This window comes from Mytilus galloprovincialis, chromosome 1 (genome assembly GCF_965363235.1).
Source record: "Mytilus galloprovincialis chromosome 1, xbMytGall1.hap1.1, whole genome shotgun sequence".
Classification (NCBI taxonomy): domain Eukaryota; kingdom Metazoa; phylum Mollusca; class Bivalvia; order Mytilida; family Mytilidae; genus Mytilus; species Mytilus galloprovincialis.
The window spans coordinates 51,319,389-51,391,477 of NC_134838.1; the positions used below are offsets into that span (position 1 = coordinate 51,319,389).

At 31.9% G+C, this 72,089-nt stretch overlaps 2 protein-coding genes across 2 annotated transcripts; both read left to right on the top strand.

Moving 5' to 3' along the window:
* The first annotated feature begins 28,972 nt into the window (after positions 1-28,972).
* On the top strand, positions 28,973-46,672 carry LOC143077661 (uncharacterized). The gene is made up of 2 exons (XM_076252982.1): positions 28,973-29,467; positions 46,161-46,672. The coding sequence occupies exons 1-2, from the start codon at positions 29,095-29,097 to the stop codon at positions 46,631-46,633; spliced, it is 846 nt and encodes a 281-aa protein (XP_076109097.1). The 5' UTR covers positions 28,973-29,094; the 3' UTR covers positions 46,634-46,672.
* Positions 46,673-50,783: 4,111 nt separating this feature from the next.
* On the top strand, positions 50,784-58,284 carry LOC143077677 (uncharacterized). The gene is made up of 4 exons (XM_076252983.1): positions 50,784-51,393; positions 53,929-54,163; positions 56,447-56,557; positions 57,253-58,284. Exons 1-4 carry the CDS (start codon positions 51,298-51,300, stop codon positions 58,233-58,235), a joined length of 1,425 nt encoding a protein of 474 aa, XP_076109098.1. The 5' UTR covers positions 50,784-51,297; the 3' UTR covers positions 58,236-58,284.
* Positions 58,285-72,089: the final 13,805 nt, after the last annotated feature.

Genomic DNA, 72,089 nt, shown 5'->3' on the forward strand with positions numbered 1-72,089 from the left:
GATTTGGACAGAAATAGGAGTGTTCATGACTTGATGCTAGAAGTGACCATAGAAAGAAACAATAAGGTATTACCTGTCAACAAATAGGGGGAACCAGTGGTCGTTTCGTCACTAGGGGTATTACCATCCCAGTAGTTAACACTTCGGTGTTGACATGAATATCAATTATGGGGTCATTTTTATAAATTTCCTGTTTACAAAACTTTTTGGAATTACGATCCTTAATGCTCTTTAACTTTGTACTTGTTTAGCTTTATAAATATTTTGATATGAGCGTCACTGATGAGTCTTATGTAGACGAAACGCGAGTCTGACGTACTAAATTATAATCCTGGTAACTTTGATAACCAGTTATTATCATTTTTATTTCATATGACAATATATTCAAGAATTAGACGAAGTTGCTGGTAAATTAAGTGTAAATGGTTATTTTGGAATTCAGTGGAGAGACAATACTGTATCATGGTATCTTGACTTACTAGTATATGGAGTTTCTTCATCTACTTTCAACAAAGAATTATTTTGGAAACCGACATTGATGTTGTTAAACCCGTACTTAGCAGTAAAAATACTATATAAAGATGATAGTGTTTAAAGAGTTCATAATAATGGACAGATTCATTAGTTTCCTAGCGATATATTTCATATTACACGCCAAGCTGTCGTAACGAATTAACCCTTTGATATACAAACATGTACGTTAATCTTTGTTTTATCCGTTTACAATGACAACGAGGTCATTTTACGGCCTACAGCTTTTTTGACCTATTGGTTTATTCCCCATAAAACATGGGATTTGGTTTACAATAATTTCCTTACCCCACATAGCAAATTGTCATATCAGACTTAAAGAAAATCCCATTTCTTTGTTTTAATCTTATCCCCAAAATAGTAGTTATATGTATTTTAAAGCTCTTTGGGTTTCTTCTCCCGGCAAAAATCCGGTGAACGGGTCGGGTTTGCAATTACAGTCGTATTTGCTATTGCTGTATATCTAACAATTTCTTTATCTAATCTCCCAGCAATGTCAGATCCACAGTTACCATTTAGCGTCCTTATTCTTTTATTAGTCTACGATTTTATCTGCGTAATAATAAAATTCATGTCTCATACCCGGGAGAAAGATTCGTGAAATGTTGTCGTGTACTAAGATGTGGCTGCAGTTGTCATAAAGGAAAGAAACCCAATGATAAAAACTTGATTACACATAGACCTACAGGAACAGTAATTGTGTTGAAATCTCTACAAATAAATTTATCACGTCAGATAACCAATATCGAGAAAAAGTGTTGAAATCATCCCTTCAACATTTGAAGGTGAAATTACATGGGAAAATGTCGAAGAGGACTATTTAGGGCCTTTTGTTTGGTAACGGCGCATTTATTTTTTATTGCAGTAGTAATAGATTTTTCTTTATTTTTAAAATCCACCTAGAACTGAAACAATAATGTCCACTTCCTGTGATGTGCTTAAAGATGTAATCCAGTCGTCCCGGTTGAGTGCTGCAAAATTGTTCTTTCGTTCATTTTTTTTATTCAAGTGTTGTTGTTTAATAAAATAAATGAATTATACCATGTAATACTGGATTTAACCATTCCAACATTGTAACACGTTGAAGAAGATCAACAAACTTCTTCCGATAACTTGGGACAGGTATATTTCTTTCATCAAATCTGTCATCGATAGTTTATGCCGTCATGGTAAACCCACAAAATCTCGTAAATAAAACTTTAATTCCTGGTTGGTCGAAGTTCGTAACAATAGACGATAATTCCCCGACCGAGGTAAAAACAACTATTATTTTGTTTTCTTATTCATATTATTTCAAATATACTGGTGATGTGCACACCAAACAAATGTGCGCCGATCGATAAAATTAGACAACGCCACATTCAATATGTATGTGCATGTCCAAAGTCAGAAGCCTGTAATTGAGTGATTGTCAGTTGTTGCTGTGTAACATATTGGTTTTTCGTTCAATTTTGATACATTTATTAGGTAGTTATATTTCTCGTTTGAATTGTTTTACACTTGTTGATTTATGTCCTTTTATAGCTGAAAATGTTTTGGTGTCAAATTCGGCAGAAAGATTTGTTAAATATTTTCGTGTACAAAGACTTGACGCAAAGGGAAGTAAGCTTCTTTAAATTTGCTTTAAATGGATGTAGATGTAATTCAGAGGTTGGCAATCAAAACGTCTACTACTTATATGTTATAGTTGGCTATACAGTTTTGGCCATGCTCATTGTTGAAGACCGTACAATAACCTATAATTCTTAATTTCAGTGTCATTGATAACTTATGGAGAATTATCTCATTGGCAATCATATTATAACTTTTTTTTCAAACATTTGAATGAACTTTGTTTATCGTCGATTTTTGTTTAAAAGCTCATGAATAGTTTTGTCTTTTGAATTATTCCATATTATATCATACCGAGTCCTTTTAAAACTTGTCATAAGTTGTATGTTATTTGTTTACTTAAAAACCAAATAAAGTTTGCTGATGAAACTTAAGATAAGTGCTCTTACCACTATAAAGGTGTATTTCGTGTCAGAAATACCATATATATGTACATTGAATGCGATTGGCAGACCTAGCCACTCATGTAAATATATATGATTCTAAAATCAAAACTCAATATAGTTAAATGATAAAATTTGAAATGATTGTGCCAAGAACAGTTTTTTCAGCTCTCTTCTTTATTACCCCTGAGACAAAAAAAAAAAACCCAAATCATTATACAACCAAAGGCATCACAGAAGATTTTTTTTTTATTTTCGATAACTCGATTAACTGGTTGTCTCTACATTAATATTGTACAATATCAGTTTTCGACACAATATAGAGCCCTATTTTTTTTATTAGTTCGCTATGATCTCTTGACATAAACTTCATATTGTGATTCGCAGCTGAATTTTTCGATATCATGCCAGCAGTATGAGTTCTTTTTTGATGATATTTCTCCTATTTATAATGGCTGAAACAAGTATGTTACTTAAATAAACTTATCACAGATACCAGGATTACAATTTAATTTGAGCACCAGACGCGCGTTTCGTCTGCAAAAGACTTTCGAATCAAGTGATGTTCGAATCAAAATAAGTTGAAAAGGCCAAATGAGTACGAAGTTGAAAAGCAGTTAGGATAAAAAAAAATCCTAAACGTTTTGCCAAAACAGCCAAGGTTCGGTGTTATGTCGTTGTTCTCCTCTTATATTTAATGCGTTTCCCTCGGTTTTAGTTTGTTACCCCGATTTTGTTTTTTGTCCATGGATTTATGAGTTTTGAACAGCGATATACTACTGTTGCCTTTATTTATCTATTCCTGATGAGGTAGAAAGCCTTAGCATTTCAAAAATTCAAAGTTTTGTTAACAGCTAATTTGTAATATGACCATATCAATGATAAATAATGTCAACACAGAAGTGCTGACTACTTGGTTTGTGATACCCTCAGGAAATAAAAACTCCACTTAAAGAGACGTTATATTATTGGTTTCTCCTTACTTTGTTAAAACAACTGTACCGCTATTTTTGAATCAATATAATTAACTGTTCAAACGTATTGGATTATTTCCCTTGCTATCGTAATTACTACATCAAACAAAAACAAAATGGAATATTGACACGAAGCAAGTATATGAACACCACGACAATAATAACATTATTGACGGATGTTTTGCGTTAATTGAAAAATGATGAGATGTAGTTGCAACGTTAACCTTTGATTTAACTGGAAGTAGAGATGACTTTTACATAAGTATTTGCTTATGAATGGAATATATTAATCAGCCTATACGTCTTACTTCCTTAAGAGTATAGGTTCTGTGATAAGATTAGCACATCATAATTAACTTTGAAATGCATTTTACCTCATTTCATACTGGATTAATTTGAAGTAGATAAATATTTTTTTTTTTAATTGGGTCTTATTGTTATTACATCTTTTATTTGCAAATTCATATTGATTATTTCAACTTCTAGATAATCACGATTCCGAAACCAATCTTCTTTATTAGTAAAATTAATGGAGGGAAATATAGAAAAGAAATATGTCCATACTTCTTTTTATTGTTTTCAGGTAGTTAGAGTAGACATCAAAGATGCGTGATGGATACGTAAAGCATTCGGAATGACTTAAACCTAAAATTTGTTTTTGAAAAATTAATGTACCAGGATGCAACATGTTTTTCCACAACTATGTATTTCTTATTTTACTGTCTATTGATAGCTCTATTGAATAATGTAACCACCTTTGAAATATCTATGAAACAAAGTATTTCTATATGTATATACATTTCATGCGGAATTGAACTTGAATTCGTTAAGTAGTAATGGTTTCATATGTGTGTTTTATAATAATCACATTGACATGTCTCGCATGGACAAAGGCCAATCAGCACAAGACAGATAAACCAGATTTGGACAGAAATAGGAGTGTTCATGACTTGATGCTAGAAGTGACCATAGAAAGAAACAATAAGGTATTACCTGTCAACAAATAGGGGGAACCAGTGGTCGTTTCGTCACTAGGGGTATTACCATCCCAGTAGTTAACACTTCGGTGTTGACATGAATATCAATTATGGGGTCATTTTTATAAATTTCCTGTTTACAAAACTTTTTGGAATTACGATCCTTAATGCTCTTTAACTTTGTACTTGTTTAGCTTTATAAATATTTTGATATGAGCGTCACTGATGAGTCTTATGTAGACGAAACGCGAGTCTGACGTACTAAATTATAATCCTGGTAACTTTGATAACCAGTTATTATCATTTTTATTTCATATGACAATATATTCAAGAATTAGACGAAGTTGCTGGTAAATTAAGTGTAAATGGTTATTTTGGAATTCAGTGGAGAGACAATACTGTATCATGGTATCTTGACTTACTAGTATATGGAGTTTCTTCATCTACTTTCAACAAAGAATTATTTTGGAAACCGACATTGATGCTGTTAAACCCGTACTTAGCAGTAAAAATACTATATAAAGATGATAGTGTTTAAAGAGTTCATAATAATGGACAGATTCATTAGTTTCCTAGCGATATATTTCATATTACACGCCAAGCTGTCGTAACGAATTAACCCTTTGATATACAAACATGTACGTTAATCTTTGTTTTATCCGTTTACAATGACAACGAGGTCATTTTACGGCCTACAGCTTTTTTGACCTATTGGTTTATTCCCCATAAAACATGGGATTTGGTTTACAATAATTTCCTTACCCCACATAGCAAATTGTCATATCAGACTTAAAGAAAATCCCATTTCTTTGTTTTAATCTTATCCCCAAAATAGTAGTTATATGTATTTTAAAGCTCTTTGGGTTTCTTCTCCCGGCAAAAATCCGGTGAACGGGTCGGGTTTGCAATTACAGTCGTATTTGCTATTGCTGTATATCTAACAATTTCTTTATCTAATCTCCCAGCAATGTCAGATCCACAGTTACCATTTAGCGTCCTTATTCTTTTATTAGTCTACGATTTTATCTGCGTAATAATAAAATTCATGTCTCATATCCGGGAGAAAGATTCGTGAAATGTTGTCGTGTACTAAGATGTGGCTGCAGTTGTCATAAAGGAAAGAAACCCAATGATAAAAACTTGATTACACATAGACCTACAGGAACAGTAATTGTGTTGAAATCTCTACAAATAAATTTAACACGTCAGATAACCAATATCGAGACAAAGTGTTGAAATCAGCCCTTTAACATTTGAAGGTGAAATTACATGGCAAAATGTCGAAGAGGAACTCGACTGTGTTTGTGGACTATTTAGGGCCTTTTGTTTGGTAACGGCGCATTTATTTTTTATTGCAGTAGTAATAGTTTTTTCTTTATTTTTAAAATCCATTTAGAACTGTAACAATAATGTCCACTTCCTTTGATGTGCTTAAAGGTGTAATCCAGCCGTCCAGGTGGAGTGCTGTCTGCAAAATTGTGTTTCGTTCATTTTTTTTTATTCAAGTGTTGTTTTTTTTAATTATTCCAGATTTATGTTGATGTTTTCTTTCAAAATAAAATAAATGAATTATACCATGTAATACTGGATTTAACCATTCCAACATTGTAACACGTTGAAGAAGATCAACAAACTTCTTCTGATAACTTGGGACAGGTACATTATTTTCATCAAATCTGTTATCGATAGTTTATGCCGTCATGGTAAACCCACAAAATCTCGTAAATAAAACTTTAATTCCTGGTTGGTCGAAGTTCGTAACAATAGACGATAATTCCCCGTTGTACTTTTCGAACCGAGGTAAAAACAACTATTATTTTGTTTTCTTATTCATATTATTTCAAATATGCTGGTGATGTGCAAACCAAACAAATGTGCGCCGATCGATAAAATTAGAAAACGTCACATTCAATATGTATGTGCATGTCCAAAGTCAGAAGCCTGTAATTGAGTTATTGTCAGTTGTTGCTGTGTAACATATTTGTTTTTCGTTCAATTTTGATACATTTATTAGGTAGCTATATTTCTCGTTTGAATTGTTTTACACTTGTTGATTTAGGTCCTTTTACAGCTGACCATGTGATTGCTTATGAAATCTTGCAGTCACCAAATGTATGTGTTATTTTTTCATGCGTACAACTATTCTGCATCAATGGTGTTGAATATTTGCTACAATACCTTTGAATAAACGAGGACAGAAAAAAGGACATATAACCTGGACTTGTTTCACCAGCATATTATAGGAATAACTTTATTTGCGAATAAGCACGACCTTCAGAACAAAAGATCGTCATAATATATATGCATATGAATATACTGTATGTAACATAACGGCATGAAAACAAAATCACAAAAATTATTGAATTCTAAAAAAAATTCAAAACGGAAAGTCCCTAATCAAACGGCAAAATCAAATGATAAAACACATCAAATGAATGGACAACAACTGTCATATTCCTGACTTGGTAAAGGCATTTTCGAATGTAGCAAATGGAGGATTGAACCTGGTTTTTCAGCGCTAAACCTCTCATGTGTAAAACAAGCACATAAAATTCCATTATATTTACAACGATGCGTTAACAAAACAGACATATATTATAGGTAAAAATTTCAAGAAAGGGGTACAGAAGTCATCACCGTGTTACAATTTCATTTAGAACAAAAACAAACATATATTTAACAATGAAGCAGAAAAAAGTATCTATCAAATTTAACAATCACATTCATTGGTTACTTCTATATAGTACGAATAATGCATTGATTGAAATGAAACAACCGAATAATAAGTTTATTAGCAAACAAATATTATTTTTTTGAAATTATTAAAAATTAGGGAATGTATCTCCCTCATGCAAAGCGCTGATTCCTTGCACGGCATTGGCTTTACTTTTTTTTGTTTATAGCTCTTCATCCTTTTAATACGCTATGTATTTACAAATATTTAGGCCTCGAGCATCACCGAAGAGACATTAATTGTCAAAATGGTTTTTTGGTACCGTTTATGTTATTACCGTTTTAATAAAGAAACCTACCAGTACACAACTAATACATACCAGCGCTGATCAGTGCCAAATCCCCAGCACATTAAATTGTCTCGCAGGTCAAACTAAGTCATTCGTATAGTTCCTGTAAGATTGTAAGTTAGTCTCATTTATTTTCTACTTTATCAAAATGACATGATATGTCATCTTGAACAACAAGTTTTTATTCAAAACCATGATATAAATCGCCTGCAATTGGTCAACAGGATTGAAATTGATTTACATATATACTGCCGTGCTAGTCTCGTTGCATCGTGTTTGCATCAAATGTCATTCTACCGTGTCAAAAACAAATAGTTGAGCAATCATTTGCTCCTTCTTTTCGACAAGCGTGCCAAATCGAACTTGTCGGTTCGGAGTCAAATACAGATCAGATAAGGGAACGTCGTCCTCATATATGTATAAGATTACATATAACAATCAAATATATTGAATAATATGTCATACATAGCTTCATATATATATATATATCCAATACCTATTAAGTTTACTGGTTGGTAGATTCTTATAGACTCTCTCTCTCTCTCTCTCTCTCTCTATATATATATATATATATATGTGTGTGTATCAACATAGGTTTCATTTTTTTGCAAGAAGTTTACACATGCATGGTAGTTTATCTTACAGCTTAAATAAAATTTATATGCCAGATCGAATTCTAATAGGGAGAAGACTTCATTTCACAAAGTTTCTGAATATCTGAATATCTGAATACACTAAAATTCCTTTTTTGTGTAAATTTATTAGAACTAAACATTTATGAAAAATCTAGAAGACCACAATGAACTGACTTATTTCTGACGTGTATGAAGACTTCTCTGACTACCTCCCATAAAAGAGCAGAGTTACTTTTTTATTGACTGCTTTTGTGTATTACTGGATATTTATGATATGTGGCGTTTAACTTTATAAACTTTGAATACTGTTGAAACGTCAAATCGGCTTCTTTGTATGTCGGGTATATTTGTCTGGTGACAGATTTTATTTTTGTTATAAAGTTGCTTACTGAATCCCATAACTTACTTCAATGTATATTTGTACTATAATTCCTTTATTGATATCTCTCTTTCAATTACAAAAACAGTTTAAACTTAAAGAAGTTACAACATAGTTAAACCGTCAGTTATTCAAATAAATGTAACATAATGACTCCTGGCCATGCCGAAAACTAATTTTAACCTTTGATTTCCTAACGGGTATAAACAGAAAATAACAAGAAGAACGAACCCCAAGGAAAATTCAAAACGGAAAGTCCTTTATTAAATAGAAAACTTAAAAAACCGATGGAAAACTAACTTAGTACAAGGAAAACGAACTTAGTACAAGCATTAACTCATGTAGAAAATGGTGGATGAAACCTGGATGTATAGCTAGCTTAACCTCTCATGTATATGACAGTCGCATAAAATAACAGTATATAGTCAACAATTAATAAGAATAGAAATAAGAATATTTATTCCTGTTTCCGAGCATATACATATACATGTATATATAAAATTAATTATACAGTAATTTTAAAGATATATTACATTAAATATAAATGATTAAATAACTGTACTCCATACTAGTTAATGTTTGAAAATAAATAAAATAGAATATTTTTTTGTCTCTATCATACATAGAAAAACAAGAATGTGTCCCCAGTACATGGATGCCCAATCCGCACTTTCATTTTCTATGTTCAGTGGACCGTGAAAATGGGGGAAAATCTATAATTTGGCTTTAAAATTACATATACATATACATGTATATATGATATTAATTATACAGTGACTTTAAAGATATATTACATTAAATATAAATGATTAAATAACTGTACTCCATACTAGATAATGTTTGAAAATAAATAAAATAGTATAATTTTTGTCTCTATAATACATAGAAAAACAAGAATGTGTCCCAGTACACGGATGCCCCATCCGCATTATCATTTTCTATGTTCAGTGGACCGTAAAAATGAAAGGAAATCTATAATTAGGCATTAAAATTAGAAAGATCATATCATAGGGAACATGTGTACTAAGTGTCAAGTTGATAGAACTTCAACTTCATCAAAAACTACCTCGAACAAAAACGAACGGACGAAAGAACGAACGGACAGACGGAAAAACAGACCAGAAAACATAACGATCATAAATGGGGAAAAAAAACTACATCACTACTATGTATGTTTAGTTTTTGCAATGCATTTTTTCTCTTATTTCAAAACAATTAATTATAAATCTTGACACTGACATATTAACGGTTGCTGGTGTCTTCTCATTTATCCAAATTTTTGAAATAAGGTATTCTCATTTAGAAAACTTTTTATTTTTGTTAATTATTGGGTTAGTAATAATAAGGTGTCTTTCTAAAATTTGATAGTAAATTTGTTCCTGTATGTTTTTATATTATTTTAAAAAATATATATAAAATAGGCATACATAAAATGTAAACTATTTAACAAATAAAATTTAGTATATCTTAAATAATAAATAAAAGTTTCATCATTTATACAGAAGAAACCCACAAATCAGTAATATTTGTTCATTTTATTCGAGGTTCTGCGTTAATATACATTTATACTAGTAACATGTATATTTGGTATAGCATTTTTACTTCACAACTTGTTTCAATATCCATTATTTAGCAACTAAGTCACATCATCGGACCTAAATTTTGCCATCAAGTTCAAGCACCATATTTATTCATGTACCATATACCACCTATTGGAACTATTTAGCACTGCTGTACAATAAAGTCAATTTTCCATATGCAATCAACGTATATCACTACACTGATGCAGTATCCCACCGACTTAAACTAGGAGAAAGATCTACTGAACATTCCTTTAGTGTGTGCTATGGATATTTCTGTGCTATGTTTTTTAACCCTTGTGCTTTGCTTCTGTTTATATATATATATATATATAAAAAAAAAATTATTAGGATTATATATTATGTGAATTTTGTTCTGTTCACTCTTTGTGTAGTCAAACGTATTCAACTTATATTTTGTCTTATTTGAATCACTTGGTCAGAAGAGCAGGAAAAAAAATGAACGAAGAGGATCTATTACACAAAAAAGCTCCATCTCATTGACAAATCTCTTCATGAATAAAAGTGCAACTGATATTTTTCTATCCAATTCACATTTTAATTAACGGTTAAAAAACTTAAAATATGTTTAAATAATTTACATTACATTAACTAAATGTCAGTTGCACATTTTACATGCTATGCTAAATAATACTACAGAAAATTTAATCCAGATATAATTTTCAGTTTTATTTTCACCTGTCATTCAACACAAACTCTAATTGAAAAACCCTTTGTTCCTGATTACCTTTGATCTCATCTATCGAACTTTTTTTTACCTGTATTGCCTATAATTTTAAACAGTTGGATAAATGAGAATGAACCCATATCAACATACAGACACTGACATATTAACATATTCAGACTCACATGACTTCCGCCAAATAAATTGTTCGTACTTTGAATTATTAGGAAAGTTTTTTACATTGTGTGCTTGATACATTAAAAATAATATCTCGCTCTGTTTCATATGCAGTGTATTCTTTTAAATAAAAACTCGTCTTCAACCTGCATATTTTTTTATCAATCTTTTATCTGTATCAATCTTTTTATACCTACCTTTCTCAAAACATTAACGGTACCAATTTCCTGCACCAGATGCGCATTTCGACAATACATGTCTCTTCAGTGGTGCTCCTGGCCAAAATATTTGAAATCCAAAGCTTATATAAAAGATGAAGAGCTATAATCTAACTGATGAGTACTGATTTTAAATTGAGTTAATCTTTTTCGATACTGGAATTTATTAACTTGAATTTAATATGCTTCCTTTTTGAAGATGTTTTAATTTTAAAATAAGTACGCAATTTTCTGTTTTTAACATTTGCATTAAGTTTTCGTCTATGGTATTCTTAAATTCTCGCAATCAAACTTACGAAATGTTTTCTCAATATTAAAGGGGTTATGTTTGACATTTTGAAAAAATAAATGTGATCAAAATAACTAGACTTAACAGGTAAAATGCCGCAAAATGGGTTACAAAACTCAACATTCATAACAGATCTATGTATGATCTGGAAGTCGTTCTGATTCATTAACTTAATGGGATTAATAGAAAACAACAGATTTCACATTTTCTAAAAGGTAAAATCAGTTTAAATGATATTTTTTTTAAATCTTCTACACGCACCTGCGTAAAGAAAACTTAATTGTGAAGATATGAATAATAGTGTTAAATGCTAACATTGCTGTAATTGGAGAATTCATTTAAGTAGTTGAATAGTATTTAACTCGCATTTCTTTTTTCCCTCACAATAGCACAGGGACATTCAGACGATTAACACTCAAAATACATTATATGAACTGAAGTTATAAGTTTATTTTTTTTTGACGAATTTTAATCAGGATTTGATCAGTAGAAATGTTTTCGAACTTATGCTCTATCATTTTAACATTGATATATCTTTTACTTGTCAATTCTGAGGAAGACACTGCAGATAAACAAAAAGACAGCAAATATAAACCTTTACAGGAACTATATCAGCAAGTAACCATGGGACGAAACATTGAAATCATACCTATTAATATAGTGGGGGAACAAATCATCATTTATTTTTATTTCCACCTTACTTATATTCAGGAATATGATGAAGTTGCCGGTAAACTAAGTTTAAACGGATATTTTGGAATTCAGTGGATTGATAAAACTGTATCATGGGATCCTGCAGAATATGGAGTGTCTTCGATTACGTTTAATGATGAACTCTTTTGGAAACCAACATTTTCAATGTCAAATCCTTACGGAGCATTGAAAATATTATATAAAGATGACTCTGTTAAGAGAGCGCACAGTACTGGTCAAATGGACTGGTTTCCTAGCGGTTCTTTTGATATTACATGTCAGGCTGACGTTTCTGATTATCCATTTGATACACAAACATGTACTTTAGCCTTTGTTTTATCAGGATACAGCGATAAAGAGGTAATTTTATGGCCAACAGCTTTTATGACGGATTGGTATGTCCCACATAAAACATGGGATCTAGTTGAAGCGAACATGACCAGAACTGCCTTTCCACAAGTAGCCAATTTTCATATGAAACTTAGAAGAAAACCTTTATTCTTCGTTTTCAACCTTATACTACCAATAGTCCTGATGTGTCTTCTCAACCCTTTTGTCTTCTTTCTACCAGCAGATTCAGGTGAACGTGTTGGATTTTCTATAACAGTATTATTGGCTATTGCTGTATTTCTTACAATTTCCGCCTCTAGTCTTCCAGCAATATCAGAACCGCGGTTACCGCTGATATCAATTCTTCTCTTTGCTGACGTAGCGTTTAGCGGTATTATCGTAATATTTGTAATTATAAGCCTCAGATTCTATCTGCGAAGCGAAGATATTCCTGTGTCATATTTGTGGGGAGAATTTGTGAAGATTTGTCGTATATTGAAATGCGGTTGCCGTTGCACTAAACGGGAGCGCGATAACGATAAAGTAAAGGAGTACAAGTACAAAAATGGAGAAAATGACAATTTCAGTATCAGCAAAATCAAACTGTACAGTTCGGGAAACCAGTATCGAGGAACGGACAGTATCGAAATCAACTCTATTTTGTCTAAAGACGAAATTACCTGGAAGAACGTTGGAGAGGAACTCGACTTTGTTTTTGGAACAATTAGTGCCCTTTATATGGTAACGGCACATGTATTATATATTCTTGACGCTGTAATAGATCTGTCTATCTTTACTTAGTGTGATCTTATTCTGAGAAAAGTTTTCATGCGCTTTCAACTTTCGGCTTATGTCAAACACTACAAACGTTTTTGTGCATGTATGTTCTGTTTTTTTTTCTTCTTGTCAGTATATTGCTAGTTTCTCAAGATATTTTATCTATTCCTTGATTTGCAAGTCTTTTGAGGTATAAACTAACATTATTTCCTTGATTGAAAGTAACTCAAAACTAATATCCTCGCCATTAATGTATTATAGGAACTTTCGCTTTGAAATACGATGAAATATTGCTCTCGGTAATCTAAAGTATTTTTATATGATTTTGTACCATTGTGTTCTAACATTCGCATTTTATTGTCTGTTATAGTGTTTTGTTGTTTATTTTTGTTTAAGCATTTTTCATGGTGAAATTTAACTTAACGTTTTTCTTTATGTGTTCAATATTAAGGTGGTACCTAACACTACAGGGAGATAACTCTGTGATATCAGCTAAACGTTTTAATTACGTTGCGTTGTGAAGGCAATATAAAGCTTCTCAATGATGAAAATTAGTGTTTGTCAAACTGCTATATAACCAGTGTAATTTTTCTGACAAAACGGTTGGTTCAAAAAAATTTATTTTTTTATTTTTTTGTTAAAGTGTCAAAGTAAATACTTTGACGAAATTTTATGAAAATTAAACGAGCCAAATTAATTTTAGTGAAAGTGTTGGGTACCACCTTAAACGGAGAATGGTAAAATGGTTGCACCCACCATACTTCCATGTACCTTTCTAGAGTCAGTAACCTCATCGTTAAGGTGTTTATAAAAATGATAATACGTTCCTGTACCTGTCCAAAGTTTGGAACCCTGTTATGGGTGTATATGAAAATAAGGAGATGTGATATGATTGTCATTGAATATTGATATCATAAAAAACGATGTTATCTTTAATAGCACATTATATAAGGGAAGATTGAGAGAATAACTTGAACTAATGAGATTAGGAGGATACAAAAAGAGAAACAATCGAATAAAATAATACTCGCTATTTTATGTACAATTTTGTCAAACGCAATTTCAAATAATCTCAACGGTTACTTTAACTTCTACTCTATAATTAATTTAAATCGTAATGACAAATGATAAAAACGCGATTTTGAGCTGATAAATATCATTGATTACTTTTATGTTCTCTAATGTTTTTTGTATATTTGTATTGTAAATGAATTGTATTGTTTCCTCAATATGCTTTTTATTCAATAAAAGTCTGAAATAATTTGAACTTAATTGTGTGTTGATTTTTTCTCAATACAATCAATATAAATTTCCGACTACTATAAAATGTAATTTGAAAATGTTTGATGTTACAAACAGATTCAGATGATTTTATTTCAATTCAAACCAGATTCCGGTTTAAATAAATACAATACATTACATTAATGATAGACGAGTACGTATTCTCTCAATAATATTAATGGTTTACATATAATCATATTGGCTCGGTTGTTTATAATCTAGAATGGTAAATTACGCCTCTGTCTTTTAATCAGGAATATTTTGCTCTTCATTCGAGCACGTAGCATTTAGAAATTAGAACAAAGACAGTTTGGTCAGATTCGAAATAAAATGTCGTTTCGTATGATATGCATTTGTTGCAGACTGTTAATCATGTGTTCAATAGCACGTGATAACAAGGCTGGATGGAGGTATGTGGTTAGGATGTAAATGAGATGGAAACCGTCATAACCTAAGGATCCCTAAGATTAAACAAAACGAACAAAACCAAACAAGACTACAAACCAGTGGCTAGTTGATCTTGTGCAATTAAGTATTTTTGTATATCATATGCTATTGTCCACAGTGCTTCTGATATATTTGCCGCTGAACTATAAATGAATCAAAATCGAAAGTATTTATGAAAGCTGTAAAATTAAATTCCTTCTACTACTCGTCTAAACTAGAATGAAATACTTTCGCTAAACATTATTTAAATACATATCATTTAATCCTTCACGCATCACTGCATACATCACGAATCAAGAAATATAGTTCGATCTGCGATTTTGTTACTTGTTTTTTTTTTTTTTTTTTGCTTTTCGAGCTAGTGAGTTTAGCACTTTTCAGTTGATGTTTGTAGTTTGTTCTGTTACACCACTCTCCCTGGTCCAAGAGAGGGTTCGGCGCCTGCAATTATATATTAGTTTGTCTGTGACAAGTCAAGAGCATTTAGATCATTGGTTGTCGTCGGTTTTTGACAGTCATAATACATTTTTGTAAATTAATTTTCTATTAATTTGTCTGTAAGTTTTCCGAATTGATTTTTTTCCTATTTTCATGTTGGGCCTTTCATAGACGACTGTACGGTATGGTGTTTTTTTAATTATAGATGACGGTCAAGTTACCTCTAATAACAGCGTAAATCTACATCGTTTGAACTTTAATTTGTTGGATAGTTGTCTCAATAGCAAAAATACAACATCGCTTATTTTTTTTTTATATCAGACCATACACAACGAAACAATTCATATTGTTAATAATGTCTTTTTTTCCTGTTTTTTAGCATTGTCATTTCAAGGCAACGATACATTTTAACATACATTGGGCTTTTTTTTCGAAAAACAAAATGGAAGATAGACTTTAACTTTAAATATACATTTTTTAATACTGCAAATTATTAAAAAAAAATCACGGATAAGTTACTGATGTTGTTTCAATTTCTAGTAAATACTACGCACTCACCATACAAACTATTAAAAAAAAAATCACGGATAAGTTACTGATGTTGTTTCAATTTCTTGTAATTTTCATTAAATACTACACACTCACCATACACATTATTTAAAAATTCACGGATAAGATACTGATGTTGTTTCAATTTCTAGTAATGTTTATTAACTACTACGCACTCACCATACAAATTATTTTTAAAAAATCACGGATAAGTTACTGATGTTGTTTCAATTTCTAGTAATGTTTATTAAATACTACGCACTCACCATACAAATTATTAAAAAAAATCACGGATAAGTTACTGATGTTGTTTCAATTTCTAGTAATGTTTATTAAATACTACGCACTCACCATACAAATTATTAAACAAAATGACGGATAAGTTTCTGATGTTGTTTCAATTTCTAGTAATGTTTATTAAATACTACGCACTCACTATACAAATTATTAAAAAAAATTACGGATAAGTTACTGATGTTGTTTCAATTTCTAGTAATGTGTATGAAATACTACGCACTCACCATACAAATTATTAAAAAAAATCACGGATAAGTTACTGATGTTGTTTCAATTTCTTGTAATGTTTATTTAATACTACGCACTCACCATACAAATTATTAAAAAAAATCACGGATAAAGTTACTGATGTTGTTTCAATTTCTAGTAATGTTTATTAAATACTACGCACTCACCATACACATTATTTAAAAAACAATTACGGACAAGTTACTGATGTTGTTTCAATTTCTAGTAATGTTTATGAAATACTACGCACTCACCATACACATTATTTTAAAAAAAATCACGGACAAGTTACTGATGTTGTTTCAATTTCTAGTAATGTTTATTAAATACTACGCACTCACCATACAAATTATTAAAAAAATCACGGATAAGTTACTGATGTTGTTTCAATTTCTAGTAATGCTTATTTTAAAAATACTACGCACTCACCATACAAATTATTAAAAAAAATCACAGATAAGTTTCTGATGTTGTTTCAATTTCTAGTAATGTTTATTAAATACTACGCACTCACCATACAAATTATTAAAAAAAAATCACGGGTAAGTTACTGATGTTGTTTCAATTTCTTGTAATTTTCATTAAATACTACGCACTCACTCGCACCTCATACATCTCTATTTCTCTCTTTTTTTTCTAATTATCATACTGTAGTGACAAGAAGGTCTGTATCGTATTAAGATCAACTGAAAATCGGATCTTTGACTTTAACAAACACGACGATGTCAGTTTTTGCAACGTCCCTTTCTACTAAATTATTATAAAACCGTATGCTTCAGCTTATAGCGCTCAGAGATATCAGTTTATAAAGCCTGAGAGGCGAAAGATACTAGAAGTACATTCAGAAATTATGAACAACGCCATGGCTAAATTAGTTAAAGACAAACAAACAAACAAAAGTATACAAAACACAACATAGAAAATAAAGACCCAGCAACACAACCCCATATAAAAAATGGGGATGATATCGATCTTGCACCACATGTGGCACTCGTCGTTAGTACAAACCCGGGTTGTGTTTAATATCGTAGCGGCTACATATATTTATGTCTATTGAACGTGTAGCTAGCCTAGCTGCTTCAGTCAATTCGATATTTATTGGAAAGAGCACAATAGAGGCGTGATCCAAATACAGACAATAATCAAAACAACATAGATACTGATAGCAGCTAGGCTAGCTACACGTTCATTAGTCAAAAATCTACGTAGCACTATGTAGATGCTACGATCTTGAACGCACCCCTTGTTATAAGTCTAATTCGGCAGGTCACAATCGTGAAAAGGGTTGAGTTCAATATCGTAGCAGCTACGTAGTGCTACGTAGATTTTGACTATTGAACGTATAGCTATAGACTAGTTGCTACATAGATATTGATAGCAGCTACTTAGCCGCTACGTAGCAGCTCTACGATATTGAACTCAACCAAGGTGGCGGGATTGTAGTTACGACATATGGAACATATCTGTCATCAACTGTGAAACCGGTATTCTATAACGGTCAACAAACTGGTGATGGCGTCCGTAAAATTTACGAAGGGATGATTTCAACTACAACACTTAGAACTCATTGTTTAAAAGAATCATGATTGTTAGAAGTAATCCTCTATATCAAGGAAATTATTATAAAAAACAAGCTCTGCAATATCGTATCAACTGGGAGATATATCATGACGCCATACGCAGGTGCTGCTGGAATGTTGCATGTTATAAGATAGGTTAGAAATATATTAAAATGAACAGTGGCGAATCCAGAAATTTTCATAAGTGTGGGCCCACTGACTGCTTTTAAGGGGGCCCGCTCCGGTCATGCTTCAGTGATTCCTTATATAATCAACCATTTTTGTTCTAGAAAGAAGGCCTGGGCCCTCTATATTCGCATCTGACGAACAAAGAAATGCAGTCTTCAACAATTGTTGAGTCGAAAACGAATTTCAAGGAGGTTTAATTATAACTAATGGACGATTAGTGACCTAATGTTTTGGACTTTTTAGCCAATATTTGAATAAATGTTCGAAAAAAACGAAATAAGTAAATGTTTGATTTGTTTTTGTCTAAATAATTATATAGTAGCCGAAGCTATATAGTGTGATAACATGTTGTGGGTGAATTCGATTTTTTTTTAAATTTGGTATACCAGTGACAGTTCATTTCAACGTATTGTATGACAATACCACTATAACAATCAGAATGATTTTTGTAGCTTAAGTACAATAATCTAATTTTGGATGTAACGTAACGCATCTTCTGATTGGCTGACTTTATTCTGTTATGAGCCCATAGACATAATTTAGTCATGTGACCGTGACGTAGTCAACGTTTTTTCATGGTTTTCTACGATTTAAAATGGAATTTAGAATTAAATTATAAGAAATGACTGTAATATTTTTTCTGTTTATTCGAAATAACATAAAAAATGTGGTGCACACTGTTAAATAACCAGCTACGCGCGTTATTCAGTTTGCACCACATTTTTTATGTTATTTCTTCATAGACAGAAAAAATAGTACAGTCATTCCTTAATTAATAGATGAGTTTACTGTGTATCCGTATATTTTTGTGAAACATTTAAAATTTTAAAGGACGTATTTTCTGAATAAAATCAATAACAGTTTAGATTTTTGAAGCCAACACTTTCTATTGCCCTAAATTAGGAAAGGATCAATCCTAAATCAATACATAAAGGCATATTTTTGGAACTATAGCAAAACTTTTGGTGGACAATTTTTTATTCGTTATAGCAAAAAAATCTACTTAACATATCTATAATTTTCTTCCTACCCATTTGACCACTTTTAAATATTATCATCTGGACTGGTTATTGTTATTGAATCTTACACAATTTGATAAGATTATAAGTTATAATTATTAGTTTCGTCTACCTCACAAAATCTTGTTATGCACTATAAATTGCGTTTTTGAGTTTAAAGTGTTTGCGTTCCATCTTGTAATCCCACGCTAGCAATCGTTACAGATTTTGCCATCAATTTAACTATCATCTTTTTAAACATCAAAACAAAATTGAATGGTTGTACAATCGAATGTATAATAGTGTCAAGGTGTCTTGACTGAGTTCATATCCTTTAAACAACCTCGTAACATTTGCATACGTTAAAAAACAAATTATAATATGTTTACACAATTACTACTTGAATAGCAATTTTCTCACCAATACTTGTTTTCATTCTTATTCAAATTGTAGTCAGAGTGTCCCATCTCGTCATCTCACTTATATCTATCATACCTTTTTAAATTATCTTTAGCATGTTAAGTTAGTAATACTTATTGTTGATTTCGAAATGTGTTATCGTCTCAGAAATCAGAAGCCATAAAAGAAAATTTCATAATTTCGAAGTCATACTGTCCCATCTCTTCATCTCACTCATATCTATAATAACTTTGATATATATTATCTTACATATTGTTGATTTCGAAATGTTTTATCGGCATAAGAAATCAGAAGAAGAAACAAAACGAATATTTACTAAATTTCGAAATGACAATAAGTAATTATTACACTTCGTCATGATCAAAAGTACAATGAACCTCGATAAAAAGTATGATGTTACAATGCAAATTGAATGAGATCTGAAATACATTGTTTAAGATGTATTTTGTTTTAAAAATGGGTTTTATTGTTATCCTGTTTTGAGATTTCAACTAATGGCCCATTTTTTTAACGACATGATTATATGATGTTATCCTGCAATTGGGTGTCCTACAGTACTACATATATACAGATACAGCCCTACAGATATCGCTATGCTGTATCTATATAGATATCGCTCTAAAGCTCCGACCATTGCCGGGACTATATTTGTGTATTGCTTTTGACGAGTATGAACCTGCGTGACCTCAGAATATGTATTGCAGTCGCATTCCAATGACGTATTGTTTGACCTAATGCTAATTCACGACTTTTTTATACGTTCTGTTTGTTTTCAAACATTTCTTTAGAGAAATAAGAATGAAGCTAATTTTCTGATAACAGACAAACATGAAATGCAGTATTTTCTACGACGACAATCATCGATTTCAAAACTTGAATGTTTACATGTGTAACAAAATTAACCTTGTTAATTTCAGCATGCATGTTAAGTGAATGTCAAGTTCAGTTCAAAATTTGGAAGCGTAGGACAACTCGTACACTTCTGTTTCAAATTGGGCAATGTTTTATTAAATATATTTGTTTTTACTGTTGAAATTAGTTGTTATGTTAAAAAAGAAAATTATTCACCTTGAGCGATGTATTATTGATGACTATTCGAAATTCTTTTTTGCGAACCCGTCTTCAGCTGAATGTGTGATTTTAATATTACTACATGTACGCGGGCCTCAAGGGATTTTAAATCAAAATATAATGCAACAAGTTTTAGTTTCTAAAAAGATATGGACTGCTTCTCTCTACACTAATTTAAGGTTATATATATATGCCCTGAATGTGATTGTTAAATTAGTATTGGAAATGTGATATTTTTAGATATTGAATGATATAAAATGGATGGTCTTTAAGAGTGTGCGTTATACACCCATGCTTTTAGAAAAATTAAAATTTCTTGTGTTCAAAAATTGAAACAATTATGAATTTAGACACGACTTTTGAGGTATGCCTTCGGTCTGGAGGTGTGTCTGTATTGTCAGAAGTTATAAAATACAGATAATGCATTTTTGTAAACATTGTATAGGAACATTGTGTAGCAAAGCAAATCGTGCAAATTGCAGAGTAAGAAGCAATTAAACACGTATTTATAAATGATATTCAGGGCCATAACTAGCTTCTTTAAAAAGTGAGGCAAAATATATTCGCCGAGCGTAGCGAGGCGAACATTTTTGGGCGAGGGGTCTGGGGGCCGCTCAAGGCACTCATAAGTTCTGAGGAAAATAACGCAAAATCGTGCATTCTGAGCGTTTCCCGGACTCTTTTTTACATTGAAACGCAATTAGTTTTCAGTTATTTTTTCGACAATTTTTAGGTCTCAAAGCAAATATATAGATACATTATAATTTAAGACTTTTAGGTTTCAGGGACAACATAAAAAGACCGATATGTAGGATAAAGCAAACCTCATTATTCTCATATTCATTAATACCGAATCTGTCTGGTCTGTTCTGTTCTGTTCTCATCTTGTATTGTGTTAAGACTTTTTTAGAACTGGATTTAAATAAATTGACAGTGCAGTATTATACTTTAAGTACTGCTTAAGTCGACACTAGGGACCATTTTGGCCTTGTTTTATTGTATAAATGATTCTTCCATTGTTGAAGAGCCTCCAGTGACTATCAAGATGAAGAACAGGAATAAAAGCCCTGACAATTGATAATTTGTATTTTTTCTATGCATTCACATTGTGTGCGATTAATTTCCGTGCACGTATCCATATTCCTTTATTGTCTATTAAAGGGTCTGAACACGACTTCATGCAAGTTGAACCCTTCAATGTAAACTGTCATATATGGCAATGCATTGTAGTTTTTTTCAACTGATTTGAAGCCGGAAGAATGGTGGGTGGTCTTACTTTAACTTAAACCATGTCAGCTATCTAGTTTTATCTACGAAAAAAAGAGCCAGTCAAGATTGTATTCTTTGGTATTAATTTCAATTATCGACGAAGAAACGACCAATTCTTTTGTGTCCAGTATAGTATCGTATCTTCTTAAAATTCTTTGCGCGCACAATGTCTGGAAATCGCTGGACTTGCAACATTGCCAAACCGTGCACACATTTACAAATGAAATATAACACTTAAGACTTTAGTCATTAAGTAGGACAATACACGAAGAAAAGACAAACCCGGGTACAGATAAGACACATGGATCACGAAAAACATGCAGGGGCGTCATCAGAGAGTAAAGAGAACTTGCTTCTTGCAACACACTTACCGTGAAAACAATTTGATATGAAGACAAACTTTTGTTTCAACTTTTTGTTGTTGAAATTTACAGCATGAGGCATTTGCCTCATTTGCCTTTATGTAGTTACGGCCCTGATACTTCAATATTGAATAATGACAGTTATCGGGACTGAAATACACATAGTTAATTTTCCAGCATTTGATGGCTTATCCTGGACGAGAATAGTCTGTAATTCTTTATCTCAGTTAAGCAAATAGCTGTTGCTGTATCTCAGCCTCATTATAATGCAACCAATCAGAATCTGTACGTGATAAGTAATTTATTCAAGATGGCGTGTATTTCGACTGAAACTAATAGCTACGCACCGTGATGCGAAGCAATAAATGTGAGTTTTTGTGTCTTTCAAAGCACAAACAAATATACAGAATTAATTACAGGATAAAGACAATAACTGTTTAGTGTCTTTAAATATCAGCTGTATTTGTACAAGGGTATAAAGAAACAGGTGTAATGCGAGCTTAAGCAAGCTGTTACTCCTGTTTCGAGCCGAGTACAAATACAGCTGATATCTAAAGACACTAAACAGTTGTTTTCTATATGTAAGGAATTTATTAAGGGGGACAACAACATAGCAGTATCAAAATGAAACACATGCAAAGGTTAAAGTACGAGAATAAACAGAGGACCAGTCTCTTTCGCATATATCAGGTACTTTAGAACTATGAGTACTTAGTAATTTGTCTTCCACTGGTGGCACCAGTCGTGTGTTTATATGACGAGAAAAATAAAGCTGGTATATAGTCGCCTTCATATGAGGCAGACATCTTAAAAGAACATTTAAACAAATGAAATGAAACTAGCATTTTGTTTTAACTTCGTCACTTTTTGCCATTAAGATGAAAATTAATATATTGAAGACCTTGTTTATCTCTTCTTCTCCATGTACATTGAAGTGAAGGATACGTATGCAACATATACTAGTACTGTACTTACTACATTTAACTTTAACTTAAACATTGAAATCGAAAGTACATGTTGGCTTAGCCATATACATATAATTTTTATTATCATTGATTTTCTAGTCAGTATGATAATCATTTTTTTCCTTTTTGGGTTTTTACATATGTGCCAATTATTTGTCGGGATTTGGTTTAACCATTAAAGAAAATCTGCCTTGGCGTAGATTACGATTATTTACCTTTTTATGCAGTCTTGTTTGTTCTCTCACTTTTATAACTATTGTCGATTTAAAAAAAAAACGAAAGTACATTTTTCTTCCCTAAGACAAGTTTATCGTTGATGGAAGTATATGCATATATGACATTATATTAATATGGATTTTTCCTCTTTTGTAGATATTTTTTTATTGTGTTACTGTATATTACTGTGCTATTGTATGATTGGATTGGTAGTGTGCCTGAATTTATAGTGAAGGACTTAAGTTTGAGAATCATATTGAATGTAAAATTAATATTAAATAAAATTGAGAATGGAAATGGGGAATGTGCCAAAGTGACAACAACCCGACCATAGAGCAGACAACAGCAGAAGGTCACCAACAGGTCTTCAATGCAACAAGAAATTCCCGCATCCGGAGGCGTCCTTCAGCTGGCCCCTAAACAAATATATACTAGTTCAGTGATAATGAACGCCATACTAAACTCCAAATTGTACACAAGAAACTAAAAGTTAAAATAATACAAGACTAACAAAGACCAGAGGCTCCTGACTTGGGACAGGCGCAAAAATGCGGCGGGGTTAAACATGTTTGTGAGATCTCAGCCCTCCCCCTATACCTCTTGTCAATGCAGAAAAGTAAACGCATAACAGTACGCACATTAAAATTCAGTTCAAGAGAAGTCCGAGTCTGATGTCAGAAGATGTAACAAAAGAAAATAAACAAAATGACAATAATACATAAATAACAACAGACTACTAGCGGTTAACTGACATACCAGCTCCAGACTTCAATTCAACTGATTGAAAGATTATGTCTTCATCATATGAATATCAGGCACGGTCCTCCCCGTGAGGGGTTTAGTATCATACCATCATAACATATATGAGAATAACATAACTCGTGTCATGCCAATAATTGGTTTTTAAATAAATGTGTTTAGTTCCGATGCAAAGACTCTATTAAGTGAATCAATATTAACGCCAAAATATGCAATCTTTAATGACCTGACAACAGTATCGTAGCTATATCCCTTCTTAATAAGTCTATTTAAAGGTTTTGTTAGCTTCTGAAGTGAATACTGACATTTTTGTGCTTTATAAAGAATATTTCCATAACATATTGGATGTGAAATACATGAACGTATAATTAGTCTGCATGTTGAGTTATATTTACGAATGATGTCCTTATACCGATGATAAAACTTAGTAAATGTTTTGACTAGTTTGTGATATCGAAAACCCTGGTGTTATAATTTTTTTAGTAGTACATAAATTTCTCGCGTTAAAATCTAAAGCATTGTTACATACACGAGCGAATCGTACAAGTTGAGATATATAATCACCGTAAGATGGTGACAAGGGAACGTCACCATCTAAAAAGGGATAATTAACGATAGGAAATGAAAAATCTTCTCTTTTATCATAAATTTTAGTATTAAGCTTTCCGTTAATGATATAGATATCAAGATCGAGGAAAGGGCAGTGGTTATTGTTACTATTAGCTTTATTTAAAGCAAGTTCAACAGGATAAATTGCTTTAGTATACAAACTGAAGTTGTCATTATTGAGAGCCAAAATATCATCCAAATATCTAAAAGTATTATTAAATTTGTGTATCAGATGTTGTTTTGATTGGTCTTTGCTAATTTTTGTCCTAAATTGTAACTCATAGCAATACAAAAACAGGTCCGCAATAAGTGGTGCACAGTTAGTCCCCATTGGAATTCCGATAACCTGACGATATACGGAATCTCCAAAGCGAACAAAAATGTTGTCTAGTAAAAATTCAAGGGCAGATATAGTATCAAAACATGTCCAATTGACATAGTTTTTTTGTTTATTGCCACTAAAAAATGACCTAAAAGAGTTTGAACATATATATTCACATTCTGACTTTTTAAATGCCCATTTAATTAGGTGTGCGATTTTTTTCTTAATGAGAATGTAGGGTAATGTGGTATATAGGGTAGAAAAATCAAAACTTTGAACAGATTCAAATCACCAATATAAGCATGCAATTTATCAAGTACTTCTAACAAGTTTTTGACACTCCAAAAGTAATTAATTCCACAACTTTCGAAGGCCTTATTTGAACAATTTATTATCAGGTTTTTGATTGTACCATGGCAGTAATATGTACCAAGGGTACTGGTAAGAAGAATAGATAATTTAGTAGTGGAACAATGGCTTGAAGACGAAATGAATCTATATTTGTAAGGTGTTTTGTGTAGCTTCGGAAGCCAATACATAATTGGGACTTTCATTGTTTTTGGTTCTGCTTGTAAAGCGGTAGTTAAAAGTTAATGTTTGTTACAGATGTCGTTTTCTGAAAATGAAGTCAGTTAGAATGTTGGTAATTTGGTGATTTCTTTTTGTAGAACCTCAATGTAAAATTTACGTCAAACAATAATAATATTATTAGCAGCTTTATCGGCCGAGACTATACGAGAAATAGGTATAATTATTGTTGTTATTGTTAAGAGTAAAATGTTCTTTGGAATACGTATATCAACTATGTTCATTTCTGAATTAAAAAATAGTACAAAGATTTTTTGTCAGCTTTTTTCCGTTTATCCATTTCAAACAGTAAGTACGGAGTGAGTCGTGGGTGATATAACGACACTCATTCCAATTTATAATTGACGGGGGACGATATTTAGGTCCTTTACAGAGGAATGATTTTAACTCTTGGTCTTGAACGATGTTAAGATCTCCTGTTATAACATGGGAAATGGGTCCATAAATGTATGCGGAATTACTGCAATTGCATGAAGTAGGTGTATTTTCACTGATATTAACATCTTTACACAATTGGCTATTATAATTAAACACAGATTTCCGGGTAGATTTCTTGTAAATATAACAAATAAGAGGGAGCTTAGTATTATCAAAATATCCAGGAATTTGTTCTTTAACAGAATGGTCGTTAAAAATACCAGCAATATTTACAATATCAAAACCTTTTTTGAAATACTTTATTTTAATAAAATGTTTTTTATGATCTTCATGACGGTCAATTTTAGGAAACACTTTAGTTTAGAATAACAATATGCCATTATAATTTGAACGAATTCATACTTAGGACTGCTATATGGAATTGTGTTGCAATCCTCTAAAATTTTATTTAACTTATTAATCGGTAATGAACAGAGCTTAACAGATAATGTCTGCTGTTGTTTTTTGAAATAGAAATTAGGTCCGTAATATTGGTATAAATGGTCCGACATTTTCTTTGATTGCGATTTTTTCTGCTTCAGCTGTAGGCACACTTATCCTATTTATGTGTTGTTTTATTTATTAGGTCTTCCCATCTTTCCGTGTGGAAAGACCTATTGATTTTGTTCTGATTATTTATTTTTTTTCTTCCGCCTAATTTTTTTTTTGTGGGGTAAAAATGTTTAAAAAGATGTCGCTTAGTTTTTTTGTATATGATATCATACAGTGTATACGCTTTTGAAACTGGCACTGTTTAACCGAACACTTTTCTTTGTAAGAGTCATCTCCCCAAACACTGTTTTTCATGTTATCAGATCTCCTCCGCAACAGTAAAAGAAAGCGACAAATTTATTTTTCCAAATTGCTCGTTATATCCTCAGGATGCTAGGTTTTATTTTGACCGAAGCTTTACGAAGACCCCATATGAAAGTTATTTCCCCTTTTGTATTGAAATAAGTGAAATAAATTTGTAACTGGAAAACAATAAGTGATATAGGCCTAGGGTCTTTTGATTTGAGGTCCTTGGTTCAAAAATGAAAATGAGGTCAAGGTCAAAGGTCAAGGTCATGTTCAAATTTTTGATTTTGGCTTGTTATCTCTTATTTTCAGAAATCATACAAGATATTGACAAAATATTTTCAGACAATTGTTAGTTGCGACATATCGTAACACTTAAATTTTACTTAAAAGGGTACGTAACATTTAATGCGAGTTTCCCCCCTTTTATATCTAATATTAGTTGTATGGTAGTATAACTCATAAACAATATAAAGTAGAGACATTCATAGTCAAGAGTCTTTTGATTTGAGGTCCTTAGTTGATGACCTTGAAATTGAACTAAAGGTCATAGGTAAATTTAACGTTCTAGATTTCGACCCTTGCTCTTTCCTCTTATGTATACATGATAAAGCCATGGGATTTTTTGCAAAAGGTTGCAAGCAATGTGGCCTTGAAATAGCCAACCGGAAGTGACCTTTTGAAAACCGGAAGTAGTTATTTTTTGTACTAATTGAATGTAAAAGTATATAGAACCATCTATTTTTGGAATCGGTGAAACTATCAAAACATACCGGAACTAACATCTCTTAAACCGAAAGAAAAAATGATCTCCCTTATTTATATCTTTTTGTATAGAAACCATATATTTTTGGAATCAGCGTTTAATAAGCTGTCATTTGACGTTAAAATTGACATATAAAACCGAATTTTAATATTTTCATATAAAAAAGATCCTTACTGGTGGAAAGACCATCAATGGAACTTCTCTGAACAATTGGTTTTTAATTAAATAATTTATATTCGTTTTAGCTGGCGAATTAGGATATAACTCTTGTAAAATGCTTCCAAATAAAAAGAGAGAAAAAATATTCTTTTTATAAATCATACATTTTCTGAGTTACTAGTATGACCATTGTTAAATCTTTTACCTCCTTGTAGTTGTTTCTTGACAGTTGTGAAAAGTAGTTTTACTGATAAACATTCTGTTATTTTTATATTTAAAAGTTATCGTGAATTTTTTACTTATGAGAACACGTAAACCATACATTAATGCAGTAAATAAATATTGTTTGAATAGCGTCCAGTGGCAAGTTTCTCGTGTATTTTCAAGACAAGAAAGGGTTAACAATAAATCAAATAGTAGGTAGAGTTTGTTGATAGAGTCCTCTATCGACAAGGATGAATAGCTTGGAATTTAGATTGTTCTGAAAAAAAAGGTATGCTAAATATGGTCATATATCTTTGGCTAAAGTAGTTTAAGATCAGATTCATTTTTAATTGACGCTCCTAAACGTCATTGCGTCAATAGCCGTTGAATAATTGTTGCGCAGTAACCTTTCATGATCTAATAAACTTATCACAAGTAGTTAACACGATCTTTGATGCATGTACAATGAACTTTCATAGCAAAATAAATAATCGCAGTTTATAATGATGACGAGTCAGTCGTATAAATGAATTAGCATGATCAAATTAATTATCACTAAATATGATAAAGTATTACATTTCGTTATATAACCATTATACAGATATCACGCACCATCAGCAATTAAGTTACACATGTTAAAATTAATTATACTTTTCTTAAGGCATCTAAACATACAACCGATATACTTTCATCTCTGTCAAGTCATGTGCACGCAAATTGAGAGAAAGCCTTTAGCATCATGAAATGACACACTGCTATTTGATTTATAATATTAGACACAAGCTATTCGATGATGATATAATACTACTTAACTACTATTTTACACTCCTTCAGTTGTACAGCCACTTCACGTAGAAAACATTTAGTTTTTACCGATATAGCTACTGTTTATTTATTTTCGTTCAAAAGATAAGATTTAATATGAAATTAGCAACTTTGGCGATTTCTTTCGTTATACTTTGCCCAGTTGTGGCGCCGCCGCCTTTAGACGTTGAATTGAGAGCTAAAAAGGAGTTTTATGATCAATTGAACGACGCTAAAGAGGACGTTTTGGATGTATTTGGTGACAATCTTATTCCAGACTCTATAGAAGATTTGATCGAAGATTCAAATACCGAAGATCCAATTGAGATTAAAAGTGACGAATCTAGTGAATTTGTTCCAGTATCGATACCCAATAAGTTCGATAAATACGATTCCAACGATGACGATTTTATCGACGAAGGAGAATTGCTTGCCATTATTGGAGTGACAGAAAATGAAAACAGTGCTTTTAAAGCAGCAGATGATGATGGTAAAGTATATCTTTATTTTCGTCTGTTACGTACTAAGACACTATTTAACAAAAGGGGAGGGGATATGTTTTGTTTTCAATAAAAAAAAGTATTCTGATTCCCAGATTGATGATTAAAAATATTCTGTTTAAGCAAAGAACAAAAAAAATATTTTGAATGCAGATTTTGCCGTTACCTTAAAGTGTTAAATTTTAACTCAGACAAAAATCATAGCCCCCCCCCCTTCATGAGGTTAAATGGTTGCTTCCTTAACTGTAATTAAAAGTCATTTTGCTTGTCAATTTTTTAACTAATCAAATTATGATGTTATTCAGGCCGTGTACATAACTGCAAAGATAGATTATCGAATACGTTTGATGTTCTTCCAACAAAATGATAACATGTCTATTTAAAAATTACTGATTTCATAGGCGGATCCAGGGGGGGGGGGGGGCTGGGGGGCCCGGGCCCCCTTTCATGGGAAAAATTTGGTTGATTATATAGGGAATCATTGAAGCATGACTGAAGCTGCCCCCCCCCCCCTTATGTCAGTCAGTGCCCCCCCTTTTAGGAAAAGTTCTGGATCCGCCACTGGATTTTGTAAAATTTAATGTATTATAAAAACACTGTATCTGAATAAAACATTCAGTATATGACATTGTAAATTTAAGTCAAACTAGAACACACCCGTGATATCGCGGGTCCGTGACTGAATTAAAGTATATAACTATGCGCGAGCCTTATTTTAGTATTAGTATTGTTATCTGATAAAGTCATGCCGATTATAAGATACACAGTTTTCTCTGCTTTCAAATCTTTCTGTTTGAACCTGTCGAACTGGAACTTGTCAATTATTGGTAATATTAATTATTTGGAAAACCGTGCAAAAGGTCCTGGAATGGAGTATTTTTTAATCAACAGCATTGTCCTATATTAGTTATAAATAAAGTTGAATTCTTTGATTCGTTGTTTTACGTCATGCCCGCTAACAAATTGAAAACTGTACCTATACGCCTTATTTTTAGTCCAGATTTTTAGTATTCGTATTGTTATCTTAGAAAGTCTTACTGATTAAAATACTACAATAGGTAACAATTTGACAATTTAGTAGTGTCAACACTGATTATGACCCGTGTATATAGCATATTATCCTGAATACACCGTTGGTTGGTGCGCCTGTCAGATGCGGAACGTACAGATAAGGTAAAAGGTAACAGGTGAATATACTATTGATATCGGTATCGGACTCGACACGGAACTTCTTAATTATTGGCAATATTAATTACGTGGAAAACAAAAGGGCCTGGAGTGGTGTAATTTTTAATCTACTCCTTTGTACTATATTAGTTATATATAAAGTTGAATTCTTTGATTCGTCGTTTTTACGTGATGACGGCAGACAAAATGGACCTCGTAATTTTAGTATTATAGATAGTTCCTAAAGTTTTTACGTATTGTATTTCATACTTTGGCTTTTAAATGTTTATTCTTGATCACGATTTCTATACTGTTATATTCGTGCATAGCTGACACGAGTGGACAATAGTTGATCAGTGAAAGTTAATGAAGTGTTGATATTCAGAAATGTTCTGGAAGTTAATTCTTGATTGTACTTGATGAATCTATTCTAGAATTATGTGCTATGCAGTGCACAAAACTGATTGTATATTTTTATATCATATTACAGAATTACATAATCATGGATCTCTGAGTGTTTCTAGGCATATGGCTGCTGGATATGAATATTATCTAAATTCATACAAAGGAGTAGGTCCGGTAAGGGCCGATTTTGGCCTCAAATTTTAGGTTCATCTAAAGAAAGATTTTGGACACTTTTTAAACACTTAAGTGTCTATTTCAATTGATTCAATATTCAATATGTGAAAGATTTTGACTGATTTAGTCATTAAAAACGCTCCGATTCAAGCTTAAATATGAAAAATCTATCAAATATGCAAAAAACCGTCACTTTTCAGATGGTATTTGTCAAAAATGAAAGTGGCCGCATCCGTGTTCATCCTCAACCTTTATATATGTTATGTATTATCATCAAATACAACTTAGATTTCAATATTTTGAATGAACACGAATGCGGCCACTTTCATTTAGGACGGAAACCGTCTAAAATTTAGCTAAAATGCTAAAATTGTGAAGATTTCAGTAATTTAGCATGACTTTATGATGCTAGTACCCGATATTTGTGCATTGTATTGTCAAAAACAGCCCATATTTGTGAAGCAGAAGCATTCTACTCTCCAGTAAATAGCTAAAAGATTACATTTTAACAATTTTGTAAACCTGCTATATTTTTGGGCCAAAAAGGGGTCTTACTGAACCTACTCCTTTCAAGTTACACTTATACGATAGATTTTTGTTTTGAGAGTGTAGATTTGGTACGGTATCGTTGATTTGTCGCCTTTGTGGTCAGTTATTTTAACAGGGTGTTTGGTATTTATAAATAAATAAATAATCTTTATTTCAAGAGGATGATCCCATTAGTTAAAACTAATCTTCCTAAGAGTCCTCAAAATAATAATAACACATTTTTAAGTACATAGAGTATAAAGTTATATTATACACAATATATAATTGTATTTAATTAATAATGAAAAAGCATATTAATTTACACAAATCAAATCGGAACAAACTGTGCCCCTCTTTCTTCCATATTGTTCCTTTATTTGTTTGAAGCAGACATCATACACGAGTTTCTCAAAAAGAATGATGGAAAGAAAACAAGCATCATCCTTTTATTCATGATTGATGACTTACGTTATATAATAATAAATGATTCTCTCTAACTAAATCATTCATGGCTTGCTTACAATGTTGATGATCGCACCTTTCCCATTAAATTTGAAACTGTGCGTACCACTGGTACATGTAGGCATGCTTCATATCTGGAGTTACATATACAAATTGGCAGCGGACGTCAACTTTATGACAATAACAATGATTAAGATTTTCTCATTGGGAAGTTTTTTTTTATTTTCATGTGGTAACATTCCAGCCACACCTGCGAATGACGTATAATTTTTCGACTTTCTAAGATATTCCGGATCGCCACTCCTTGTTAAAAAGACGCTTAAAATGCAACTATTTAAATATGGTTTTAATAGTAAAGTTACAGTTGTTCTTCAAAAGATGACGATTTAGTCGATAGTCATTTATGTTTGTGATTTGTCATACCAAACATCTTCTAAATAATTACAAAATATACTACAACTGTGCTACATGTATATATATATTTGTGCAGTTTAACACAAGCCTCGATGTCTATCTGTTTCTTAGACTTGAACAAATAAAATTTATTTTTCTAGACAATGAATGGTAATTTTATGTGTATAAAGTTGTTTTTCCTTATCTGAAATATTTTCTAAAAGCGATACATTTTACATACATTTGCGTAAATAAAACAAAATGCACAAATAACTCTAAAAAGAAGTCATTTTACGCTATATTAACAAGGTTTTTAATAGATCACTTGGCAACATTACATGCACCAGACAATTTGTGCTAGTAGGTTTTATAATTTAAATCAGCAAAAAATTTCAGTCTTTTAGATTCATTAATCTTGGGATAACAATCTGTGGAGAAAATTTAATCTAAACTGCAAAAGAAATATTGTAAAGATATTAAACCAGCATGTTTTTCTACAAATTGATGAAATGTAATAACATTCTATTGCATACCGTAAACACGAAACAACATGAACATGCAATTAGTAGTTATATAATGCCAGTTACCATTCACTTAGAAGTGTTTTGCAAATTGTCATGAGAAAACTAAGACATCTAAGTAACTACATAATACGCAAAACACGTGTTGACCAAGTTTTATGCATGTTTTGAATATTCTGTTTGATTTTATCAAAAGCTAATACAAATGCATCTGAAAGTATTACACAGGCGCTTGAGAAATGGAACACGTTTTTTCTATTGAAGATTTTTTTTTAATATTTAATATTCTTAAAGTCATAAAAACGAGTCACCGGTGAAAAATAATGTTGTTCCAATTCTTGAACCAATGCATACAAACATCATAAACTTAGTCTTCTGTGCACAAATTTATAATTTTTTTCGTGTAAATTTTGTATAATCGTCAATTTTTTTTCAATTGGTCAGTGTTGTGAAAATATGGCAGGTAATTAAAGTTCGTGTTTTTGAAGCCGAAGTTTAACGATTGTCACCTGTTTGTCAACAATCGACAAAAAATCAACAAAAAAGCACGGAAATTGAGCACGTGCTTAACATGTAAATTCAGATAGGAAGCAATTAAAATAAAGTAAACTTCTTCTAAATATGAATAAATTAAAGAATTTTCTTCAGAAAAAAGTATTTGTACATTAAGTTTTATAATGAAAACTATCCATTGAGTTACAAAAAAACATATGCATTATTTTTGGTGATTTGAGGTTTCTTATGACTTTAATCATTTTGACATGTTTTCACTAATTATTATTCACTTTTGATTAAAAGAGAATAAAAGTTAAAAATTTTGATGGCATAATGGATGCAAAGAAACATAATATAACATTTCCATCGCAAAAACAATAAAAACAAAATTAAGATTGGCACTTTCTTTACACCACCAATTCAAAGAAGTGTTGCAAACCTTTCTCAAAGAAGTTTATTAATTCTACGTAATTGTGCAGGGGTTCAATAAATTTTTGACCTTTATATTTATCTACTAGAGAGAAGGCATTTTAAAGCAATTTGATTGGCATTCGTTTATTACACTCTGTGCCGTTTGAGGCATTCACATAAATGTATTTCTATCGTCGTAAACAACAGAAATACTATAATAATTAATCGTATAAATGTAAGACAGAAAATCTTTATCATTTGCGTAGAAGTCGGTTACTATATGACAATTGCACTCTCCCTTCAAACTATGTCTTGATCCACCCACTTTTGTCACAAAAAAATGTTGAAAAAAAAAATGAAAATAAAAGTGGTCAATAACTAATAAACGCTTATACTGTAAGACCATCAAACATTTTTGGTTGCTTTTCACTCTCAGAAGTTTGCCTTCACCCCATCCAATCAACCCCAACTTACTTATTAATTCACTCTTACGTAGAGTCTGAAAACTTGCTACTGCAAGATATTGTAAAGGTTACATGTGTATTAAAGAAGTATTGAATTCAAACATGTTGAAATACTAAGGCTTTTCTACCTCAGTAAGATAACCTTAGCTGTATTTGGCAACACTTTTAGGAATGTTGGATCTCAATGCTCTTCAACTTCGTACTTTATGTGGCATTTTTAACTTTTTTGGATTCGAGCGTCACTGATGAGTCTTTTGTAGACGAAACGCTCGTCTGGCGTATATATAAAATTTAGTCCTGGTATCTTTGATGAGTATTTACCATGGTTACAGTTAAAACAACAGGCACTCACTCAAAATGATAACCGCCTAAATAAACAAAATGCTAACCTTAACCGTGACCTTGGAGGTCATACTTACAATTTCTTATGTTAGGCAACATCGTAGCATTGACGAAAAATATTCATATAAAATTTAGTCCTGGTATCTTTGATGAGTATTTACCATGGTTACAGTTAAAACAACAGGTGCTCACTCAAAATGATAACCGCCTAAATAAACAAAATGCTGACCTTAACCGTGACCTTGGAGGTCATACTTACAATTTCTTATGTTAGGCAACATCGTAGCATTGACGAAAAATATTCATCGAGGCAAGAGGCTGGAGTCATGTAAATGACAATGTTGATATAACGAGTTAAAGTGTTATAAGTTGGATTGATTGACATCAATAAGCGTAGATTGTCTGTAATTGATAGTTGAAGCTGATTGCTCAGATCAATAAATGGTAAAGGGTGGGACAAATCATTAAAAAAATTGTAAGTAAAATATCAATTGATATTAAAACCGATATGATATAATATAGCTTAATTTTTTAGACTTTTTTTTTCTTTCAGGGGGTAAGTGACTTTACGCAAAAACACAGGCTCTTCCCTTAAGCCTCGCCGATATGCATGATTTATTTATCGCGAGCGTCGAAATGTTAACATTACAAGTATATCATTACTTTGAGGCAATTAAACTTACGACATTTTATATCTATTTAAGGGCATATCCAACAGTTTATTTCTGACGATGAGAATTTTTTTCTTTTATATATTTAGGCTATTTTTACCTGCCATAATAAAATATGTGATTAAAAAAACATACCTTCATGTGCTACTTTTTTGAGTAAAATGAGGTCGAAATTTTAGATACTTGCTCAAAATTCGGATTTGTGGACGTATTTTTCCTCCTGACAGAAATGCATAACTTTTTTTTGTTTTAAAAGATAATCAAAGGTTGTTTTTTTGTTGTTAAATTGTTTAAAATTTCCTTTTCCTTAAGTATCCTTTAATTTATGAATTTTTTTGTTTAGAAAAATAAACTAAAATTTATCAAATGTTCATAAATGTAGAAAAACGTAATTTTATACTGTATATTTTATTTATCAAATTTAAAAAAATTGCATTATTGATTTTTTAATGAAAATTGGTACAAATAATGTTCGTACGTAATCAATGCAAATCGAATGTCATTTTAAAAAAGAGGGTTCCATGAACTCATTTACAAGTGAAACCAGTTTGAATGATGGTCGATAATACATCTCTTCCCGATATGTCACAGTTTGACGTCGCGAAAATAACATTAAATACGTTAGCAACATCATTACCTCCCCTGTAACTGTATCGTATGCCCTTACTTTCATATCATTTCGGGCATTTTCTGCAAATATATTAACTGTTGCTTTTCTCCGAGTAGTGATTTAGATTTATGTCTTCCTGTATGGGTTCGATATATTTTTGACATCTATTTACTAAAGAAAGGCATTTTAAAGTAATTTGATTGGCATCCGCTGATTACACTTTGCTTCGTTTGCGGAATTCACATATTAAATGTATTTCTATCGTCGTAAATATTAAAGATACCATTATTCACATAAATGTACTAGACAGAACGTGTTGTTATCTTGTATCGCGTACATTTTTACGTAAAATTCGGTGACTTAGAGGACATTTGCACTTGACCCCTTTCAAACTATGTCTTGACCCCCCCCACTGTTGTCCCCCAAAAATGTTGACAAAAATATTGAAAATAAAAGTGGTCACTAACTAACTTTTAACTTTAAGACCAACAAATATTTCTGTTTGCTCTTCACTTTCAAAAGTTTGCCTTTATCGCACCCAACTCCATTATGGCGTACTTATCAATCCACTCTTACGTCTCTGTCTATCACAGATCATTACACACAAAAGCTCGTTTTTACCAATTGTGCTGGTGCAAAAGTTCAAAAACTTGCTACTGTAGAAATTGTAAAGGTTATATGCAAAAAAGTTTTGAGTTAAAATATGTAACAGTTAAAACCACAGGTACTGCCAATGTATCACTCAAAATGATACCCGCCTTTTATTACAAAATGTTGACCTTGACTTTGACCTTGATGGTCATATTTACAATTTCTTATGTTGGGCAACATCGTAGGTAGCACTGACGAAACATATCCATCGGCGAGAGGCTGGAGTCATTGAATGACAATGTTGATGTTACGAGTGAAACTGTTATAAGTTAGATTGATCATGATTGACATCAATACACTTAGTTTGTCAGCAATTGATAGCTGAAGCTGATTGCTCATATCATTTATAAAATGGTATACATGGTATAGGGTTGGGCAAAATCACTAAAAAAACTGTTAGAAAAATTTTAATCGATCCTAAAACCGATATAGTATTATTTAACATAGCTTAATGTTTGTGTCATAATTTTTCTTTCTTTTAATGGGTGAGTGATTATGCAAAAACGTAGGTTCTGCCCTTAAGCCTCACCGTTTACCAAGATTTAGTTAGCCGTCGAGAATCAAAAAGTTAACATTACAGGTATTTCATTACTTAGAGGCAATTAAACTAACGACATTTTATATCTATTTAATGCGCATTTGTTGAAAAGCATGTGATTTCCTTTTACTATATGTGCACGTTGTAATGTTGCTGAACCACAACGGAATTCGACATTAAGCAGTATTGTTATTCATATAATCATTGTTGAGAACAGATATATATTTTGATAACTTAAAGCTGTTGTTTCATGAGCTGAAAATAGTTTCTGTATAATGATGTCTGTATTGGAATTGTAATTATAGATTCAATATTACGCTTGCAACGTTTTTAAGTGTTCCAATGAAACATAAGATTTCACCAATTTATTATACCACTTTGTTGGACAGCTAGCTTATGTTAGCAGATTATCGATGACAATTTTTTTCATTTCCTATGCTATTTATGTCAGTGATGTGATGACTTTTCGCTTTAGACAAAAAATAGAAAAAAAATCTGCTTTATTTTTTTCACTAAGAACCCATTAGAATTACATAATTATTGAAAACAGACTTGTTGATATCTGACAGCTGCTGTTTTATCGTGCTATTTTTAACGAATAATATCTGTACTTCAGCTGAAATTAGATTTTATGTTGTTGTATATATTTAATATTATATAAGATAGCTAATAAGCTTTATATTAAAATAAACAAAACGTATAATTACTGTCTGCTATAAATATACAGACAGCAGACAGCTTTACAGTTAACAGTAGTTGTGCATAAAGTATTCGTGCACTAGGCATGCTAGGTGTTTCGATATTATCAATACATGTTTATTGCACAATAAACTTCAAATAAGTATTACTAAGTTTGTTACAAGTACAAATACAAGTACATTAAAAGAAATGCACAGTCACAAACATTTCTTACCCTTAACACGAAAGGAAATCATCAACTGAAAGAATACATTTCATCTATGACACAATGAAATTACAAATTATTAAAATAAGGGGTGAGATTTTAAACAATTTTTGAAAGACAACCACAGCCTTGAACAAAATGCCTCCAAATAGAATAATGCACACAGTTAAATGAAAATAATTTTGTTTTAAGATATACAGTAATCATTGTAATGGAGAACGGAAATATTTTTTTGTTCATAGAACGAGAACAGAAGTGAAAATTCATAGTCTTAACAAAAACTTATTAAAGCTGGTATAAATCAAAAATAGAGAGACGAGATACATAACACTTAATAAGTAAACATTAAAATTGTATCAACAGATCAAATTAAAACGAAAGAACGATTTGAGAGAAATCGTTGTTACTAAACTAGTTAAAAGCGGCTTCGCCAAAACCAATAAGACAAAATAATGAAGAACCGGCAGGCATCAGAGACTAGAGTCAACTAAAACATATCCAATGGATTTAGTATTTTAACGCCATGGACAGTCAAAGAAGACATGACTTGTGCAATGCCAAAATTAAAGTATCGAATGTCTTATAGCCCTACATTTGTACATCTTATCGATGTATTTATATTTTGCCATTGAAATCGGTCAAATTCGTCTGAGGTGTACTGATTTACATTTAAGGTTGGGAGAATATCAATGGTTTATTTCTTAATATTTGATTTTGACTGTTGTCAAGTTTTCGTAAAATGCGAATTCTTTTAGATCAGTACTTTGTATCTTAAGTCCTTTTTTACTTGTGTTGTGCTAAGTACCGATCTGATGATTAAAGCTGGTTAAATCTATAATTTCCATTTTATGAATAACTTTACCATATGCTTTGTTATAATTACTAAAGACCAAATGGTAACCTGTAACTGTTAAAATATTTGTCCTTATATATTGTTGTTTCAGAACCTAATGCGTTATATGTGAAATTTTCAAATATTTTCTAACAGCGTACACCAAAACGTTATGATTGGTTTAAAACGGAAATTCGACCAATTACGTACCGTTCATTATTTCCATTTTGGTACATGAACAGGGATAATACCAATAGTCCTTTTGATTCTGAAACGACGGATTGTCTCATTAGCAATCATACCAATTATTCCTACTCTTTTAAAGATTAGAGAGTATTCTTGTTCACAACGTATTGGTATTCCGGGTTTTCGAAAGGGTACCATTATGATAAAGGAACTTTAAACCATTTTCTTTGAGTGTATGTTGTTTGTTCTCCAATGCATGTATCTATAATTATAAGCTTTGAAAAAATTGGCACTCAACTTGAGTGGCGAAGACTCATAAAAGCGTCTAGTAGGTAAGCCGGTTTTTATGTCTATGATTTTCAAGCCCAAACTTAAACTATAAAACATAAACAAGTAAGTCAATGATTTAGTCTATTCTAACAAGTAGTTGGTATACATTCAAGTAAAAACACACGTCAAACAAACGACATAAATGTTTTATTCTTTCATACATCAAACAAAACTATGAAAGAGAAAGTGTAAACGAAACAGTAGCAAGACAAGAACATGTGAACTGATGTATATTGCTCTTAATTTTAAAGGGGCAATAAAAGAATGGTTATTTGATTTTATGAGTTGCAAATAGTTTAATGAGACAACATTAAAGAACAGTTAATCATGCTACTTAACACACATAAAGATATTCTTGGAATTCAAAAGATGCTACATATTATAACATTTATCTGATTTGTTTTCCCTTGATCATAAAAATGCAGACAATTTTTTATCTGACTGTTTTCTTTTTTCTTTTTACAAAAGACGTTTGAACGGTTTATTTATCAGAAATAATTTGGATGATCGATAAAAAAAAACAGTACAAATAACAAGATGTTAAATAAAGGAATTCCAATAAAATGATGAAATTAAAAGGCTGAATAATAAAAGGGCAATTTTTCAATGAAAGTAAACAGCAAGAATAATCATGTTATATTTGATAAAGACCAGACCTAATTGTATTTCATAATTTACAATTCACCGTTTCAGAATCTGATTCATTATGTGCAATATTTTCAAAAGTTTTCATCAAAGTTCTCTGATTGGTTAAAAACCTAATAAATAATGTGAATCCAATCATGGCATGTCGTTATTTCCGTTTTGGGGTATGCGCAATAAAAAAAAAACCATTTAAATTCTAAAACGGTGAATATTTAGGCAAGTGACTTTTACATATTCATTGGTTGAAGGCTCGATGCTGTGTCTGTCGCGAGTCAAACCAATTAAAAATTTAAAAAAAGTATAACGATATGTATATTGCTTCTTCGGTAACCACACAGTATCCAAAGGTAAAAAAAACGTACTTTTCGAATGAAATTAGCATGTGCAATACTGAAGACATTGAACCGTGAATATTAGTAAGTTCAATACCTATTCGCTCCATGGATACTAACTTTCCAGCTACAAATTAATGTTATACTTTACCTTTTGTTGTATTTTGGTGGTGTTTTTCTCAACATAGTCAATAACCTGAAATGACATGAACAAAATCAAATAATGTACCTGTTTTGCAATTAAGTCTATTTGAAACGGGCGGGGGGGTCCATAGCCTGGACGGTAAACAAATAAAATCTCTCTTGTCTTATAGAAAAGATGAGTTCATACATTATTTCATGTACATGTATAACTAAGATTTATTAAATTTGCTTGAAGAATATTGATTGTTGGTTGCTTAACGTCCAGTGGCAAATATTTCATGCATATTCAGGACGAGAACAAGTTAACAATAACTACAATAGGTAGGTTGATACTATAGAGGCAATATAGGATGATGGTCGGGGAAATTTGAACTGCCACTGGAAAATGAGGGTATATTGGATAGGGACAGAAATTTTGCCTTGCAACAGGCCACCTACGGACCCTTCAAAGAGAAGCTTGAAGAATAAGAATGAACTCTGTACTTAAATTCCTGCATGCGACATCAATTGATGGAAATAAATTATCGAAATACATGTATGCAATATCAGCAACAAATAAATGTCTTTATTTTGTAAGTTGTAAGTCCATGCAATTACTAGTATCATCGCAAATTGTTTTAGGCGAAAAAGGGTCATGTTCAAAGCGTTCAGCTTTTAATTAATGCAGCTCATTTGATCTTTGAAAAATGACTCGTTCGTGTCAATAATTTTATGACGTTATGTTCCCCCCCAGGGTATATAAAAAGCAAATCAATTATCATAATTGCAATGTAAGTACAGTAAAAATGTTGATCCGGAATTTCGGCTGACCTCATTTTCGTTATATACTGCAATATTTTTTTTAACCGATAGTCAATTGGCAATGCATGTTTATTTGGTGTCTGGTAATCAGTCTTCTATTTAAAGCTTTCAATTTACACTAACATGTTTGAAGTGTTCTGGTCAGTGCATTATATTTGCTTGCGCATACAAATCATTATACCCTGATATGCATGTAATATTTGCCATATGTCATCCATTTACCTTGGAGTACGTGTAATCACACATGCAAGCAATCAATCATGGTTTTGTTTTGTTTCGGCTCAATTTAATACAGTAAATTATAATAAATAAAGAATCAATTAAATATTTTATCATGTATTATGTAATGTGGTAAGATTGCCAACGAGACAATTACCGCCAAAGTTCAAATCAAGTGGGTGTAAGTAATTGTAAGCAACCGTATGACCTTCAACAATGAGCAAAAACCCAAACCGTAGATATAACAATACAACATAAGAACAAAGTATAAAATCCGATGGATACAAATAGTTCATTAATGATGTAAACTCCTAATTTCATAAATAAATTTCTTTGAATTTAAGTGATTAGATACAATAAAGATAACATAAAAGAGGAAGCACCATTGTGTTCTGAATTTTTATCACACGAGAACTATTTCCAATTTTTACTTAAATTCACAGTAGCATAGCTCCATCTTTTTTGACAAAGTTGTGGCTTATTTCTAAAAACAATAACAAACTATAAATGCCTGAAGATAGAAAAGGATCAGATTTTGGAATATTTATAGTATTTTTTCAAATGATGTTTAAGGAGGACATTCTTAACCGGACCGAACTCTAAAACTGTAGATAATAATTATATTGTTATTTTTTTTTGATTTATATAAATTTCTTTTGGTAAGAGAAGTCCTCGGATTTTTTATATCTATGAAGGAAACAATTATAGGGAATACTTAGCTAGGTTTATTGTTGTTTTGATATTTGTGCCTCTCTCACTTCTTAAATACCCTGCAAGGATTCTTCTGAAGTTGAAATTATATAGCAGACGAAATATTTACGGAAGAGACGCACATCAAAGTAAAGGGGCGGACTTACCGGACGGGCAGAATAATCATTACTAGCATGAGAGTCAAATAAGTATTGGTCGTTAATCTCTTGTTTAAATGCTGGATGGGTGTTATGGATCGTGGTCTTTTTCTTCCGCCCCTCCTCGACCTAAAATTAATCACTTTTTTTTCTTTTCAATAATATACAAGTGTAGGATTTTTTTAACGCAATGTTAATATAAAAAAGAAGATGTGGTATGATTGCCAATGAGACAACTATCCACAAGAGACCAAAATGACACAGACATTAACAACTATAGGTCACCGTACGGCCTTCAACAATGAGCAAAGCCCATACCGCATAGTCAGCTATAAAAGGCCCCGATATGACAATGTAAAACAATTCAAACGAGAAAACTAACGGCCTTATTTGTATAAAAAAAAATGAACGAAAAACAAATATGTCACATATAAACAAACGACAAACAATGAATTACGGACTCCTGACTTGGGAAAGGCACATACATAAATACTGTGGCGGGGTTAAACATGTTAACGGGATCCAACCCTCCCCTAACCTCGGACAGTGGTATATAGCAGTACAACATAAGAACGAACTATAAAAATCAGTTGAAAAAGGCTTAACTCATCAGATGGACAAAAATACAAGTGGACGTGGCCGGGTACTTGTACATCCCGATAAGAAAAAGACACTAGGAACAGATCTGAGAGTACTCGCAGTTATCTGAAAGCTAGTTCAAAGCCACTAACAACTAATAAAAAAATCATGCATCTAAGACTTAACTCCCCCCACCCCAAATTTCAATCTTCAATTGATAATAATTAAGAACCAAACACTTTTGCCCTCAACTAAAGATGAACAGTTGGTGCCTTATTTGATGCCAACCATTAAGTTATTAACACAACAAGGACATAGGAAACTATCTAATATAAATGTTCCTCTACGCTCAATTGTCAAAAAACGACTTTAATTTAGTCAACTTACAAAGACCAGGAATTTATTTGTTGCACATATACAGAAAATTAATTTGTTGCACATATTGCATATTTATTCCCGTTAATTGATCTCGTTGTTTTGTACAAGATATTGCAAAAAGGTAACTACAAAGAACGTTGAAGAGCAATTAACCGAGAAAACTAAATTGAAATGATGCCAACAGCACCTGTTAATCAAATGGGTAACATAAGATTTTATCCACTTTAACTAAAAACTTATCAAATATATGTATCAAATCGGTACAAACACATACTACTTGCTATGTGGAAGATGCAACAATACCCGAGAATTTTACAGTCCACAAGAAATTATGTACACTAATAGCATAGCACCAGTAATATAACAAGTTAAGATGCCGATATCAAATTTATTTTCCATATCAGCGGTCGTCAATGAGACGAGACAACAACTCAAAACACAAAAACACAGGTGTAACATTGAGAGCATACTATACATTGTTCAACAGTAGACAGGTCAAACATATTAAATTTGAAATATTGTATCAAACTCATCATATAACCAGAAATATTATATAAAATTATTAAAAATATTATTTCAGTGATGTTGGTTTTTGCTCTTTATTGCATGTACATGCATTTTGAAACAAATACGGGGGAAATTGACCATGATACCTTATTTTTTTTCTCTATGTGATGCAAAATTCTTGATGTGCCAATGAACCAAATATTAAAGAGCTACGGACTCAAAATAAAATAAGATACAAACATTGAAACTAAGAAAAGCATATAATTAAATATCAATAAAACATATTAAAATTTTAAAATATCTTTTTTTGTAAATGTGAGATAAAAAAAAAACCAACATGGATAATAGGCCGTATAATAGTTATCAAAAGGTACCAGGATTATAATTTAGTACGCCAGACGCGCGTTTCGTCTTCATAAGACTCATCAGTGACGCTCATATCAAAATATTGATAAAAGCTTTTGTCCATTTCATATTTTGACCATTGCATCATTTATTCATCAGTTAGGCATTTATTTAAGAATTGAATTATAATTACATTTTTTTAGCAATGATCATGAAAACACGAATTTTATTATTGTTTTATTTAATTCACCTGTGCACTTTATTGTGGGACCACGTGTTATCATGAATAAAAATTTTATTGAGCAATGCAATTGCTTACGGAATAACACGTGATGTACAGTTAGCCAATCAGAATAAAGTATCATAATGAAACATACATCTAATGTAATTATAACATTTTGACAAAATCATTAATATCAATATTCAACTTGTTGTGTGTGTAAGATTTCTTGCACTTTGTTAATTATGCATAATTATTCATACACAACTTTGGTGGAAAAGTAGATTGAGAATGAAATACATATTGAATTCTAAAAATTTAGTAATGAAAATTAGCACTAAATAAACAAGATACACCAATCAAATCAACTGTGAACCTTTCGATTGACCAAGTTGAAAATTCGTGGTGACCTGAGTGTATTGTCGTTTGATCCACACACCATATCTTCCTTATAACTTGCCGTAAACTAAATAGAATCGGACACATATAATATACATGTAGAACAAATTGTTTTACTTGTTCAACTGTAAAAAAAATCAGGCAGTGAGATTTGATCTCATTTAAGAATTATTCAGTTTTGAACAAGAAATAAATGCAAATCAGGTAGTCCCAAAGAGATCAAGAAGGAATATTACAGGCCTTGGGCGGATCCAGCCATTTTTAAAAGGAGGTTTTAACCAAGGAGAAAAAGGGGTTCAAAATATATGTCCCAATTCAAATGTATTTATCGTCTGAAAAAAGCGGGATTCCAACACCCAAAACCCCACCCCTAAGATCCGCAATTGCAGGGTAGGAATCGTCCTCAAGGAAACTACCTAAGAACTAAATCTTCTTTGCAACGTCTGTTACACTATTTCTCTACTAGACATAGTTGTTCAACAGCGATTTAAAATACTATAAATAGCAGTGCAAAATATGGAAATCCTTGACCCTTAGTTCAAATTAGTCAAAAGAGGTTGGCAAATGATCATATTTTACCTACATTCATAAGGCCCTTATCGCCCTGTATTTGTGTATTTGTTTGACTTTCTAACCTGTTGACTTTGAATTTACAAAATACATGTTATAAATAATAATTGCAACACCATTTCTACTACTAATAATAAAATCTATTCATATACGGTAAATTAACACTTTCACTAAAATCTATTTGGCTCGTTTAATTTTCATAAAATTTTGACAAAGTATTTACTTTGACCCTTTGACAAAAATATAAAAATTTCAAAAATTTTGAACCAACCATTTTATTATTATTACCAAAAAATTACACTGGTTATATAGCAGTTTGACAGACACTAATTTTGATCATTGAGAAGCTTAATATTAATTAAAACGTTTAGCTAATTTTACAGAGTTATCTCCCTGTAGTGTTAGGTACCACCTTAATGATCCCAATTTGATGTGGTTCCTTTTGCTCAATCATTAGTTTTCACTTAGTGTTTGTTGTTTTGTTCTTTTTTTTGTCATGTTTTTGTCGGTCTCTCTTCGACTAATGAATTTTCTCCCTTTGATATCTTTGGAATCTTCCGCCTCTTTTTTTTTTTTTTATAAATTCACATTTTTTCATATTTTGTTTTCCAGGCGATGGAATGCTCTCACGTAATGAATTTGAAAATGGGCCATGGGATCTTGATAGTGGAGATGTAGATTTATCTGACGACGAAATTTCTGAAGACGACAAATTAGAAGAATCTAGTGATGATGTTAAAGAAGATTTCATCGACTTTGATGACGATGAATTTGAAAATATTTTGGAAAATCAAATTGGTGATGACGTGAAAAGTAATGAGATCGACAATGACATTGTTGATGACATCATCGATGACATGAAAAGTAACGAGATCGACAATGACATTGTTGATGACATCATCGATGACGTGAAAAGTAACGAGATCGACAATGACATTGTTGAAGACATCATCGATAACGTGAAAGATAAGGTTGAAGTAATTAATGATATCGTTGAAGACATCACAGATAATATGACAGATGATCACAATAAAATCCTCGTCAATACTGGAGGTAAAAATGACGTCATAAGAGATGATAACTAATGTTGATTCCAAAACGAAATAAAAATTTAAAAAAATAGATTTATTATTTTATATATCTTTAAGCTACACCCAAACCAGACAAAGTTAGTTGAAATGCATACCTACCGAATAAGACTATTTACCGAGTTTGGTATAACTTAAGCAACACGACGGATGCCACATGTGAAGCAGGATCTTCTTACCTTTCCGGAGCACCTGAGATCAACCCAGTTTTTAGTGGGGTCCGTGTTGCTAAGCTTTTAGTTTCCTGTGTTGTGTCATGTGTACTATCATTATTTGTCTGTTTGTCTTTTTTTTCCATTTTAAGCCATGGCGTTGTCAATTTATTTTCGATCTATAAATTGACTGTCCCTCTGGTATCTTTCGCCCCTTTTTTGTTACATTCAAGACTGACAGGAGCCCAACACACAAAAATCCACAGTCTTTTGTTGGTTGTATGCTTTTTTTATCTTCCGACACAAACTATAGATAACAACAAACAATCAAAAATACGCACTCGTTAAAAACAATCTGATGTACATGTATAAACCAAACCGACAAACCAAACCAAACCAGAGAGTTGTCTCATTCAAACCACATCTTCTTTGTTTATATAGTCAATGAACATATGAAAATCATTACAATGAAACATTGCAATTAATATATAAGGCACAAAATGTCTCCTTTCTATCCAAAAGGATCAGAAGATAAATGAATACTCTATTGATTCATTTTGCATCCAATTTCTAGAATACCTAAATTAAGAATTGGGAATGTCGAACGTGTTTGACGATTGGTAGATCATCACATTTATTTATAAATCATGTAAAGCGGTGCTTCCCTTGACCTTGAGATATAAAGCCGCCCGCTTAGCTGCTATAGTAGGGTATGTAGTATTATTAACCACAGTTAGTATACATGTAGAATGGAAACTTGGTACTTAGTTGAACAGGTGTTTGATTTCGGATATCGTTATGAACTAACGACTCTTGCAATGGTAGAAGTGAACCAGTGCTTGTTTCGAAAAAGTAGGTAAAAAACAGATCTTCGTTAGCTCCACTTATAGAGTATAGAGTATTCCTTGAGCATAGTTGGTATACACTTATAAAGATGGCTTAGCGTGTCAGAGGTCCTGAGTTCAATCTTCCTCTGGTGACAATGCTAGTTTTGGAGATTAATAATGCTCTTGTGTTACACTTAATATACTGGTACCCGGTCGCTATTGACAAGTTTGGCATACTGAATAGTTTACGAAGGGAATCAGTCTATGTTATACTTGGCGCTCCAACTGGAAATCAACTGTGAATTAAAGAGAAAAAAATCAGTTTAGTTTTGTGTCTTGTGTCGTCATAGTACTGTAGTGAGATGGCAAAAGAGTAGTGTAAATCATGTTCTGCAGTAACACGCCGTGAGAGTTGCATTCACGTATCACTGTTGTCCAGTCACTAGTTGTATATTTTTCGATATTATTTTTTTATATTATTCACTCTTTTCATAACACTGTTACAAATGATATAAAAAATATCAAAACTATGCATATGGTTACCAGAGTTCCAGTCACCATGCACTACTCAGTGCAAAGATATGGTGATTTATTTCGCTTCTAAATTTGGATACTAATAAATTATGCAGTGCATGTACCTAAAACTAAGATTTATGAACTTCCTACGGCAGAATAGACTTCAGACATTTGTGGTTGGTCTGTTGTGGCGCCTTTGCCTTCAATACACGGTGTGCACTTGGCTACCTTAACGTTTTGCTTCAGGCGCAACCGACAAAGGTTACCCCAGAACACGTGTCATCGCAAACTGATATTAAATCATATTCTGTCAGTGCCACTGTTACTGGATTTTTAGCTCCCTAAGGCATTTGCATTTTTCAAACAACTATATGAATGACAATGTAGTTTGAATATTTCCTATATAGTTCATATCGTCTATAAATATGATATATGAATACATAATTATAAGAAAAAGCTGTGCTTATTGTTGGCATTTCAACTAAAATGTCAAACGTTAAAAGGAAATATCAAATGATACGAAAAGGTAGCTAAAATCTGAAATACAAAAACGATTTTTCAACCCGTATTATTTCTTATACTGTCAGATATTTTAAAGATAAAAAAGGTATCTTGTTTATTCATTTATGTTTCAATTATTTCATTTCTTATTATTGATAACCGACAGGAGCTTCAGTTACAGTTTTTATGTATGTTTTGTCCGACAAACGCCAGTTTAAAACAAAAAGTGGCTGAAAAACAGAAAATCACAATACTTTAGTCTCCTCAACCGATCATGTCTAAATCTTTTTACAAAACTAACATCACTGTTAGAACATGAAACAATGTTTAGTATGATGAATGCTCCTTTTTTCAAGCAGCTTATGACATTTTCAAAAATATATACCAAAACACAAGTACATCAATAAAAGTTATATAAACTTTATATTGGAATATTATACGAACGAAGTATATAGAATCTACTGTTCTTTATCAAAATGTAAAACACAAAAAAAATGAAAACTTGACTTCAATATTTTAAGAAAGTTGAAAATAACTATTCAAATATAGATAATAATTGATAATTTTGAAAAATTGGTTTTATTTCTTTGATGTTCGTCAGTTATACGCCTCTCCATTCATTAACAAGTCGAGAGTGGACTCCACAACTGCGAGAATACTACACATATAAAAAAGAAGATGTGGTAAAAATACTATGATTGCCAATGAGACAACTCTACACAAGTCAGAGACCAAATGACACAGAAATTAACATGTATACTATGCCAATACGTCTTTATGATGTATGTGTGAGTGTACTCTATTACATATATGTCATCACCCCTATTAGGGTATTACTGCAGTTTTAAATAAATCTCGGAGAAATAAATAAATCAAAATATTTAAAAAGATGAAAGAAAGATAACTCTAATTTGTAACTGAGAGCTGTTAAGTCATTTCCCCATGCCTGTGATACTGGTCCAGCCTGCTTTTCTCGTCGATATAAAGTACTGTACTGTCAGGTAGTGAACCAGGATCCCATGATGCCACTTATTCCTTCTGAATTTACCATAGATTATACAGACAAATTGAAACGTATTTTAACCTTTACTACCCAGATTTACAATGCCATGTCTAAGCTTGGCGAGTTAACTTTGTGCTTCCTGTATTATAATGTCGCAATAACAGTTGATCAAATTTCAAAATGTTTTACGAGGGCTTAAATAAATTTCAAATGTTTTACGAGGGCTGAAATCTTAAAAAAAAAATTGTTCAGATTTTACCAATGCTTGAGTATGTTAATCCAAAAATTGAAACAAAAGTATGAGAAGGATTTTCCCCCAAAAAAATAACAACAACATAAAAAGACTTTGTATGACCTTTTGAAATGCAAGTTAACTCGTTATGGCACTGAATGTCCCTCGATGTTAAGATGGAAGCAAAACTGAATAATTTTCTTTAAAAAAAGGAAAAAAATCTTTGTTATATTGTTAGTGGCGGAGGGATAGGAACTTTCTTTGGTTAAAATCATATGCATGTTTTGTGTATCTTTTTAAAATTTGGGTTATCCATAAATACAGAAAAGAAGGACAATTTTTACTGGTGTTCCTTTTAACTAATTTTAAAGCAAGCCTTTGGTTGATCTCCATCAACACTCGGACTATATAGTCAACGCAAAACAAGAAATACCAGTCTAGTTTAAGCTTTTTAGATGAAATTGAATGTCAGTGGCGGACCCAGGGGGGGGGGGGGGTTCTGGGGTTGGAACCCCCCTTTTTTTTTGGCCGATCAATGCATTTGAATGGGAGCATATAGTTGGAACCCCCCCCCCCTTTTACTCTGGGTTGGGACCCCCCCCTTTTTTTAAAATGGCTGGATCCGCCACTGAATGTTGTGATAAAAAGGATAGTGTTTGATTTCTTTCCTTTTTAAATTATACACTAATGTTCGTACATGTAACTAGAAAGGATCAGAGCTTATTGAAAACCAACAAAATAAATCTGTCAAAAATAAATTATACGACCGGAGGCTGTACATTGTACCTGTATACATTTGATTTAAAGGAAATGAATAGTAGCTCAATTATTCGATATTTTATCATTAATAAATGTCTTTTCTATTTTAAACAACAATTGGGTACACGTCACATCTAGGACAATGTTTGATGAAAACAAATTTAATTCGGAAAATGCACTCAAATAGAATATGAAGATCAAAAATTAACAAATTCACTGTTTTCATGATCGGTGAATTTTCACTTCAAGTTTGAGAAAGTTTGATTCATACATCAATATTTTGTAATTTTACATATATATTCGTAAAATAGTCCACTCTGTCAATCACCCGTAACTACATGTACTTATATCATAGAAATATGTAACTTCCGTCATACCTGACTGACTTAGGAAAAATGATTCAGACTATGTTTTTATTGATCATTTATTGATGCGTAATACAACACATACCTAAAGAAAATAAATATTTGAATTTCTAGGATATAATATTTTAGGATGTGTTTAATCCATGATTCTTAACGGATTTAAGATATATAATCTTATGATAGACGAACGGAAGTGATCGTGTAATATTGTCCAAGATGGAAATCCAAAGTTAGTTTAAGATAAGATGTTGATTTTTAATCAATGATCAATTTATTACAATTCTTTGGTTCAAAGTTGAAAGCCTGATGTCATCGAGCTGTGGTAACTTCTGTAAACATGAATTTAGAAGATATCATATTTTTTTGGATTACGTCAGTCCGTATGATTTCGTCAATTTTCAAGTGAGTATACAGAATATACTATATAAGTTCAATATAGCATTGCACATAATTTGCACTTTTTTTTTGTTTTTAATGATTCATGTTTTACTTTAAGTTTTGGTTTTTCAGGTTTTTGTTTAAAAGAAAACTTCATTCAATTATCTGTTCACATTTATGTATATACATGCTTGTATTGGGAACAACATTCTGTCTGCTATTTCTTTTCTTTTGAGCTTGAATAAAAGTGTAACAAAGATAACAGCTTACAAATTTTGATTGGCCTAAGTGTCCCTCTGGACTTACAAAAACGCAAAATAATTTCTCATTATTATCTCAATTCAAAGTTGATGAACTTCAGAATAATTCATAAATTATACATGTACATGTACAAAAAATGTATGCTACAACTCCGATCATTATTTTTGCAGAATGAAAAAAAAAACTTCTACAAAAGTTTATACCAAAGGCATTTAAACACTTTTTTATTTATTCCCTTACATATAGTCAGATAATTATACATTTTCAGAAAAGTTCGGACAGTACAACAATATATAAAGTAGGAAGTCTTGTTTGACCACTATATCTGTTACCTCAGTTAGACCCGGAACAGACATGTCATTAATAAATCATTGACGAGTGACCACTTTAACATCTCCTAATGGGGCTTTTATCATTCTTCACATTAAGATGACGAGTTACTAAGTGACTTATTCAGACATAATGATAAGATTGATTTAAAAAAGAATATTAGGTCATAACACCACAAGATCAACATACCCTTAAAAAAATCAAAGTGGTAACAAGAAATAAAGGTTTCAACCTGATATGATAACTCAGAGGACAGATAAACGAATCCGTAGATGAAAGAAAAATGCACGCAAAGGAAAACTGGACGAAGAAAACAAGATAAAGGAAAAAATACTCCCCCCCCACCCCAAACAAAAAACAAACAAAAAACAACAACAAAAAAATAAAAAAACTGCAAATAGCTTAGTCGATTATCAATTTTTTTAGAAGTCTTGAAAAAAATTTGGGCAAAGAGAGCACTGTAAAAGTGCAAATTCTTAGTAAACTGGATATATTTTAAGATATTTAGTCCAAGAGTTCACTATTTCTTATATGAGTGGTAGCCATCGGTCACTGGACAATTTCTCTTTTACATGAACCCCGATAGATGGTAATGCTACAAAATTGATAAGAAATATTTTTTGTGATATCATTTACATAAATATCACTAACTCGGTCATACTTATAAAGTATCCAATCTAATCAGATCTCGATATCAATAGATTAATGTCAAACATCATAAATTAATCTGATATTTTTTCAAATTTTTTTTTATCTTTTCATCTCATCCAATCACGATAGTATGTCACTCAGTCACTGACAGTTACTTTTTGTCTGGGGGTCACTCTCTTACATAATTATGTATAAGGTTAAAAATAAAAGTTTTTTATAATTAGCTCCGACCGTGCTAGGGCTGTATAGCCAGTCAAGGTCGTTAATCCGATCATAATTTATAATTAGGGTGGTTACCTGGTCTGCCAGTTGCCCACCCGTATGATACATACGTACATTTGTAACACCAAGGAGGTTATATGAGAAGGAGACGAAAGACGATAATTACACATAAAATGTTACCGACTTTTCTGTAAGTGGGTGTTAATTAGTATAATATAACCTCCTTGGTAACACATGTGTGCCCACAATTTAATTGATCCTCACACTATTCATATTTCCGGATAAAACGTAATATTCAATTCTAATCGAGACATGTCAATCTACGTGTGTCGCCACTCCAGACAGACTGTGATAAATTACTAAACAAATAGAGACGTAACTTCAAGAATCACTGCAAAATATTGTTAATACAAAATAATGAAAATAAAAAAAAAAATAACATGCTTAAATTATTGGTTTTCATAAGTTATGGGCAGATTGAGGATAGAAAAATAAATACGCACACTGAATGACGTTCACGATCCTAGATTAGGGCTAAATATTTGAAAGGTTTGCATGCCTCCGGCACATTTTTGCATGTTTAGGGGTCTCTTATAACTTCGAATCCTGGTTTCCAAGCCACCCTAGGCTGTGTCTTTTTGTTATTATTATGCTCGGCTAAATGAAATTCTTGAACCAAGTCAGGAATATGGCAGTTGTATTCCATTTGTTAATGTGTTTTAACTTTTGATTTTACCATATGATAAGGGATATTCATTTTTGTAGTTTTCTTGGAGTTCGGTATTTTTGAAATTTAATAAAAAATTAACTCATTAATGAATAATACAATAAAACGTTGTAGTTTTGATAAATATGTCTAAGGACTGCTAAATGTTGGTTTTTGTTGCGTTTACAAGTCTCTAGGTTTGCTTTACTCCACGCACACCTCCTTTTATTCATATTAAACAAAAAGTACCATAACTTAAATTTACATCATCCAAGTTTTATAAAGCTCACACACAATACTAAGTATAACGATATAAATTTGAAAGTTTTTTTAAATATATAAAGTTTACTATTATCATCCTAATATCCGTACTTTTTTTCTGTTTTCAGTGTGGTTGCCACAAACTATATGTGTTCTGGCGTTCATTCTGGGCAGTGTACCATTTTGCATGGATTATCCTAACAGGAGTTTATAGTTATCAGTGGGCTGGTGACGATCCCAGTCAACAAGTCAAATGGTTTATTTATCTGACATACTGGGCATATTTTGTGTTAACTCTTTCAACAATTATTGATGCTATTTGTGTTGTATTTATAAGTATCAAGAGAGATGACATACTGCAAGGTTAGTATATATTCTGTCATTTTTAAGAGAGTGTGTATGTGTGTAAACATTTTCCTCTTTGAATATATCAGTGGTTATTGCTACGTCTTAAAAAGCTTTATAGAGCTTGATGTTGACGCAGAGGCGAGACTTAGGTGTGCTGTTTCCAGTAGCGGCGTTAACCATTTGTTTTGATTTAAGATAATACCAATGCAAGGGAAACCACAAATGGTACATATGTCATTGATGATAGTTGGTTTGCATTTGTATCAGAATTGGCGCTTCCCATTTTGTCAGAGATTTTGGACCAGTCCCTCAGTCCTCCTGGTCTATTAACATTACAACCGTTTGCTTTAATTGGCAGTTTTCTGTGGTTAAACAGGGACAAAAAATAATATTTTAACAAACCAAGAAAAAAGGCAATACATGTAAATGATAACTAAGTCTTGATCGGATCGGCACTGTTTTGAAGTGTCAAGATATAGCCTGGAGGTGTCTATGGTATACATATTTTAATATCTGCCATTTCGACCTTGATATTTATCAATCAAACATTTTGAAACTGCGAATGAGTAAAGAATGTTTTTTTATGAATTAATTTTCTGTCGCTATAAGGAATAAACAGTCTAGCGTGAAAATGGGTCATTGTTGTAGGCTGTACAGGGGCCTATAATTGCTTACATCCACTTCATTTTAACTTTGGCGTATGATTTTCTCATTGGCAGTCATATACCACATCTTCCATTGATCAGTGGCGAATCGAGGTGGTGTTCCTGGGTTGGAACCCCCTTTTTGACGATCAATGCTTTTGAATGGGGAATTATATGGTTGCAAATTTTCTTATCCTGGGTATGACTCCTACTTTTTTTTTAAATAAATGGATCTACCCATGTTTAATTTTTAATATAATTTGGAGCTTTACCATGTGATAGTCAGTTTCGATATACAATTTTCAATGTATTTGCAACAAAAAAAATCCTTCACCGTTTCCACACCTCTAAAAATTGTGATAGAAAACAATCTGTGTGGCAAGCTATAAAACACTCCGATATAACACAATGAGAAAAAAATCGAAAGAAAGTATCAACGGCCTGCAAAAATGATAAGTTAAAAAAAACAGTAAGGCACACGGCACCAAACTACATGTACAACCACTGAATTACAGATCTCTGGCTTTGGACTGAGTCTTGTCATTTTCTTCAGCCATATTATAATAAATATCGTGGAATAAACTGTCCAGTTAAAAGAACGCTTTCGGAAATAAAAGAATACTTCAAGGGAGTTCGCTTCTCAGTTTCAAAATAATTATTTTTTTCAAATCAATAGTTTATATTGATAGGTGAATAATAAAGGAATCAAAAGAGCAAAAATAATATATAGGTCAATGTGCTTGTTTTCGAGATATAAGCCACTGAAATTTTTGCGGGAGAATATTCTCATTAACAAGTTTAAGTTCTCAAAAACTATTAAAAAATAATTTAAGTTTATAGATGGCTTATCATTATACAATGTAAAAGATTAATAAAAAGAAAAATAGGGGTCAATGGGCAATTTATTTTAAGGAATTAAAATGGATAAAACAAGAGGATTCCGAAAAGCTCAATAAAATCCCCAAACCTCCTTAACAGCAATGTTCTTTAATTGTTTCACGTTTAATTTGGAGATGGATACCACCATTTAATTTTAAAAAATTGAAATATTCAACTAATCGCCCGGCACAAGTAAACAGGATTGTTTTAAGTTGGACATATTTATTGATACAGTGTTAATCCTTGCTTTATTGTATACGAATGCACTTGTTGAGACTTATTCCAGGGTTGGCAAGACCAACTATTTTATAGAAATAAAAAGGTGTTGTGCGATTGCTAATGAGAGAAATAGTTATTCACCAGATTCAAAATCAGAGAGTTTCTAGCAACTCAGCACAGTAAGGCCTTCAAATATGAGCAAAACCAATTTCGCATAGTCAGTTATTAAAAGATTCGGACATGAAAAAATGTCGAAAATCAAAACGAGAATATCAGGGCCTCGTTTATGATAAAGTGAAAACAAACGTAAAGTAATTGAATTATAACAGACAGCAAAAAATCAACAACCTCTGAACTACATACAGATTAAATATACCGTATGTTTCTCCTATAACACAGAGTGTCGGTCTTCGTGCTATATTTAGAGTTCAGGTCTCACTAACTTTAAAAGATGGACATGCAATGCGAAAATGATAAATTTTAAATTTGGAAAAAAACATGTACATGAAAAAAATTGCTATTACCACGCTATTTCAGTTTTCTGTTTCTTTTTCAGACATATCCCCAATAATGCCATGGTATCTAAAAGTAGATTGGGTGTTTTTCAATATATCAAATACTATAAGTATACTGATTTCTATAATGTATTGGGGACTTATTTATACAGGTAAGTAGTTAAAATCTTGAATTTAGATTTGAGTTGGTAGTATTTTGTTCTTTTTATCTATTTTCATAGTGTAATGGTGCTCTCTGTCTTTTCCAATTAATATGTTGGTATCGCATAACCAATCTCTCCCCTCTTGTATCCATGATTTTACTTTCTTGACAATCTGGCGCGTAAAAGATCTGGTTCAAAGCAAATTACATGAAAATAATATGCCATGACGTTCATGAACTTTGACTCTATTTGATAAACTTTGCGGATGTTATACTAGTAGAATAGCAGCATATGATTATTCTTTTGTATGCACTTTTAAATTTATTCACATCTGATTTGTCTAGACATTGTGTTATTTAGCCAAGAGCTTTGTATATTCTATATGGATATTTGTCTATAACTGAAGACTGGATATTGACCTCTAGACGAAATATATTACCGTCAGATACCAAGTATGACCTGCACTAAAGGGATCCACCATGAAAGATCAGCAGCAGAAACCAAAGTTTGTCATTTGTTGTTGTTTTCTGTTTTGCCTCATGCATACCTTTTTTTTTTCTGGATTGACTTTCATTGGAGACGCTAAGATTCAAAAGTTTGGGCATCTTAGCTTCCGTTGGTTGTTTTTGCTTGTTCTATATTTTTTAGCCATTAATCTTACAGTAATGGTTTTCTGTTTTCTTATATAAGTATTTATTTTTCAGGTTCAGAAGAACTGACGTCTGTGAATATAGAAACACATGCTTTGAACATAGTTTATGTTATAATTAACTTTTTCATGACTGGAATTCCGGTGCGTTTCTACCATTTCCTTCATCCAATAGTTTTTGGTATTATATACATTGTGTTTTCCATTATATATGAAGTGTCGGGAGGAACAAATCACCAAAACAAAACCCATATTTATTCCGTCCTAGATTGGAGCGACACGGTCCATACAGCGATGATTGCGCTTCTAATTGTATTCGTAGCCATTCCCATTTGTCATTTTACATTGTTTCTTCTCCATCTTATTAGACTTTTTATGAACAAACAATGCTGTTCACGGCATAAAAGGAGTTGTACAATTGTTACTCCTGAAAATAAATCTTATGGTTTAGACAATAACATGGAACTAAACCACAATAATGAAGTCAAACTTAATGTTTATACAGATGAGGAAGGCAACAATACTCAAAATTTGACAAACCAGTCCCAAATTCTTGTCGATTCAAATTATCAGACTATAATAGATGATTCTTTAAAAACAGATATAGTTTCTATGAAAACTTGGGATGAAGAATCATTTGACACCTTTGACACAGAGGGTGAAACAGAAAATGAAGAGGAAGAGGAAATTGAAAATAAAGAAGAAGATGAAATAAATAACACACGTGATACCGAAATCAATTGTAAAATTCTCGAAAAGGAGACGACTATTAAAACTGATGATTTAATTGAAAAAGAAATTTGTGATGACGTAATTAACATAAGAGGAACTTGTGATGATGAACTTCACAAGACAGAAAGTTGTAATCACGTACTTCACATAAGTGATACTTGTGAAAATGTTCTTCAAATTAGAGAAAGTTGTGATGACGTACTTCACATAAGAGAAACTTCTAATGACAAACATCCCATTCTGAATAACAAAAAAGGTGATACAGAAATTGTCGATCAAGAAAATAACATACGAACGGATTTGTAAACTTTGCTAAATTATTTTTATAAATAAAATGTTTAAACATTTATATAAATATCGGTGATTACTGTATTGTACCTCTAGCTTATCAATCATTAAAATTGAGAATGGAAATGGGGAATGTGCCAAAGAGACAACAACCCGACCATAGAAAAAAAAAAACAACAACAGCAGAAGGTCACCAACAGGTCTTCAATGTAGCGAGAAATTCCCACACCCGGAGGCGTCCTTCAGCTGGCCCCTAAACAAATATATACTAGTTCAGTGATAATGAACGCCATACTAATTTCCAAATTGTACACAAGAAACTTAATTTAAAATAATACAAGACTAACAAAGGCCAGAGGCTCCTGACTTGGGACAGGCGCAAAAATGCGGCGGGGTTAAACATGTTTGTGAGATCTCAACCCTCCCCCTATACCTCTAGCCAATGTAGAAAAGTAAACGCATAACAATACGCACATTAAAATTCAGTCCAAGAGAAGTCCGAGTCTGATGTCAGAAGATGTAACCAAAGAAAATAAACAAAATGACAATAATACATAAATAACAACAGACTACTAGCAGTTAACTGACATGCCAGCTCCAGACTTCAATTAAACTGACTGAAAGATTATGATTTCATCATATGAACATCAGGCACAATCCTTCCCGTTAGGGGTTTAGTATCATACCATCATAACATATATGAGAAGAACATAACCCGTGTCATGCCAACAACTGGTTTTTGAATAAGTGTGTTTAGTTCCGATGCAAAGACCCTATAAGTGAATCAATATTAACGCCAAAATATGCAATCTTTAATGATCTGACAACAGTATCGTAACTATATCCCTTCTTAATAAGTCTATTCAAAGGTTTTGTTAGTTTTTGAGGTGAATACTGACACTTTTGTGCTTTATAAAGAATACAGTGGAGATCACTTCTAACCTCTCATTAGAACTGTCAGGAGAACTGTCATAGAACTGTTCTAACCTGTACTAGAACAGTTCTACCTAGAACAGTTCTACCCTAGAACTGTTCTAAGTAGAACTGTCAGAATCAGTTCTAGGTAGAACTGACTAAATCAGTTCTAGGTAGAACTGTCAGGATCAGTTCTAGGGTAGAACTGTCAGGATCAGTTCTAGGTAGAACTGTCCAAATCAGTTCTAACCGTAGAACTGTCAGCAGAACTGACTAAATCAGTCAGGACTGTAGAACAGTTCTAAACTGACGTCACTGCAGTAAGGGCACTTTAGAATTTAGAAGAAATAAATCACTTCCAATTACTTTGCTATATAATAGCAGATTTTCTATATTTCTTTCTGATCATACGTTACATGTACAAATATCAAAGTGAATAGGAGGTTATCCAACTTATCGGAGAAATATTTTTATAAGATTACATAGGCACTGGTGGTAAGCGGATGGTCGTAACTTAAAGTTACGACCATCCGAAGATGGGAGACAACTCTAGGGATACATTTTTCTTTTCCTATTTTCGTGCAATAAAAAAATGTTTCAGTAAAACCGCTTGTCTCATACAAACTAATCGTCAGTGCGTTGATATTGAAACAAAATTTAATACATAAAAACATTCCAATTTTCGTAAAATGATCATTCAATAATTCGAGCATGATGGTCGTAACTAAAAAAACAAAAATGTTCAGGATGGTCGTAACTTAAAATTGTGATGGTCGTAACTCTTTATTAAAAGGGGGGGGGGGGGGGGCTAGGATGAAAAATTTTGTCCTGCATTTTTTTTAGCTGTAATCTCTGTCCTGCCTTTTTATTTTTCACTCTGTTCGGTCCTGCCTTTTCTTTTTAGTTTATCCAGACTTTTTTTTACCTAAATTGTCGTCCTGACTTTTTTTTTTTGCAAGTGTCTCATCCTGCCTTTTTTTTTACTCAAAACTCCTGTCCTGCCTATTTTTTTTTCAAATTTCATCCTAGCCCCCCCCCCCCCCCCCCATTAAAAATCAAAAGGTAGCTCCCTTACTTAAAATATAATGTATAAAATCAACCAAGAGGCAACTTATTGTAAGCTGTTAAGTTTAATAACAGTATAAATTCTCAAAAGTGGAGAACACACAGCTCTGGTTATGATCATTCTTAGTTACGAATTGAGAAGGCGATTTTAACAAATTTGACATCACATGAAATAACAGTATCCTGATTTATTTTCTTTATATTTTGCATGTATTGAAAAGATAAACTTTTTAAAAACTAGTATGTACCTACTAGGTGGAATTTAAAAGAAAAATCTACAATTTAAAATTGATACTTTAAGTCGAAAGAGCATAAGTAAGGAGTCAAAATAATGTTATGGGGATCGTTATCGAGACAAGACCATATCCGCGAATTCGCAGGTCCGTAATCGAATTAAACAACATACATCTTATTCTTAGCCTGGATTTTGAGAAGTCGTATTGTCATTTTGTATATAGTCAAGCTGATAATAAGGTGCAAATTCGAAGTTCAGGTATAATTATTACCCGTGGTTTTAGAAAATTCTGAATACGCCTATTGGTACCATGCTATCCGTTAGACATCTTTGTCTTTCTTATGGAAAATACCATGAACCCTGTACCACACGTTTTTTTTATTCCCAATTCATAAAGGGAATGATGCATCCGATCTTAATAACTATCGAGGAATTACAATTACTGATTCATTGGGGAAGCCTTTTTAATAAGATACTTGATACACGTCTTTGTAAATCCTTAGATAAATATCATATCATTGATGAGAGCCAAATTTGGTTTACCAAAAAAAAAAAAAAAAAACAAAAAAAAAAACACGACCATCTGACCATAAATTATGTTCATTCTAAAAACTATTATAAATAAGTATTGTAAATACAAAAGAAGGTAGAATGTTTGCCTGCTTTGTTGATTTCCAGAAGGCTTTTGATACTGTCATTCTCCCAGGGATAAAACTTAAGCTATTGAATATGGTTAGAGAGTATGGTAAGAGATCTCTTTAGAACTAAAGTTGGAGTAAAACAGGGAGACAATTTGAGTCCTTTGTTTAAAATTTTTATAAATGAACTTCCTGATTGTGTTAAAAGTTCCCCTGATCCAGCTGTTGTTTATTCACGACCAGCCTATTCTTTACTTCAGCAAAAAAATTTAGATCAGGCTTATCCTAAGATTCTTTCAGAAAAACTACGCATTGCATTTTATAAACATTTACTTGGTGTTACCAAAAGAGAAACACATTTTGCCAATCTTTCTTAACTCGGTAGATTCACTCTGTATTTTGTCATTGCAAAGTCTATGATACTGGCACAGGCTTGATAATTTGGGATCATCTTTCCACTACTAGAGGAGGCATATTTAGAGTCAAAATTACTACACAAGTTAAAAAAAATTCCTTCACAGTATGGATCCTTAAACTTCTTTCTAAAGAATATTGGGGTCAGCAATTCACATTGTTTACTATATGCTGATGATAATGTTTTTTTTTTTTTTAATTTCAGCAAAAGGACTTCAGCAAACAGTATTCATACATAGCTTGTAGCCAGGATAATATTTAAAAGATAGATCTTTATGCTTCAACTCAGCGTGCTGGTCTTTTAAATCTGAGTACGTTCATACAAAATAAACATATAACATAAATATTATTTTCAACCTGCATATGTATGTGATAGTTGCCGCAGTACATTTAGTTCTACCTTGTAATATTATCTTAGTTACAAGGCTGGCTATAAACTACTAATATTTGATTTTACTCTTAAATTCAAAGCGTGTAGCATTGTAAAATATTTCAACCTTATTCATACTTTTTAGGTTAACACAATGTTCATTGCGACACCATGGATTAAGTTTTTATTCTGAACCAATACTTATAACAATTATCAATGATATACCGCAAGATCGTCATGCAATCGATAAAAAATAAAGACAACACGATAAAAACACCACGCATTTGTGGATTTTCATTAATCATGATTCACCAAAAGCCGAATATTTGAAAGCCAATGGTTTATAAAAACTGCAATAGCTGATTAAAAATTAATGAAGATTGTTCAAAATTGTACGTTCAATAATTTAATCTGCAGACATGATTGCAGGAAATGAAAAGTCGTAAATAAAAAAAAATCTGAAAGCAAATATTCAACAATTTTATGCCTGAAACGTACAGTAAAAATATATTAATACTCAACCCTAACATACTATTTGGCTTAATGCGAGTTGATTAGTTTTCACTGTTTCTCCTAAATGATGGTCGTTTGGAACATATCAAAAATGTATGATTGATAATTCTTTAACTTAATTTCTGCATACCATTATCAGAGGAACAAATGAAATAATATTTTTTGTAGTAAACTTTATATAACAACTGAGTTTATTAACATGGTTATGCATGTGCACAGTACTTTTAAAATAGCTTGATAAAAGTTCGTCTAAATACTTGAGTTACGGTCATCTTTCAAAGTTACGACCATCTTGTGTCGGTTACGACCATCATCTAAAATACTATAGTTGACATTACGACCATCACAAGTTAAAGTTACGACCATCATGCTCGAATTTTTGAATGACTATTTTACGAAAATTGGAATGATTTTATGGGTCAAATTTGGTTTCAATAAGAATGCACTCACGATATGTGCATATGAGACAAGCGGTTTGACTCAAATGAGCCTTTTACTGCACGAAAATCGGAAAAGAAAAACTTATCCCTAGAGTTGTCTCCCATATTCAGATGGTCGTAACTTTTAGTTACGACCATCCGCTTACCACCAGTGATAGGAAACATCATTGTTTACGTTTCTTCGTTCCCCGTTTTTAACAGTCTCTTCAAAACAAGAGAATCAAAGAAGCCAGATTATTTAATTTCACTTTCAGATATATTGATGATGTTCTTTCCATAAACAATCCGAACTTTTCTGATTGGGTTCCATTAATATATCCCCCAGAACTAGAGATTAAAGAAACAACAGACACGGCTTCCTCCGCCTCATTTTTAGACTTATATCTCGAATTTGACTTACACAGTCATCTCAGTACCAGAATCTATGACAAACGAGACGCTTTTAATTTTGAAATCATAAATTTCCCCCACCTTAGTAGCAATATACCAACTTCACCTGCATATGGGATATATATTTCCCAACTTATTCGATATTCAAGAGCTTGCAGCTCCTACTCAGACTTTGTAATACGTCATCAGTGTCTGAGTAGAAAGTTGATGAAACAGGGGTATGTCAAAGAACGTCTCGTTCTTTTTCTAAAAAAGTTCATCGGAAGGTACCAAGACCTTGTTGATAAATATTCCGTATCAACTTCTCAAATAATACACGATGGTCTTGATGTATAGATTCTTCGTACTGATGTTGTTTATCATCTTAACAACATGTTTTATAGTTCTTTCATTTGTCTTTGTTCTCTTATTAATATTACTTTTACTGTTGAATGGTTTCATGTGATATCCGTTTCACGTGGCTCGGTACTTATACATCTCGTCAATGTGTTTGTATTGGCTTTCATTTTTTTGAGGTTTGTTTTGTATTTGCGACTTTTTGTATTTCTTTTGTTCTTATAACGTGACTCTGTACTTTAAAAGATCCCGTCAGTATGATATTGTTCTATTATATGTCATTATGATATATTTCTATTATGAATTACAATATACGTTGAACCACAAACGTCAAAATCATTCAATCGCGTAGTGGTATTAACTATTTTTGGATTCTTATAAATTCTATATATAACTTTTGGACTAGTTTAAATCTCGGTCTATTTCTTAAATTTATTCTTACATACTTTTGATTTTTTAACCCTGTATGCTAACATTCCCATGAAAATTTTAAAATTGTTTGTACGCACATTGAACGACAAATTTATGTGACGTATAAAATTTCTGACGTCAGACACTCAATAAATGTGTTCGTAGATAGTAGATGTTTTTGTGTTCTGTTAAATTGTTCCTTTTAAAATTGTTAAACGATGATGACTGATGTACCCATATTTTGACTATTATATTTATTGTGTCTGTTTATTTAACGCATCAATGTGAAAATATCGGAAATTGATGAGACTGTCATTAAAGTGAGAGGGTTAGCGCTATAGAACCAGGTTTAATCCACCATTTTCTACATTTGAAAATGCCTGTACCAAGTCAGGAATATGACAGTTTTTGTCCATTCGTTTTTGATGCGTTTTGTTATTTGATTAGCCATGTGATTATGGACTTTCCCAATTGATCTTCCTCTAAGTTCAGTATTTTTGTGATTTTACTTTTTTCATACATGTCATAAATATATCTCTGCATTTAATTCATGGAATTTTAATCGTAATTTACCTTGTTTGCCTTGGATTTACATTCATTTAAGATTTTGTTTTGACAAATGTTCATACGAAAATTGTACAGTGGATGAATTATGGGATATTAATGATAAAAGTGTTGTATTATAACGTAAAAAAAATATATACATTTGCACCATCTTGTCAATTTAGCCAGACTTATCCATAACGATTATAAATGATATCTGGGAGTCTGCAACTCAGAAAAAATATACTCATCTGAACATGAATGAAGCATTTGCCACTGGACGTTCGGCTACAAACAAAATCATGCATTTTTCTTTGCCTTCTTCCATTTGTCTTCAAATTATATTAACAGTATACTATTCCAAGAAGAGAACTTCCCATACATGTACTTTTTATTTTAAAATAAAGTATATGAATCAGTCATGTGAGTGTTGGATGATGCCGTAAAATAGTTTTGTTTAAAAAAAAAAAACCATCACAAACTAACTGACTAAAAAAGTCACTTTAGTGACGGTTCATTATTATGGATAAATAAGGGTGCGCTAAATTTTTAGATATGGTATAAATACACCTTACCGCTATTTGTCTGCCATTACTGGATATCGCACAGGTTCCCGTAAAAATTTGACATCATAAAACAAAATATCTGACGCCACAATGGAAAAGTGATTGTTGTATGCTTCAAAAGTTCAAGAGGCCGGGTCAGCCAGGATTAGCAATATAGGTGTATTGTGTTCCACAGTTGGTGTCATTTTTATCATACGATCCGTCCTGACATAGAAATATTATTGGTTTACAATGAGGCCATATATATTTACATGGTAAGTGTAAATAAGTTCAGTTTTGGTTGATATGGTCAAATAATTTTGTTAAAACGACTCAGTCTGATACATGTATATCGAAACTACTGAAATTTGTTTACAATTCAATATTTTGAATAAAAAGAGGACTTGCAGAAAATTGCTGGTACTCTAAATTGATGTGAATTTTTTTTTAGCCAATGTGTTACAATATTGCTGTCATTTGAATTATACAATCCATCGTGATATGTAACTACATGTATAAGTGATTTACTATGCGGCCATATATATATATATATATATATATATATATATATATATATATATATATATATATATATATATTAAGATTTACATTATAAAAGTGTAAATGTGGTCAGTTTTGGTTGATGCTGTCACATATGGTCAGTTTTGGTTGATACGGTCAAATATGGTCAGTTTTCATGGTTTTGGTTGATGCGGACAAATAATTTTGTTATATCCATGAGTCAGTCTGAGATATCAAAACTACTGAAATTAGTTTACGATTCAAAATTTTGATTAAAAAGAGGACATGCTGGCACTTTAAACTGATGTGAGCATAATTTTGTTTTCCAATGTTGCTTTCCTTTATATATCATGTTTATATTGAACAATCCATCCTGATATAAAAATATAAGCACGCGCAATATAAAATTCTACTCGAAACAATATTCCCCAATATTCATGCAATAACCCTATAATATAGATCATTTGTATTATAATGATAATACACTCAATCCTTACATAAAAATATTACAGATTTACTATGCGACTATAAGAGTTGTATAAAAAAGAGCAAATATGGTCAGTTTTGGTTGATGTGGTCAAATATGGTCAGTTTTGGTTGATACTGTCAAATATGGTCAGTTTTGATTGATACAGACAAATAATATTGTAACATGAGTCAGTCTGAAGTATGAAAACTACTGATATTTGATTCTGATGCGATATTTTGAATAAAAATAGGAAATGCTGGCACCCTCAATTAATGCGAAAAAAAAATTGTGGTCATTGATTTCCAATATTGCAGTTATTTATATACTACAGTCCCTCTCGAACTATATAGATTTACATAATAAAAAGCAAATATGGTAAGTTTTGGTTGATGCAGTCAAAAGATTTTATTACACGACTCAGTCTGAAGTATAAAAACTACTGATATTTGTTTATTATTCAATATTTTGAATAAAACAAGGACATGCTCATTGGAGGATCAAGGAGAGGGGGTTCAGGGGTTGGAACCCCACTTTTTTTTTAACATCAATGCATATGAATGGGAGCATATAGTTGGACCCCCAGCCTGCAGGATCTAGCTGCCCCTGCATGCTGGCACTATAAATTGATGTGAACAATTACATTTTTTTTTCCAAAATTGCTGTTACTTGTATATTACAAGTCCCTCTAGACCTAAAATTAAAACTGAAGTACTGTGCACCTATATAGATTTGCAGAAAGAAAAAGCAAATAAAGGCAGTATTTATTTGTAAAAAGTGTTGTCGAATAATAATGGTCATGTTTCGATTAAGAAACAGAAATTCTCAAACATTATAATTTAGATAAATCCTCTCAGAAATGTCTAATATTTAAACAGTGCTAAACGGATCCTGTTTATCAATTGTGTTTTCTAAATTATATTCGATTGCTTGGTAGTAGCTGTATAAAAAATTAAGATCACAAAAATACTGAACTCCGAGGAAAATTCAAAAAGGAAAGTCCGTTATCAAATGGCAAAATCAAATGATAAAAGACATCAAACAAATTGACAACAACTGTCATATTCCTGACTTGGTACAGGCATTTTCAAATGTATTTTAGCCAAACTATACAGATACAGTTCTAAATATAACTATGATTTAATAACAAGAGAAATTCAACTTAAATGTTTCTTAATAAGTCGATGTTGTTAAATAAATATAAAAATGAATTTTGAACTTAAAACAATTGCATGTGTACAATATTGTTTGCTTATTTTCTGAAGAGGACATTTGTAACTTGGAATTACTTGTCTGATGTTTTAGTGTTTTTCGTTATAGAACATGTGAAAACTAAAAAGAAAATTCTGTGGGAACGAATAATCAAACATATTATTCTCAGCCATTAAGATTTCAATTCCGGTAATTTATATTAAGAATGGCGACATATATCTATTCGATTGGTAATTTGTTTACTAATGACTCATCTTAATCTTGGATACAAAAATCGTACCATATGCACCAAAGTACAAGTTGTGAACCCCATACTATACAAGCACGACTCAGTCCCTAGACTGTTATCATAATGTCAACAGGAAAGCCATGAGTTCATTTAGTAATTATGATATCACAACTTGAAAATAAACTGTTTCTTCACCTTAATTTCTACTTTGTTTTGAGCAGTTAAGGACGAATTTGGACTCGTTTACTTAGGCTATTTTTAGGGAAACCGTTTTATGAAAATATATGCAGCTTGCATTTGTTTTACGATATGATTGCTTTCCTTACATTACAAAACTTTATTGGCACAAAAACAAAAGAGTGTACAATATAACAATTACAAATACTGAATTTACTGGACAGAAGTAATCCCTTTTGAGTTTATACATGTAATGACAATTAATTGACATGTAATAGAGGCTTCAACAGTCTATATAAGAATGCAACAAAAATTGCAATGATCAACAAGTCCATAACAAGCGTCAATCATATAATTTTTCGTAGCAACATTCCCCTGTCAAAACTCTTGGATAGGCAGTTAAGGTGTTCAGTTTAAAAGACTGTATGTGTCTATGTCATATACAGTCGCTGACCCGATTTCACTTTTCCTCATGAATATTTAGACAGAAGTTGAACTATTCAACCTGTTCTTGTTTCCAAAGTATACAACAACTCACACTTATTTCTTGAACAATTTTTAGAAAACATATTTCACTTGTTAATATTTTTTGTTTGAAACCTATAATAAATCACTATGTTTTATGCTTATTGTTGATATTTTAGTCCATACTCAAATGAATTCGTTCACCATCGATTGCGGGTTACAACAGGTAATGTACAATTCATTATTTCTTCGCCTGATATGAGGCCTTTTTAAAGGGGGGATTTTTTTCCAATACAATGTATTTAAAAATCAAATAAGTAATATTAACACATTACACAACAATTGGTTTTTTTTTCACATTGCAGTATAAAGCCAAATAACAGGGCATTAACTTGACATATCAACGATATAATAATTCGGGCCGAAACGGGGGAAAAGCTCGGCAGAGCCTCGCATTTCCCCTTTTCTCAGCCTCATCCTTATAACGTTGATATGCACTATTATTGTCTATATAATATAAAAATGGAAAAAAAGAAAGGGATTGGCTAACAAATGAAATTATCATGATTATGTTTGACTCTTAACATTTATTAACATTTTCTAAATTTGCTTCTTATTTTTTTTAAACCAGAAAAAGAAAGTGGTGCGTGCTAGATGTATATTAATTTATTATCGAAAATTGAAGTCAAAGTGTAGCATCATGACAACCTTCTAATTGCGCTCACTGTTAGTATCAATAGCAACCGTCACTTTAACTCTGTATGAATTAGCAAATATTTTTCGATGTGTTTCAAATTTAATATTCATTATAAATTATTCTTAATGCAGTTATTCTGGTATCTTCGGGACAATAACAATAATTATACTAGTAATCAGATATGTAGGTTTCAATCTAATTTGTAGAACACAATGAACAATGACGTCTACTAAAAAGCACACTACATTAAAATAAAAAAAAATAAAAATCCCTAATTTACAGATCAGCATATAGCTTACTGCTATACGTTTTCTCGCCTATTATCGTTGTTAGATTTGCAAGTGTATGCAATTGCATGTGACTAGATGGACATACATTCAAAACGCATATTGGACTTTCAATTTTGCATTTTTAAATGAGGTTAACTTAACTCCTTCGATTATCAATTCATTTAATTTTTATGTTTCAAGTTTAATTACACACAAAACATGCTCCAACGGTAAACTCTGAGACGGTAAACTCTTTAGAACATTTGTTCAATTACTTTGACGTCGATTAAAGTTTATTGAAATATGGCTATTATACGTTTACTCTTCTCCTGGTGCTGCATAAAATGCAGCCTGATATTCCTTCCTAACAAATGGACTCTCTTTATTAGAATGATATAAACAGTACCTCAGGATTCCAAATGTCGTATTTATCTTTTATCAGTAGTGAGCACAAGTACAAGTTGTGAACCCAACACTATCTTTTATCAGTATTGGTGCACTAATTTGTAGACTGTATAATAGTGAGTGTGTACATACTTTGTACTTATTTACAATATGTATAGGTCAAGGGAAATTGAACTTTAAATTGTATTGTATTGTAATAAAATTAACGGTACCAATTTTCTTGCACCAGATGCGCATTTCGACAATACATGTCTCTTCAGTGATGCTCGTGGCCAAAATATTTGAAATCCAAAGCTTATATAAAAGATGAAGAGCTATAATCCAAAAGGTCCAAAAAGTATAGCCAAATCCGTGAAAGGAACCAGAGCTTTGCATGAGGGAGAAATTAGTCAAGTATGTATTTTTGACATTGCACACCGTGTTTACCTAGAAACAACAAACACGGAATTAATATATGTGCATTTGTTGTATTTTTAACAGTATATTAAAATGGCGACATCAAGTAAATCTACAAGTATAAGAAAAGCACAGGTGCCAGTTTCATGCTATTTCTGCAAAGGGCAAGAAATTAAATGGAAATGTGAAGATTGCAATGTTCGCATGTGTAACTCCTGTAAAATTACTGTTCACCAAGGACTTCAATCTGTCCAAGAACATGACGTTGTTTCTATTCAGGATATCAGTCAGTTTTCATCAAGCTCCCAGACGGTAACCTCAGTAGTTATTTCGTCAGTTTTCAATTCATACACAACTACTCTACCTGCTGTTCATAAGGTACTTTGCTCCGATGACGATTTACTTCACTTCATCTATAGCGGTAAAACGTCTGACAAATGTCAGTTGGTAAAAGGGCAACTTTTAAAATCATCAATTAAGATATTGCATATGTTACAGAGAAAAATAAGTGACATTGCAACGAATAAAGACGGTGAAATACTTTTTATCGAACACCGTGATCACAAGATTCAAGTTTTATCACACACGGGTGAAGTCAAGACTGTGTTGGATTTTTCTCCAATGAAATTATTTGCCATTCATGTAAACAAGGATAATGAAGTAGTAGTTGGATTACGAGAACCGGGACCACCATTTCCAGTCCACAATTTTTCAGTCAGACAAATTATAACTTTTAGTGGTGATTATAATCGTAGAGAAACAATAGAGTTTGATAAAAAGGGTAACAAATTATTCAATTATGCATTTTGCATTCGCACTGATTCTAGAAATATTGTCTATATCATTGACATTTTCGACAATGACTCCAACGGTAGAATAGTAGCTGTAGATAGAAATGGTCGCTTGAAGTTTATTTACGACGGACAAAAGGATACAGAAACATTTCAACCAAACGGAATTACTATAACGCCAAGTGATAACATTGTAGTTAGTGATTACTATAACAAGGCACTACATGTTATAAATTCGAAAGGAGATTTACTTGGACTGCAGTTTATTTTCAAAGACTTAGGCATCAATGATCCATATAGTTTATGTTTTGACAGTGAAGGATATTTATTAATTGGATGTGGTAAACGCAATAATGAGGACTGCGGAAAAATCCATGTTGTTAAAATGGTAGACAGTCTTGTGTAATATACCAGTATAGTGCAATAAAAGATCTGTTGAAACTGTTGTAACGGAATAAATTGACAATAAATGTAGCATGTTGTTTGTTTCCTTTAATAATCCAATTCGTTGCATGGATTCTACACTGCCAAGCCAGGATGGGTTATATGTAAATGCAAGGATTTTTATAATGAGTAAGCACTATACAAGTCCTTGCTACATACTATTTGTACTGTGTAAAATAATCCAATCATCTCTCAGTTAAAATTTGTTTTAAATACTACGTGTGATAAATTTGTTTACAAATACAAGTCCATGAGTTGTTTTAAATTACTTATAAAGCACTTAAACACTGCTGTGGAAAGCTCGAAAATAGATGAACTAAAAATTTTTTTAAAAAATGAATAGCAGATTTTAAAAGAAAAGGGGTGGGTTAAAAAGAATTGATAGGTCAAAGGGTATCATCAACAATCCCTACTGTTACACATACATGTATAGTCGCCGTAAAATTGGCACAATGATTTTTGTCAAAAAAAAAATAAATATCAGCCGCGTTTACTCGAGATGATGTTTTTCATTTAGCGGAAGTTAAATCCTGTCCAAATATCTACTACTATCCTACCTTTTATTGTGTTTGTACTGTATAATCCTGACCTTCATATTTTTCAAGATTATTTACATTGTAAAACCGCCATCTTGGTTTCATTGAGGATCCCTTATTACATAACATCCGTTACTCTCCGGTATAATCATTGTCATTGATGATACGATTTCCCGCGCTTTTTACGTAAAGATGAAGAAAAGCTCCGAGAGACACAAGAAAATGGAGAGCACGTGACACTCTACGGCAACACTTCCGGTAATAACAATGTCGGATTCCACCATACAAAATAATCTTGGATTATGTGAAGGTCAGGATTATACTGTGCAAACACAATAAAAGGTAGGACAGTAGTGGATATTTGGACCGGATTTTTCCCCCGTTAATTGAAAAACATGATCTCGAGTAAACGCGGTCGATATTTGAGAAAATTTTGACAAAAATTATT

What these genes read in the sequence shown, in the direction of transcription:
- LOC143077661 (XM_076252982.1), top strand. Translation starts at nt 29,095, where the DNA reads ATGAAATTAGCAACTTTGGCGATTTCTTTCGTTATACTTTGCCCAGTT. An exon ending in TAAAGCAGCAGATGATGATG is followed by an intron (nt 29,468 to 46,160) that starts GTAAAGTATATC and finishes TTTGTTTTCCAG; the next exon opens with GCGATGGAATGCTCTCACGT.
- LOC143077677 (XM_076252983.1), top strand. Translation starts at nt 51,298, where the DNA reads ATGTCATCGAGCTGTGGTAACTTCTGTAAACATGAATTTAGAAGATAT. An exon ending in GAGAGATGACATACTGCAAG is followed by an intron (nt 54,164 to 56,446) that starts GTTAGTATATAT and finishes TTTCTTTTTCAG; the next exon opens with ACATATCCCCAATAATGCCA. An exon ending in TTGGGGACTTATTTATACAG is followed by an intron (nt 56,558 to 57,252) that starts GTAAGTAGTTAA and finishes TTTATTTTTCAG; the next exon opens with GTTCAGAAGAACTGACGTCT.